General features: G+C 48.2%; 2 protein-coding genes across 2 annotated transcripts in view; one reads left to right on the top strand and one right to left on the bottom strand.

Moving 5' to 3' along the window:
- LOC119373803 (retinol dehydrogenase 12-like) overlaps positions 1–15,066 on the bottom strand; it is a 23,348-nt gene extending 8,282 nt beyond the window's left edge. The window contains exons 1-3 of the mRNA XM_037643859.2: positions 14,985–15,066; positions 1,565–1,788; positions 365–604 (exon numbers count right to left, since the gene is read on the bottom strand). Coding sequence (XP_037499787.1) covers positions 365–604; positions 1,565–1,788; positions 14,985–15,013 — 493 coding nt within the window. The 5' untranslated portion in view covers positions 15,014–15,066. The remainder of the gene's footprint in view (positions 1–364; positions 605–1,564; positions 1,789–14,984) is intronic.
- A 30,520-nt stretch (positions 15,067–45,586) lies between these two features.
- Positions 45,587–59,440, top strand: LOC119373727 (retinol dehydrogenase 11). Its single transcript, XM_037643789.2, has 7 exons — positions 45,587–45,708; positions 52,538–52,748; positions 53,599–53,835; positions 54,892–54,984; positions 56,206–56,391; positions 57,177–57,286; positions 59,199–59,440. The coding sequence occupies exons 1-7, from the start codon at positions 45,634–45,636 to the stop codon at positions 59,376–59,378; spliced, it is 1,092 nt and encodes a 363-aa protein (XP_037499717.1). The 5' UTR covers positions 45,587–45,633; the 3' UTR covers positions 59,379–59,440.
- Positions 59,441–72,089: the final 12,649 nt, after the last annotated feature.

The following is a 72,089-nucleotide window of genomic DNA, read 5'->3' as shown; positions in this document are numbered from 1 at the left end:
ACCATCCGAAACACTCGAGAAGTGGCTGACGCCACGAAAATGAGTGACGGCTATTGGGCGGAGCATTTATGCGAATTCTGTGTTGGAGGTACAACGGCGGGCGGCTGTGGGCCGAGTTGACATTTTTTCCTCGGTTGTAACCGAGTATAGTAACATTTTTTCCTAGGTTCTAACCGAGTATAGTAAAAATATTTCCTAGGTTGTAACCGAGTATAGTAACATTCTTTCCTAGGTTAGAACCGAGTATACGAGTATAGTAACATTATTTCCAAGGTTGTAACCGAGTATAGTAACATTTTTTCCTAGGTTGTAACCGAGTATAGTAACCTTTTTTCCTAGGTTGTAGCCGAGTATAGTAACGTACCTGTGATGCCGGCGTTGTTGACGAGCACGTCGAGGCGCTCTTCGGTTGCGAGCAGCTTTTTGGCGAATCGACGCACCGATGTCAATGACCCGACGTCGAGCGGCGCGAACTCGACCATGTCGTTTCCGGTAGCGTGTCGAATGGCTTCGACGGCGGCGCGGCCCTTGCTCTCGCATCGACACGCCACAATCACCCGGGCGCCGAGTCGGGACAGCTGCAGCGCCGTCTCGAAGCCGATGCCTCGGAACGCGAGAAACAGGGAAACAAACAAACAAACATAGACTCTAAATATTTTTTTTTTACTCTGAGTCCTTATTCCAGACAACCAGTTGAAAAATAGAACAGAATACGACGGCAGAAAATTGTGATATTTTGCCATATTTTTGGATACTACATGCTGTTGGCACCCTGTGGTCGCGATTTCCTGTTATAGCTCTATTGTGTCAACAGGTTTCGGTGGTGCAACAGCAAAATTTTCGCGTTTTTTTTTTTCAGGGACTTCCGTATTGTGACAATTTGATGGCTGTTGCGACAACAAATATTTCTGTGGTTTTGCAAACATTTGTTGCAGTACTGCAGCTCTCTGTGGTAATAACACACACGCGACAGAATTCACTTTTGTTGCCACGACAAAAAATGTTCGTCGCATAACAGAAAAGTTTGGCGTTGCATCATAAATCTGTACTAAGAGAGAAATCTTGTTGTAACAACAGAAATTTCTGTTTACACGGAATATGCAATGGCATGAATGTCAACAAAACTTGCAATGAGGACAACAGAAATTTCTGTTGTTCTCATTGGAAGTTCTGTTGGCATTTTTAACTAAGCGTGCATACAGAAATGCATATGGCTGAGCAGAAGAATAAAAAAGCACCTTTATGGGTGCACCTTTATTGACGCAAAAAGGGTGTTTGGTTGCCCTAGGCTAACGCCCCCACGTTTAAGGAGGCGCAGGGAAAAATTACGTGAGAACAACTACAATCATCTCGCTTGCCGACTGTTTCATTGCGAGCAAAAAAAATGACGAAAGCTGCTACAACCGACAGGCAGATAGGCTTAGACAGTCTATAGACTGTCTAAACCCATTTTTAGACAGTCTACGTACATTTTTGTAAGGGTGGGTTAATTGGAAAAACATGGGAGATCCCTTGGCCATGCAGTGGGCGTAGTCAAGCTGATTATGGTGGTATATAGACGCACCGGCATTGGCTCCAGTGACGACTACAGTCTTGCCACTCATGTCTACGTCGCTGTGCGATTGGTCCATGCACATCTTCGCCTTCCGTTTCTTTCTAGAGAGTGCCTTGAACATGGCGACGGTCGCGATGACGCAGACGATCACGACGAACAGCAGGAGTATCGTGTGCTGACACCTGGTGTCGACCAACAGCAACTCGTCTATGGCCAGAAGGGTTGGATGACCACTGCGAGGGGGCGAAGGAGAGAACACTTATTCATTATGAGGTCCTAAAGAACGATCGACAGCCTTACAGACCTATTTTGGAGCTGGAGTAAAATTTACCTCATGACTATTGCATTATGCACTGCAGCTGAAGAAGGCACGTCATAGCAAGACCGTTGGCTAATCTAGTTCGTTTTTACTTAATTACATAATTCAGCCGCGAAGTAAAAACACATACAAAGGGAGGAATACAGCACACTGCCATTCGTCCTGTCGCTGTGTTCCTCCCTTTGTGTGTGTTTTATTGCGATAGCAATTATATCAACACTCTCGACGGGTTTTTGCCGTCGCCGTCATGTTCGGTATAACGCCCAAATCGATAACATCCCTCCGCGCATCGTATGTTCTACCCACAGGTAAAAGCGCGCGAGCGGGGCCGACAAACGCGGCTGAAGCAGAGATCAAACGAAACGGCCCACCTCCGTCGCTCGGAGGGCTCATGCGATAACATCACCCCGCGTGCGAGGCCTGCCCTCGAATGCTGCTCAAGCATAGAGGAAACGCCCCGCCCGTCTTGAAGGAGCATGAAGGGACGCAGTGGGGGGGGGGGGGGGGAGGGGGGAAGGTTAAGGCATGACATAAGACATACAATAAAGGTATGACATAAGATAACTGTACCTCTGCTCATGCATGCACTGAAGAAGGTGTCTCCTTATACTGAACTTAACGTTCTGGTTTTGTGCAATATTGCGAGCTTCACTGACCAATGAGCCGAGGGTGGAAGTGGTGGCTTCAGTACATCTACGCAACGTGATCTTTCGGCAAAACTTTACAGGAAACAAGAAAAGCGTATCAACACGAACACATGTAGCTTAAATCACTCTCTCTCTCTTTCTCTACTCGCTCACTCACTCACTCACTCACTCACTCACTCACTCACTCACTCACTCACTCACTCACTCACTCACTCACTCACTACTAACTCACTCACTCGCTGGCATTCATGCACTCACTCTCTCTCTCTCTCTCTCTCCTCACTCACTCACTCACTCACTCACTCACTCACTCACTCACTCACTCACTCACTCACTCACTCACTCACTCACTCACTCACTCACTCACTCACTCACTCACTCACTCACTCACTGAAGCCAGAAATATAGGAATGTTTAAATTTTTGCCGCTCAGCAAGCGCATCAGTGAGCAAATCAACCACTTTCGTTTGGTGCAATCGTAAAGAAAAGAGCACGCTGGCGGCTAAGTGCAAATAAAGCGTCGAAATAAGGAAGTAAAGACGAGACGTGGCTGCCGTTCGAAACGATAGGAAAGAACGTGATTTAAACGTTTGCTGGGGAATATACACAGACACCAGGCAAACGAGGAAAAAAGTGCGCGAAACTATATAGTTTTTCAGAATTTCTCTCTTTTTTTGTCGATGCACAAACGAAGAGCTCGATCGAAAAGACGCATTCAACTGCGCTGAAGCCCTTTCATTTCCGCATTCATGCCGACAATAAAAGCGTTAAATAAAAACACCCCATATATAGGTTTAGCTGTATATGTATGTGGGATGTAATAACGGATGTATGGGGTGTTCTTTATACACAGTTCATACTCTGTTTTAAAAATTGCCTGCGACAAAAAACACAATTGTAATCCTTTGGCGCGGTTACTCCACGTGGCAGACAGTACTTGCACGAAAAAATTTTACTACGTATGTATTCGCCCGACTAGTCAAGTAAATTTCGTTATTAAACGCAGGGCTTCCGAAAAAAAAATATAGAGAAGGCGGCCCTAATGCGAGACTTATGGGTCTAGGAGTAGCACTCGCATTGGCTGTGTAGTTAAACTTCTGATTAAGTGTGAAGGAAAGAAGTGTTAATTTCAAGGGCTCGTTTTCTTTGTTATACACAATATTAATGGGAACTAACAGACAATAACGCCAAGGAAAGTATAGGGGATGTTTTTAGCAATAAATGTAAGGTAATTGTGAAGAAAGAAAAGTGGACGAAAAGATAGCTTGCCGCGGGCAGGGACCGAACCTGCGACCTTCGAATAACGCGTCCGATGCTCTACCTTGTCTGTTAGTTCCCATTAATATTGATTAAGTGTGAGGCATCTTCTCTTGTTTCTTCTCAATCGACGTATTGATACTTGCCCCGCACGTCCCACCGTAAACCTTCTGCACCTAATTGGTTTTGCAGTGCCTCCGGGATCGGAAGCATTGCAAGCTTTCTGCACCTCACGTTGTTTTGCACTGCCTCCGGGATCGGCGCAACTTTGGTCATCAACCATATTTAATGTATGTTCGTGCGTGCGTTCGTATGTGTACGTGTATAAAACTGTATAGATATACAAAATTGAAAATTTTCGGGGGCCCGGGGGATTCAAACTCCCCCCACCCCCCTGGCTACGCCAATGATACTCACTGCAAAGGCACAGGAAGCGAATTTGCATGTGTATTTTCAATACCGCGAATTACTATGCCTAAATGCAGGCTTTCGAAATTAAAAAAAAAAAGAAAGCAACCTACATGAGTGACAGGTCAACGCGTCCAATGAGGAGCCGACTGCAGTCTGTGCCAAAGAGTCACGCATTCCAGAACTTTGATGTCTACCGTACTGTTAGATAACTTGTCGAAACTCAGGAACCTCCACGAAAAGTCAGCTCAGTTGAGAATCAGGGCATTCTAGTAACCCATTGCAATTGCACTTTCGCGTGACATAAGCGAGTGAGGCCCTTTCGTGCCCCTTCTTCGCTTAGGGCTTTATGCCGGAAAGGAAAAATTGACGCTGCGTGCCGCTGCACCGTTGGTATTATCATAATGGCCCACCAGCCGTCAACCTGTTCGTCATCACGTGGAGGACAAATGTGTCCGTAAACTACAACAGCCGTGTAAGCAGGGCATCTGCGCGAACGAATTGTTATGCGTCGTATGGAACGCGCTCAGTGAGACAAAGCGTCCTACTATATTGTGTCATAAGAAATGTTGTCGAAAGATAGACCACGGGCTTATTCTCTTCAACGTTAAAATTGCCGTCCGGGGGACCTTATCACGTGTTAGGTTAACCAACTCGTAGTAACACACGCGATGCGGTTATGTATCCACTGTTAACGAGAAATCTTACAAAAAGAGAGTATGCTTTCGGCCTATACAGCCTAAAGCCGGATCTGAAAGAGTAGGAATGTATGTACTTTAATGTATGCATGCCACAGGGCGTGCCCAGAAATATTTCTCGGAGGAGGGGGGGGGGGGGAGGGATCCGATATCCCTTAACTTATTACGATTCTTTTTACCGCGATGCAACACGAGGACAAATACGGAAGGACACAACACGTGCGCTAACTTTCAACAACATTTTGTAGAAAGCACGCATGTTGCGTCGTCGTCGTCGTCGTCGTCGTCGTCGTCCCCCCCCCCGGTTTCTTGTTGCTGTGTCGCTTGGCGCTAAAGCAAAATCGTATTATGTCTTACCAAGAAGGCAGCATATCTACCTCCTTATGTATGTTCGCGCGTGTGTTTAAATGTGTGTCCCCCTGGCTACGCCGCTGGCTTGCTAATATCACATTACATGGTATCCTTGGCATGTTCGTACGGAAATGTTTCCTACATAAAAGGTACACTGATCCACTCATCAGGTACTGGGGTCGTCAAAAGTTCCCAGGCCGCGCTGCTATAGGATTACATGGGAAAACGGCCTGGGAACTTTTGTCCCCACCTGCACATGATTAGATTGTATATCCGTAATGTGTACATCGCTACTGTGAGTTTGCAGTGAAGAGGATACAAAGCTGGGTAAATCAGTAAATACAGTTGGTGGTTAAGAACAAAAAACGCGATAAGCTACGATCGTTGGAGACACGACAATGGATACCACAAAAACACTGTTCCATTCGATTTATACACAACGCGGGCCTTGTAGCACGCATATATGATGCGCACAACTCAACGAGCATTACGTTCTTAGGGCAAGTCCGCGTCGCAATATGAAAAAAAAAAAGCGCACTAGAAAGATCAACGATGCTTGTGTTGTCTCTATACGCCTCTTCCGTTCTTGTTCTTTTTTCTTTTTTTTTTCGTACTGCTGTTGTTATTCTCCACGAAGCGTCGTATGGGTTTCTTTAGAGGCAAGCCAGCTTTTTGCAGTAATGAACGAATTGTAATCGTTCCTGCGGCACAGAACGCAAACAACAGAACGGACGAGAAAGATGATGGCAACCAAATGGATCAATGCGAAGGCGCGCTGTTTGGAGACACAGAGAAAAAAAAAAGATGAAATAATCAAGGCAAGAAACATCATTAAGGATGGACGAGACGCGGAAGACGGCGTCCAGTCTCTCTCCCCCACCCCCCTTACTCTTTTTTTTCTCTCTCTCTCTCTGTTTCTTCCTCAATTTCAGTTCGTCCCAGAAACCAGAGCTCCTTGCATGGTACGGCGAGCAACCGCCGCTGCAACCGGTTTTTTTTCTCGTACGCATCGTAGCGTTCCAAATTTAGCGTCAAAGACTCGGAGCAGCAGCGGGGAGGTCAGCAAACAATGGGGGGAAGAAAAGAAAGAAGGCTATGAATAAAGAGCAACTATGTCTATAACCCAAACGTGATTTAAGTTAGGTTTATCCTAATTCTGTCGTACAGAATGAAGGACTGTGAGAAAACGCTGTCTTTAGAGCAGCTTGACTAGTTCACAGGCCCGTATATAAAGAATAACAATAAAAAAAGGATTAGACTGAATGAACGCAATGTTGTTGTCATAACAGTGGATAGCCTGCACATGCTGACATCAACTAACGGTTAACCAACACTGTATATCCGTCGCTTGGTAGTGTGCGGTTGAATACGGTAGCTAGCCGAGGAAAGTCCTCTCTACTCGAGCCAATAGTTGTATTTTATACGCACCAATGTACTTGCGGTTCCTTTGTTCTTGAACCAAGATATGTTTACGACAGCGACCTTGGTAAAAAACATTTTTTCTTCTGCTGTGCTTGCTACCCTAGTGCGCGTGTGTCCATCTGAATTACAATTGAATTACAATTTTTATAACAAGTGCTTTCATTTTTGTGTTACCATGTACGTACAACAGCATCCCGCCTAAATGCATATGCGTGCGTAGGGTTTTCCCTTAGGGGGAGGGTGGGGGAGTGCAAGTCTCACCGCAGCGCCCCCTGTTCTTGAAATGCAACATCAAGGGTCCTTGGTCGATCGCCATTATCGTCAAGAAACATGCATATCCATAGCCCTGGGCATTAGAAAATGACGTGAAACGTCCGCCTGAGCAGCGGTATGGGAAGGAGTTGGCGCCTCCTTTAGATCATTCCGGGGGGGGGGGGCTCCCCCCTTTTTTATTCTTACGTGATCCAATGAAGTAGACAGGCGCATCCGTTCCGGAAACTGGGCCATAGTCATCACGTTGCAATACCATGCCAATACTCACCCGTTGCAGTATAGCTTAGCGACAAAAGTGTTTCACTGCTACGTTCGAGGGCGTCAAAATGGTCAAAATCGTAGAAAACAAAAACGAAAGAAAGTCCTGCCCTTATACGAGTATATACGGTATACTTCGCGTACTAACACCGCGATTCCTGCAGTTCGTGGGATCCGTGCAATTTCGAAGCAAATGTAGTATCAGCTTTCATTTCTGCCTTTCTTCTCGGTATGTTTTCTCGGCAGGTATGTTCGGAAAGTAGGGACTCGCATCGTCTCAAACGATCATCGTTGATGCTTTTAATGGCTCGCGCTGAAATGTTGTCAAGGCCTCGATGCTCACTATTGAATGCACTGTCGTAGCCATAACGACGTAACTAACAGGGAGAGTATAATACAAAAATTTAAAGTCCCACGGTCCTTTATGCAATTGCTTAAGACTTAAGACGACTGGAAAGAGCGCAAGCCATCTTATTTTTCCTCTCCGTCGATCGTACATATATTGACCCCGCCCTAAAGCTCTCCGCACCCAACGTAGTTTTGCACTGCCTCCGAGATCGGAACGATTAGAAGCTTTCTGCACTTCACGTGGCGTTGCAGTGCCTCCGTGATCGGCTCATCTTTGACCAAGCGACGATGTCGTGTGATGACGTCGCAAATTATTGCAACCTGTGACATTGTGGTGCCGTCATCGCACAATGCAGATATTTTGCATCACTCGCGTTGACGCCGACCGTCACTTTTCGCGTTTGCTGAGGCATCTGTAGGTCTTCGCCACCCCTTGGGCTGATTGAAAAAACACATCCTGCGGAAAGCTGACACGGCTATGAACTGCTCTGCCAAATATTACAGTCGTGCGCGCCGCGTAATGGCCACAAGCGGAGCGCGAAGTTGCCGTTTCCCCAGGCACCCTCTTTTCAAACAGAGGCCGGTTCTCACTCTCGTCGGTGGGCGGGGCGTCTGTCCGCTGTACGTCGCAAGAGACATAGCATGCTTATTGGCCGATAGCCGACGTAAATCGAGAGCGGCGTTCGGATCAGATGCGCTTCTTGCCGCGGGGTGCCGCCACTTGCCGGCGCCGCACTCCTCAGTACACGGTAGCCGCACTCGCGCAAGCGAATCACAGCGGGAGAGCGATCGCGTTTCATGACGCGCGCTGGCGTAACTTCTTTCCCCCATGCCATCCCTCCCTGTCTAGCTTCCAGTGCGCTCGCCGGCACGAGAAAAGAGAGAAAGCGCTGGGAGCGTGCGCCAAACCCCCGTAACTCCGCTGATTCTTGACGGATTCGAGAAATGAACCACTTTTCCAAGTAATGATCTAATGGCCTCAGTATCGGAGTGTACTGCCTACCGAATCGATTGCCGCAAAAATTTCTCGAATCCGTCAAGAATCAGCGGAGTTACGGGGGTTTGGCGCACGCTCCCAGCGCTTTCTCTCTTTTCTCGTGCCGGCGAGCGCACTGGAAGCTAGACAGGGAGGGATGGCACGGGGGAAAGAAGTTACGCCAGCGCGCGTCATGAAACGCGATCGCTCTCCCGCTGTGATTCGCTTGCGCGAGTGCGGCTACCGTGTACTGAGGAGTGCGGCGCCGGCAAGTGGCGACACCCCGCGGCAAGAAGCGCATCTGATCCGAACGCCGCTCTCGATTTACGTCGGCTATCGGCCAATAAGCATGCTATGTCTCTTGCGACGTACAGCGGACAGACTCCCCGCCCACCGACGAGAGTGAGAACCGGCCTCTGTTTGAAAAGAGGGTGCCTGGGGAAACGGCAACTTCGCGCTCCGCTTGTGGCCATTACGCGGCGCGCACGACTGTAATATTTGGCAGAGCAGTTCATAGCCGTGTCAGCTTTCCGCAGGATGTGTTTTTCCAATCAGCCCAAGGGGTGCTTCATGACCCCTTTAAGTAAACTTTTCATTCATTATTTTTTTTAAAGAAATGTTGTTTAAGGTCTGTTCAAGTGCTGTTCACACCTGAAATCCTGTGTGCGATGAAAATGGCCGATGTGAAAGCAATGTAAGGGCAACGTGTGTCGGAGCTCTCAATTTGCTTTGATTCTTCGGTAATGGAATATGCTCAGTGATTATAAAATGAGAAACACCTGCAGCCTGTAATACTTCACTGTATATTTCACATTTCTAATATATATAGCTCGAATTTAGGCCCTTAATATTTGTTTGACCAAGTAGACGTCAGACTCTGGAGTTTCCAAGACGTGTGGCGCCACCTGTCGGAGAAGTATTGAGTAGTGCATAGACCGACTCTCTCGCACAGTTTGCTATGGGACCAGGTTTTAAAGAAATGTTGTTTAAGGTCTGTTCAATGCTGTTCACACCTGAAATCCTGTGTGCGATGCAAATGGCCGATGTGAAAGCAATGTAAGCGCAACGTGTGTCGGAGCTCTCAATTTGCTTTGATTCTTCGGTAATGGAATATGCTCAGTGATTATAAAATGAGAGACACCTGCAGCCTGTAATACTTCACTGTATATTTCACATTTCTAATATATATAGCTCGAATTTAGGCCCTTAATATTTGTTTGACCAAGTAGACGTCAGACTCTGGAGTTTCCAAGACGTGTGGCGCCACCTGTCGGAGAAGTATTGAGTAGTGCATAGACCGACTCTCTCGCACAGTTTGCTATGGGACCAGGTGCAACTAGCGAGTGCGAAACAACGATTGAGCTTAATATCGCGTGTGTTTGCGCATTTAGCACTCAGGAACGAGAGCTGTGAATTGCTCTCCGCTAGTCGGACGCGCCACCGAACCGTCGTGAAGTGCTTGCTGGATCACTCGCCTGAACGACGGCGAAAACAGCAGCAGACGATACCCCTCCGTACGCTACGAAGAAACTCCGCAAACGACGCACTGTTGCGTTGTGAATTGCCACGGACGTAAAAAACTGAATAACAACGTTCAGTTTTCCCGATTTCCATAGTTGTCGTACGAAGAAGAAAGACGAGAGCGCTGGATACGGGCCGTTGCGAGCGTGTTGGGTAAGCGAAGTACCCGCGTTCTCCACAGCCGGTGGCATGAATGTGTGGCTCTGCTGTTGTTTTGCGTAGCTCTGATGCAAAACCGTGGTAACCTTGACTATGAAGCTCAGCAGAGGCTCTGACCGCGGTGCTTGTTGTGTAACACGAAGTGAGCAGCTAGAGGCAGACTGGAGACGCGTGACGCACACCGCGACGAGTTGGTCGTCACAACACAGCATCGCGGACGTACGTTTTGAAGGCTCAGAGTTCTGGTTCTAACTAGCTAACAGCACCACGTGCGTCATACAAGTAAATCGCAGAATGTTGGTCGCGACCCCCTTCAGGTTTGTTTCGCCCGTGTCCTCCGCGGTTGCCGTAGCTATCTCGGAGGCCACGGTTTTGCCTTTGGTTGTACCCCGTGAAAGTGGACACGCACGTATCCCCATTTGCAGTACATACAAACGGAAGACGACCATGAAGAGACCATTTGAGGATGCGTAATAAAACACTCCAATTGCACAGAAAGCGAGAGATGAATAAGGGAGAATGTAACTGAAAAGGCGAAAATCGCCGGAGCCATTCGTCCCTGATGAACCGAGTTTTGTACCACTGATCGTAAGATGCATAGCTAAGTAAATTGATCGTGTATGTAGGTACTTTATCGCTGTGGCATACGTATATACCCGATTTTAACGCATTTAGGCTCTAGAGAACGCATGTCGGTGGGCTTGCCTCGAACTCGGTGTCGTGTGATGCTCGCTTGTACTTGCGAGTTGCAGCGTGCGGTAATAGCTAAAACTAATTTTGCATTGTACTCGCAGTTCGCTTTGATCAGCTTCCTTTGTTTCTGAAGCGTGGATTGGCGGAAGAAGCTTTCCAGGTCCTTGATTTTCAGGAAACCGCGCCTCGACACCAACGAAAGAGGAGGGTTATATTGCGGCCTATGCACATTCGCTTGCGGACGGCTCTCTTTGCACTACCCAGTTAGTGCCAGGGCTACGATGAGGGCGCTGGTGGCGGTGTTTTTCGCAGCGCCGCCTGGGCAGAGTCTGACGTCTATGGTGTTCTTTAACGTGCACCTTAATCTAAGTGCACTTATCATTCCACCTCCAATGAAATGCGGCCGGGATTCGATCCCGCGACCTTCGGATCAGCAGTCAAGCAGCATAACCACAAGACCACCACGGCCGGTTCTCGAGGAGCAATGGACGGCAGCCCTCGCACGCGAGGTGATGTTATCGCATGCGCCCTCCGTGCAACGGAGATGGCCGGCTCGTTTCATCTCTGCCTCAGCCGCGTTCGTCGCCAGCGCTCGCACGCTTTTACTCGCGGGTAGAACGCACGATATGCGGGGCAATGTTATCGACTTGGGCTTTATGCGGAAAATGACGGCGACGGCAAAAACCGGTCGAGAGTGCCCATATAATTGCCATTGCGATAAAAGAAAAAAGAACCAGTCCATAAGTCGTTTGAAATCCTCCTTTCCAATTGTTTCCGATGGTCTTGCTTCAGAAAAGAGAGAGAGAGGGAGGGAAAGACAAAGAGAGGAAGGGAGAAATGAAACAAAGCAGCTTGTTCCCACTGACCATGACCATTTTCGTTTCCTTCTTTCATTTGGGTTTTTTGTTTGTTTGTTTGTTTGTTTCTGTTATCGTGTACGAACCACACAGAACCGGCCAGACCGCGTAATGTCGTCAACCAGCGTAACGTACGAAAAAAAAAACAATACTTTGGATGCTTCCTGTTATTCAAGATCACGCAAGGACCTCGTTGACTCGCCTTCCTTCCAGAAACACGCGATAACTTGCGCACAACACGCTAAGCAGAAAGCCTTGGGAACTTCACGCGATTGTCCCAACGGACGAGTCAGAAAAAATTTGACGCAGCTGAAGCTGTTCACGTAACGTTGAAGGAAGGACTGAAGCTCGAAGGGACCGACAACTGGCCAGGACGTGTGATTAGATCCTGGTGGATATTAAAAGACCGTGAATTATCGTGACAGATTCAAGCATCCTTTCCGTAATATGAGTAGGATTTATACTTTCGAATCGTGTTTAAAAGAAATAAAAAAAAACAGTATGTCGCGCAGCCTAGTGGAAGAGCCTTGAAGCTGGATTATGGGGTCGTTCACATTGCTGTACATTGTCTTATGCTTTCATGCGCACATAATTAGTGCTCGAAATTAGAGTATGTATATTTTGATCCATCCCCGCTCTATTCTGTGCTGCTTACGACGTAAAATGAGTTGCACGCTGAGAAGCGGCGCTGCTTTCGCGTCAGCTAGTGGAACATGTCGAGTCGCGACGCATGCGCAGCAAACCGCCGCGCACAAACACGAACCGCTCTCGCGTTCACCTCTCACTGTTTGCAGCATGTGTTGTGTGCGCAGATCGAAAACCTTCTATTCAATAGATGTTTCGCGACATTTTCCGCGTTACCATTCCGTGATTAGACGCTGTGACCAGTTACCAGTAAGCTTTCCGTTACACTAAAGAAAACAGGTACCATAAAAATTTGTTGTCGGTCCCTTTAAGGGCGCAGCAAGGAGACAAGCACCCGAGAAAGGCGCGCAACACATGAGTGCTGACTTAATACCTCCAACTTGCCCGAGCGGCCATGCTAGCTGACGTAACCATGTTAGTTGACCACGTTAGGACAGAAAGTGGAGCTATAGTTGGTACGGATTCATGGTAAAAGAAGTTGGAGTGCAGACGCGGGCGCAAGAGAAGAGATCATAACACAAACGCCCACTAACAAAGTGCGCACTGTGGCATAAAAGGAAGTAGACACAAGAACTGATCTGCGCATGCGCGGGTATGCAGCGCTACCTGTCAATCCGGCTCACGTGGAGGTCTACGCGAGATATCACGCGGTCTACGCGGGCCAGCTTATGGTAAGTCTGATGCCTAAAGCTTAGTATTGAGCATCGACACCAGGCCCGGAGTCAGTACGCGGAGGGCTAGCCCCCCCCCCCCCCTTCCGAAATTTTGACGGGAGGTGTAATAACTACTGAAAGAATCTGTGATTTCCTCAAATAGTGAAGGCCTTCAGCAAGTGGCCCACAAACTCAACTCTACACCCATACTTCAAAAACTGAAGGGGGTGGGGGGAGGTCAGGATATCCGAGCACCCCTCTCTGGATCTGCCCACGCCTGTGACGTCACTTGTGAATAATCTAATATAGATGAACGCAAGTGTGTCTGTGAAGACCTTATGGCGCTCCAAGCGCGAGTCGTGCACGTGGGTCGATATCCTGACAGCACTATAACGGATGTCACGTGGACGTTTTGTGCCGCGCACTGAGGGAGAGTTTGAATCCGCCTTCTTGGTTTTTCTGTGCTGCCCTCTGCCGTTTTCATATAGGGTGGAGCTTCACGGGGTAATCCGGGACAACCGGGCCGGGCTTGCCAGAACAAAAAACCTCTGAGATAGAAAGGCGTGAGGAGGCCCAACCACAGCGTTTCGCGACTTTCACTCCAGGGGAAGCACGGATGCGCCGTGAGAAAGGCGGATAGGCGAGGTTGTGGCCGCCATATTTGGGTACTGGCAGGCCGCAGAGCTGCGCACGCAAGAAACACGCACAGCACTGCAGACACGTCTTCCGCAGCGAGACCTATAGGTAAAAGTGACACACAGAAACAAATCCGTCTATGGGGCAAATATGATGCAAGTTTACTTACATCACTGGAGTCGCCATGTTGGTACACTACAGCAACGCGGGCATGCTTTCTTGACGTGCACTCTATGGGTACGCAGCAATCTAAATCTTTTACCTTGACAGGCCGCTGACGTCGCCACAAGGTTGCGTCCATAATGCGGTAGTCTGTGCGTCAGCGACGCCTGAGTTGCTGCTAACCCATAAAGAATCTTGTTGCCATTTTCGAACACACACGCACACCGCTAAGCCTCCCCGTTGGCGTTCAATGTCGCCGTCGTAAAAACTTCGCGAAACGGTCGCTCAAACAACTTCCAGAAGTGTACGACTAACATCGCTTGCGTAGCAAACCTTTTGAGCAGCCAACCAATCTAAGCTCTTCATTAAGAGCTTATCGAAGGACCTGATAGTTCCTATTGTTTGGAATACAGATTAAAAAATTAAGGGGGGGGGGGCAGCTACGGCTGGTGAGCAAGGCGGCGAACAAGCCTACGGCTGCCCGGAATAAAGTGGCCGCCTGCCTCCGCTACAGTTATGTCTTTATGCTTTGGTCACCTCCGGTAACCAAGAAAAAAAAAGTCGATAACTAAAGCGGACCTCCACACTGAACAGAAGAACACGTCACGTCTGAGGCATGTTCCTCTCTCTTCTTCCATGGTGCCTGCGCTACAGATATGTATTGAAGTAAACACCGACTCGTTAAACGAAGTTTCCTTCTCCAGCAGCTACAAATTTGTCTCCAAGGTAACCAAGAACATGAAACATAACTTTCACGCTAGAAGGATCTCAAAACAGATCAGAACACGTCACGCCTGCGACATCTTCTTGTCATCGTATATGTAGTACTGCTTGCATTACCGCTATGTCATCAAGCAAAATTAACACCTACTCGCCCAACAAGATATGTCTTTCTGTGGCACCATCTCGAAACTGAAGTTTATTCACTCATTCATCTAGCGTCAGTATCTTTTACAGTACAGTCACTGAAATTTTCTCGCACCTATGTGTACACGACCACATAGAAACAAAAGTACGAACATACTTAAAGGATGGTTGGAACCTTCCGCCCCCTCTCTCTGTCTGGCTAGGCTCATGAGTAGAGTACATGAAACAGGCTGACTCCGGTAGTTATGATGAGGATGATAATGATAACTTGTGGCTTACGTTATCCACCGCTGCGGCGCCGTCGACATGGAACACGTGTGTCAGGTAATGTCTCCTTTGGACGATACACCGAATGAGCATCCGCCAATCCGACGCCGACGTACCCAGCCCTTCGAGAAAGAGCAGCCCAGCTTCCAGATTTCGACAAACGGGAACGCATCTGCCGCCGGTGGCAACAGCCACAAACCTTTTTGCACGCCTCGGCTGTATAGTGAAAGGAGGCCAGTGCCGTTCCAAGTTTGCTTGAGTACCGACGCGCGCCGAGGAGGGGAAAGATCAACGCGCCGACTCCGAGCGAGACCGGTGGGCGAGCGCGAATGACAGGTGATGGCCGAGCCTCCCCGCCACAACCACTCCAGTTGTATGTACGTTCGCGCGGCGTCGTTTTAGATGGCGCGCCAGTAATGTCATTGGCCTTGAGAGACCCCCCCAGGACGACGGTGGTGGACGCTCGCTCTTCCGGTGTAGACACATCCGCAGTGATTGCTTTACTGTGCCTTTTTTTCTTCCTTCGTAATTATAAAGGCATTGTTTGCGAGGGGCAGTCTTCCAAAGCATTTCCACTTTTCCTGCTCTTCTTGGCTTATTCTTACTTTTCCGCTTATCATCCTTTACATCCTTTACATGTGCGTTTCGCCTTCTCGTAAACATTCTCCGTTCTTTTCCCTCCGTATAAAAAAAAGGTAGTTCAGGACCTCATTAATGTGACTGCTCGTTCAGTTACACTGTCCGAACGCAGTATTTTTGTTTATCGAACATTATACGTTATTTTCGATGTTCTGTTTCTCCTAGCACGTTTCGTCGCTTGCCCCCTGTCGCCAGATTCCTTGACTGGTCATCTTATTGGGTAAACCTGCAAGGTAGATCGTCACCATAATATACGTGGTATGCGCGAGACAGGAGAAGAAGCTCGCGGTATCGCTCGCACGCAAGCACGCGTACTTTGGCAAGGGCCGATAATTGCTACGGGCTTTCACAGTCCTCGAAGACTTTCGGTGACCAGGAAGAGGTCCCTAGTATCCACTGGCTCCGCCCCGTTCTTTGAGACTCTTGTCAGGACCATGGTCAAGAAGAAGCGCAAGAGGAACTTGGCTGCTGCTCCGGAGGCGTTCGGCATCGCCTCGAGCGTCGCTGAGAACGAGAGCGCGGTCGCTGTGGGACCGACCAGCGGCGCTGAGAACGAGACCGCTGTCGCTGCCGAACCGACTAGCGGCGGCGGCAGCGGCGCCATTTTGTCGTCTTCGCACAAGAACGTCGCATCGGCATCTTGGTGCACCTCTCCGCGGTCTCCCGAGAGCCCACCGTCGACGGCGGCGGTCGACGCCTCCGTCGGCCATATGGCCACCGTGACCGGGACTAGCGCTTCGTGCGGCCCGTACGCCAACGCCGCTGTGGCTGCAGTGTCGTCGCTGGATCATGTTAGTTTGAGTTTTAAAGGGGCCCTGTAACGCTTTTTCGACATGGTCAGAAGACGCTGCCGATCGGTAATCGAGTCTCTTCAGAACATGAGCCAAACGTAATAGTGCAGCACGCGGCCTGAAATTTATAATAAATTCCCAAAGTCAGCTAGAAATCGCTCGCTCTTCTCTCGATAAGCGATGCCGTAAACCCAAGTGACCGCACCATAAACCCAAAGTCCACGGCCATTGGCTGGCTTGATCGACGTGAGCTGCATAGTTATTGTGGCCGCCGCAGGATGCCGCCACGTGCCCGCGCACGCGATCACATTGAAAGTAGGCCGCGTGTTCGAAGAAAAAAAATGAAAAGAAAGTGCTGAAGGTCATGAGGCGCGCTGACGAAGGGACGCATCTTGTTGCCCCCTTGTCATCCTCCTCCCTGCGTAGCTTTCAGCCCGCTCGCTGTACGAAAGGACAGAGAAAGCGCCTAAAGCGTGCGACAAATCCTTGTTTCGCCGCTCGCACTTAGCGGATTCTAATTTTATTTTTTTTTCGGCAGTCGATTCGTGGATGGATAAACTCTTTTAATGAAGCCATTCGATGATTTCATGGAGAAGTGTTGCAGGGCCATTTTATGTTTATTAAAGGAATCGCAAAATACAATGCATATATGAAGGTACAACACTTTCAGGAGGGGGCCCAAAGGTAAGAACTGTGGGAGGGCCTAGCTCCTATCAGGATCGGGCAAAGCAACTTTCGTATAACCACAGGAATTGATTGCTTATACTGGTTTGGATTGACTATATACATATCTGTCTATACATACCAGATCCTCATCTTCGGCCACGGCAAGTTCCAGAGGGTCTTCCTGCTCTGCACCCAGCTGGCCATGCTCTGCACCGTGGCCCACTCGGTGTCCACAGCGAGCCTCGCGCGACCCGTCGAACACTGGTGCGGTCCGCCGCCTGCGTACGCCAACCTGCCGCCTGAGATGTGGAAGGACGCGAGCATACCGCTCTAGCACGACCCCTCGACATCGCGCAGTTCATTACAAGCCCACCTTCGTGGTCGGAGGCGAGGACAACTTGTCCCACCACGACCACCGCGAGACGGGCCGTGTGACGCCGGCTGGAACTACGCTGTAAGTGGTCCCTTTGGTGCATTGGAATTGTCCAAAAGGATTGTACACAGAAGTGCACTGTTAAACGGTCCCTCAACAACCTATGAAAACATAAAAAAGAGCGCGTTATACCTTCCAAGCGTTTACCGTCTTTTCGGCACAATTCGTCCATGGCGCCAGGAGTCAGTTCACGTGACGTCACGAGGAAATAAGCTCTCGATTGGTCCCTACACAAGGGATATCGGTTGTGAATTGTCTGCCCTGCTTTTACGTGCAGTCGCACGCCCGCTCTGCCTGATGTCTCATGACTATTGTGCGCCGTCAACTGATTTCACTCGTTTTGTGCGTTTTAGACTGCGCAAGCGGATATAACAGCGCGCAGCCGAAAAGCGCGAAATCCTGGTAGGCTGGACGCTTAGTGCCGACATTGTCCACGTGTTTTATGAAGAAATAAATGGCGAGGAGGAGATAGCCCCCGTGGGCCCAAACGTCTAACCTGGTGCCGTGCCGCGTCTGTAAACCACCTTCCACGCAGGTGTCGCCAATGATCATGCTGACCATCTTGCGTCTCCAGACGATCGTGGCCTTCAGCTGCTGGTTCCTGGCCATGGGCGCCTTCTACACGCTCCGTTTCAGCATCGGGATCCGCACCGCGCATCACGCCCTCATGGCTCTGGAGCTGCCCGCTTCCCACGGGCAACGTCGTCCTTATGCGGGACAAGGGTCGCCCCCTCTCCGCCGCCATCAGCATGATCGCGCTGGGATTTCTCATGGCGGTTCTCGGCGCGATCTCGCTCCTCCTTCCCGGTGAGTGTCTTGAAGTCATGTGACTGTAAATGTGTACAAACCTGACGTTGCCCATGTCTTGGTCTAACCGTGGTCTTGGTCGATAGGAGCAGCATTGGGCTTTGTCAGTGCTTCTCGGTGCTCATGGGGGCACCGCGGCTAGTAGATTGCCATCACGTGATATACTTTATATCACGTTACGTGTGGTTAGCTTCAAAATGAAGCCGCTATATGCAGTGCCTGCAATGTCTCGTTCTCCTGTGTTGCGTGCATGTGCTGTATGCCATGGATCGGTGCCACTGGCCCTATCCACTCTCCTGGAATGACCTAAGCAGCACTCATTTTCGGCAGTCGCGTAGCAGGGGGAAGGGGGGCAATACCCCCCCCCCCCCTCCCAGAAAAAAGATTTGGCTATGCCCCTGGCTTTCGGCATCTCCAGAATGGCGCAGCGACAAACTTCGAATAAAGTGGTCTTTCGAATAAAGCGATTTCATTACAGCGCGGGGGCTCTGCTGGTTGTTTTTACCCTAGAAGGGTATGGGTTGACAGTTATGCCTACTAATTCGTTAAAACTAGTAGTCTTCTTGGCACTCACGTTCAAATACACACGTCAAACACGCAGAGAGCGTCCACGACGACCACAGCTGGCCGCGCATTCTCGAGGTCGCCGTTCAGATCGTGGCCATGTTGGCCGTCGACCTGACCGCCATCAGCCTGTGCGTCATCACCGTCGAGATGTACCCAACCTTGCTACGGGGCAGCAGCATCTCGTTCGGCTACATGTGCGGGCGCTTCGGCGCCGTCGCGGCCGCGTACGCCGGCGACGCGCCCTGAGCGTCGAGCTGGCCGTGGGCCCGCTGCTTCTGGTCGGTTGCGGCAGCCCTGGCCACGCCGCGAACACCTTTCGCGACCTCGGGGGGCGGAGGCAGCGAAGACGAAGACAAGTGGATACTGAAAACACCGCTTCTACGTAAACCCGCAGCGGTGGTCGAGTGGTTGTGGTGCTCGACTGCTGACCCGAAGGTCGCGGACTCGAATCCAGGGCGCGGCGGCCGCATTTCGATGGAGATGAAATGTCTTTTAAGAATTCGTAGTGAGCATTCACTTAGAAGACGTTCCATCACAAGGGCGTCTCATGGAGGGGATGACGAGGACATCCTTTTTTTTTCCATGAGGAGTCGCATAATTTGCGGGTCTGTACATTTACACATGCTTGTGCACCAACAGACTACCGAGCAATCGTTAAAGGAACGCTAAAGAGAAGAGATTTTTCTCGCATTAGTAAACTACTTTCGCGTTACCAGAAAACATCACGCTTACTGCGAGAAGGCGCTCGGTAAGCGAGAAAACGTGAAATTTCTGCACCGCTTCGCTGTGGCGTCATAGACTTTGACGGCGTCTACTAGGGCCTACGCAGCTTCTAATCGGTAAAAGTGAAGTACATTGTCGTCTGAGGGAGCCAGAGACTTAACAAGTTTCAGCAAATTTGTTGGGGCAATGCATGGGGCAATGCGGCCAAATACGAAAAAAAAAAAAACTCTTTCAAATCCGTGACGTCACCACCGCAGATCTCGGTGGGAAATTTAAAAGTGAAACATTTGAAATCGATATCTAGTCTATGAATAAAGCTATGGCGGTGCAGTTAACGACACTAGAGTTTACAGAGTATAATTTGTGAGTCTCAATTGATTTATTCTTTTGCTTTAGTGTGCCTTTAACACTATAGCAGCGGAAGCAATTCCCAGTGCTGTGCTGGTGCTAAGACGTCGGCGCACGATATGCAGTCACCCTTCGACCGAAAATACCGCGGCGCCAAATATAAGTTCTCGCGACTGGTCGCTATGCCACACCTCTCATGTCTCTTCACAACAATACCGATATAACCTTGAAAAGCTCGACCAAGGCCCCTTGACTTCAGCTCGGCTGCTGGCCCCTGGCCTTGCCCATCCAAAACGACGAAAAGCACTGAACTTTTTGTTCATCGAATCTATTGATCTCATCAAACTCTGATCCTTCAATCAAGAAAGTGCGCGCTATGCTCATAAGTCATTCTTTCTTTCTTTCTTTCTTTCTTTCTTTCTTTCTTTCTTTCTTTCTTTCTTTCTTTCTTTCTTTCTTTCTTTCTTTCTTTCTTTCTTTCTTTCTTTCTTTCTTTCTTTCTTTCTTTCTTTCATTCATTCATTCATTCATTCATTCATTCATTATTTCTTTCTTTCTTTCTTTCTTTCTTTCTTTCTTTCTTTCTTTCTTCTTTCTTTCTTTCTTTCTTTCTTTCTTTCTTTCTTTCTTTCTTTCTTTCTTTCTTTCTTTCTTTCTTTCTTTCTTTCTTTCTTTCTTTCTTTTATTTTACGTTAGCCGTCGAGACAGTCCATTCATTGCCTAGGGCAGCTATTACAAGACCTGCATGTAACTTCTTTTTTACATATCTTTCTGCCGACATCGTTCTAGGGCCTTTTTCTCCCCTCCTCCCCTCTCCCTGTAGAATAGCAAGTAGGAGAACATACGCTAGCTGTACTTTCTGCTTTCAATAAAGAGCTTTCTCTCTCTCTTCTAAGTGTCGGGCTATGAACACGGGCTTCTTTCCACGCTGATTTTGCCAAGCCCTTGCCTGTGGTTTCGCTAGATAGTAGACAGGGACATAACTATTGCCAAGGGGTACAAAGCAAATACGCGTTCACTGAGGCAATAACGCGGCTTCAATATACAACGCACTCGTATACTCTTCTCCGCGTTCTTGCCGGGCCCGGCACGTGTGCTACTTTAGTTGATATGCGCGTGGGCCGCTACTCGGTAAATGCTGTCGGTAACGTGCCCTCGGGCTCTTCTCACGTCGGCAATCGAAGACAGTTTTCCCCATTTATTTTTAAGGCGAAAGCCTTAGATACCTCATCAAACGCGAAATTTAACCATCGGTGTCGGCACCAACACTAGCAATGCAAAAAATCACCACGTGATGACGTCACCGTATAACGTCGTCATGACGTCACAGATCGCCAAAATTCGTCAAAAATGACGTATGATGGCGTCTTCACGTGACATCGTCGCTTGGACGAAAAGGGTCGCGGAGTCAGTGCAAAACCAAAACCAGCGAGGTTCAGAAATCTTGCAATGCCCTCGATCCTGGGTGCAGTGCGATACCACGTTAGGTGCAGAAAGCATTTGGAGGGGGGCGGCGGAGGATCAATACATCGACCGAGAAGAAAAAGAAGATGGCTTTCACCTTCGATTCATCTTACGCGAATGCATAAAGGACCCTGTGAGTTTCTCCTATGTTATATGAAGAAGTAGTAGTTCACATGAGGGCGCATACACAGGCACACAACCCGTGTGTGTGTGTGTGTGTGTGTGTGTGTGTGTGTGTGTGTGTGTGTGTGTGTGTGTGTGTGTGTGTGTGTGTGTGTGTGTGTGTGTGTGTGTGTGTGTGTGTGTGTGTGTGTGTGTGTGTGTGTGTGTGTGTGTGTGTGTGTGTGTGTGTGTGTGTGTGTGTGTGTGTGTGTGTGTGTGTGTGTGTGTGTGTGTGTGTGTGTGTGTGTGTGTGTGTGTGTGTGTGTTTGTGTGTGTGCCGTTGCGGGCTGTCAGCGTCTATTTATTATCGAGGCCATCTCAATACATGTACTATTGTCCCTGTTTGCGGACACTGGACATGCCTCACGGCATGGTCAGCCAATAAGTGCTCCTCCGTGGCACGCGGCATCTCGGCCTTTTGGCTAAGATCAAGTGTGGCCGTTCCTTGAGAATCTACAGGTACGTCTCCAAGATACTAATCTCCTTTTAATAAGGCTTCTACATGTGCGGGAACAAGATTCTGTGCTCTGCAAATACCTCCGGAACGACCTGTGGCACGCGGTAAGGAAGAACGCATCAGGAGAAAGAAATTGGCCTCTGGCGGTGCTCGATATGTTCACATGACCGGCCGAACTTATAGGTCACTAGCAGTCTACCTCGGTGGCCCAGTGATTACGGTGCTCAGCTGCTGACCTGAAAGTCGTGGGTTCGGTCCCGACCGCGGCAGTCGTATTTCGATGGAGGCGAAATGCTAGACACCTTACTCAGCTTAGTCGAAATTAAGAAGAAATGGTCATGTAGCGTGCAGGCAAGATAACCGCTGGTCATTGAGAGTAACAGACCGTGTTCCAAGAGAAAACAAGCACGCGGGGAAGGAAGATAGTTATGTGGGCAGATGAGATTAAGAAGTTTGCAGGGATAACGTGGCAGCAGCAAGCACATGAACGGGTTGGTTAGCGAAACATTGGAGAGGCCTTTGCCCTGCTGGGGGCGCAGTCAGGCAGATGATGATGAAGTAATATAGAGGAAACATTTCACATATAATGGAACCAGCCCATAAATGGACAAAAAACGCGGAAAGCGCAGCACAGTCACAGTGCAAGCTAGAAGAGCGGCATTTCTAGAGCCCGTTATAAACTCTCTTGTGGCTACTAATACAACTACACTAGCAACGTACCCAATACGCCACAAATCATAATTTTTGTGAAGTTGGGAAGCACCCACCACGACATTACTCGTCATTCTGCGGAGAAGCGAGGTACCATCTGTAAGGCATTATGTGCAGTTTCTTGATGCGACGGCTGATGACGATGAAGAATTATGACTGAGCCTTTTGTAATGGGTTGGAAGCTTTAAATGACCCACTAGTTACGTAATTCGCATTGTGTGACGCGCGGTCGTTATTTTACTCTCCCACCACGCTTTATAACATACGCTAACGTGAGAAAGAGATAGAGAGAGAAGAATTAACTTTATTGAGACGCTGAGGAAATGGATCATCGGAGCCTCATGGGCTTCCTTGGCAACCAATACAAGTGCACTTGCGAGGAACCCACTACGCTATAATCATAATTTTTGTGAAGTAGGGAAGCAGCCACTATGCAATTTTTCGTCATTCTGCGGGTATCCCACCGTTTGAAGAAGATTGCGGGTCATTATGACGTAAATGTTGCTTTTCGCGCCGGCAAGAAACTAGGAAGCGTGTGCGCGGGAGTTGAAAAAAGAGCGCAGAAGGGGCAGGCCGCTGACAGCACTGGAGGTTGCCCTATAAAGCACTCTAAAGCGTTTCACTGAATTGCGCGAGCGGAGTGGTGTACTCCATCCCTTTGCCAAGCGGTGTGGCGTACATTGGGCAGACGGGTCGTTGTCTTAACGTCCGTCTAAGGGAGCACGCAAGCTCTCTGAAAGGTACACCATCTACGCATCTTTCCCTCCATTGCCGGCAGTGCGGTTGCGCAGCCGAGCTAAACAAAACCGCCGTGATGATGAGGCACAGGGACCAGCGCACGCGTGAAATCTCTGAAGCGTTTGAAATTATAAAAGCAAGAGACAGATGCGTGAGCCAGCCTTCAATCGCTCTCACAGAAGCTGAGATTACATATTTACAGCATACGTGATTACGTGCCTGGTGGGGGATAAGGTTTTTTGTTTTTTTCTTTTTATGCTTATATATGACACGTTTCTTCCATTAAAGGGACTGTCTACCGTCCTTCGTCGCTTTTCTGTTTTGTACCGCGATAGAAAGCGTACCGTCTGAAGTGTCCAACCTTGCAGCGGTTTCTCTGGAAAGTGAGTAGAAATTTTTAAAAGAGAATTTTTCAGTCTGCGTTCGGTCTTCTTCCATTAGCGTGAAACATGCCCACAACACTGGTGCCGTGTTGCTGAGATTGAGGTAATTGGGATGCTGAAAAAGCCGGCAGATCCCACGCATTGTGGGAATCGATGTAATGCGAAGCAGCCAGCAAAGAGCTGCATACATCGTCTTGTATGTCGTTTAGCAAAATGCGTGTCATGGTTTTCATGTTAACTCCTACTATTTATGGTCGTCACACAGTAACGTCGCGCAATACCAACTTCGGGGTAGATCAAGTTAGCGAAACGGCCGCCAGCGCAGCATGAGCCTGGCACGTAAGTCATGCTGTACATGACATGTGTGTCATGACTTTCATGTTAACTCGTGCTATTTATGTTCGTCACACAGTCACGTCGCAAGATAGCAATTTCGGTGTATATCGAGCTAGCTAAACGGCCGCCAGCGCCCCATGAGCGTGGCACGTGTCATGCTGTACATGACATGCGTGTCATAATTTTCATGTTAACTCGTGTTATGTTCGTCACACAGTCACGTCGCGCAATACCGATTTCGGGGTAGATGAAGCTAGCGAAACGGCCGCCAGCGCCCCATGAGCGTGGCACGTAAGTCATGCTGTACATGACATGCGTGTCATGATTTTCGTGTTAACTCGTGTTATTTATGTTCGTCACATAGTCACGTCGCGCAATACCAATTTCGGGGTAGATCAAGCTAGCGAAACGGCCGCCGGCGCCCCATGAGCGTGGCACGTAAGTCATGCTGTACATGACATGCGTGTCATGATTTTCGTGTTAACTCGTGTTATTTATGTTCGTCACACAGTCACGTCGCGCAATACCAATTTCGGGGTAGATGAAGCTAGCGAAACGGCCGCCAGCACCCCATGAGCGTGGCACGTAAGTCATGCTGTACATCACATGCGTGTCATGATTTTCGTGTTAACTCGTGTTAGTTATGTTCGTCACACAGTCACGCCGCGCAATACCAATTTCGGGGTAGATCAAGCTAGCGAAACGGCCGCCAGCGCCCCATGAGCGTGACACGTAACTCATGCTGTACATGACATTCGTGTCATGATTTTCATGTTAACTCGTGTTTTTATGTTCGTCACACAGTCAAGACGCGTAATACCAATTTTGGTGTATATCAAGCTAGCGAAACGGCCGCCAGCGCCCCATGAGCGTGGCATATAAATCATGCTGTACATGACATGCGTGTCATGATTTTCATGTTATGACTTGTCATTTATGTTCGTCATACAGTCATGTTAAGCCATACCTACTTTGGTGTACATTCGATTAACCAAGCGACCAGGAGAGCACAAAGTCGTAGGCGGCTAGATAGATAGATAGATAGATAGATAGATAGATAGATAGATAGATAGATAGATAGATAGATAGATAGATAGATAGATAGATAGATAGATAGATAGATAGATAGATAGATAGATAGATAGATAGATAGATAGATAGATAGATAGATAGATAGATAGATAGATAGATAGATAGATAGATAGATAGATAGATAGATAGATAGATAGATAGATAGATAGATAGATAGATAGATAGATAGATAGATAGATAGATAGATAGATAGATAGATAGATAGATAGATAGATAGATAGATAGATAGATAGATAGATAGATAGATAGATAGATAGATAGATAGATAGATAGATAGATAGATAGATAGATAGATAGATAGATAGATAGATAGATAGATAGATAGATAGATAGATAGATAGATAGATAGATAGATAGATAGATAGATAGATAGATAGATAGATAGATAGATAGATAGATAGATAGATAGATAGATAGAATAGATAGATAGATAGATAGATAGATAGATAGATAGATAGATAGATAGATAGATAGATAGATAGATAGATACGCTCAAAGTCGCAGAAGTTCGCTAAGAAATGCTTCGCATTTAAAAGGGTTCGCAGAACTAAACTCCACGTTATTAGATTTCCTCGCGGCCGACGCGAAGCGCCAGATAGTTCCGTTGCTCCGGCTATACTGCTTACGACTAACGCCGTGTTTACGTTCGCCGTTCTTAACAGATGCGGTATGTGACAGCATCGGCCCTCGTCAGAGAACACCCTTTCCTGTCATGCCGGAACGAGACAGTTATCGCCGTGCGTTTGCAGGCACAGACAAACCGGCTTCGTGTACGAGCTTCAAAGCTGCATCGCGCATGCCTACGCTGCTGTTGACAACGTTACTTTGTTTATTGCATTGCGATAACATATACAACTTAGACAAATAGCACGTGCGCATCATCGATTCTCAGAGAACGGACCGACTGTGCTGGAGCGTGTTCTTTGTAGTTTGTTTTCGATTGTGGAGTTTTACAAGGTAGCGTTTGGTGGGATGCTTTGCGCGCGTATTGCTTCGCTATACGCTTATTTTTCAAGCATTTCACGCGCTGATTCACGGCCAAATTCAGATGGGTGACCCGAATTTCCTGACCGCCCTCCTCCCACCCACCGCCTCTTACATTTTTTTAAATTTATACCCAAGAAGATCACATATCAGGTTCTCCCAAAAGCTGCCCCCCTTCGGAAAAATCCTGTGTCCATTCCTGTGTGCTATGAAATATTAACAAATGCTTCGAGTGTGTGGCACTTTTCGTATGAAACTGAAAAAAATGCTGTTCCGGCAAATGTGTTACATTCGACCGTTGGTGCGCTACCATTCGTTACGCGCTGAAGTAAGGAGAGCTATAAGGTGGGCTAGTTTGTTGATTCATCTTCAAAAGTGTGCTTAGTGAACACAGACACAAACAAAAAAGCACAGGACATAGGGCAACGAGCGCAACGAGCGCAAGTTGCGCTCGTTGCCTTATGTCCTGTGCTTTTTCGTTTGTGTCTGTGTTCACTAAGCGCACTTTTGAAGACGAAGCGCTGAAGCGGTTTCGCAAGCGTTTAGTCTACGCAAAACTGCCTTGCTGCAACGGGTTGAAACTCAGGCGCCAGTACGCCCCGAAAGCGGCCGTGTGAACGCAAATATTGTCGGCGTATCGTGTTATTTGCGAGCACATGTCGGAAGGATATTCAATAATAGACCAGCTAATCAGCATCTGCTTGCAGCAACTAACACTTTTCATGTTCACTTCTCCCGTGCATGTGAAGTGGAAATTTTTTTACATTTTAATCGTGCGGTAATTTTATATACATATCATATGTCGGTGACTACTGCTGCGAAATATTTTTGCTTCAGAAATAAAAAAAAGAGCGCAACGTTTTATTTAAAATAAATGTACAACACATGCATGTGGTCGACGTAGGCTGTCCCTCATGAAATACCCTCTGAAATGGATCAAGTTCAACAGCCCTTTCTTACAGTCATCGCTGTGCCTAGCCGTGTCGCGCGCTAAAGCCTCCTCCCAATCGTCCTACACTACAAGCACGATAGTCACATAGCTAACAACGTTTTTCCGGCAAATGTGTTATGGCAAATGTGTTACACTCGACCGTGGGGGCGCTACCGTTGTTGGTTACACGTTGAGGTGGTTTCGCAAGCATTCAGTCGGCGACGCAGAACTGCCTTGCGGAAACGGGTTGAAACTGTAAGGCGCCAGTAGGTCCCAAAACCAACGATGTGATCGCGAATATTCTTAGCGTATCGTGTTATTTGCGAGAACATGTCGGAAGAATATTCTATAAAATACCAGCTAACCGCCACATACTTCTTGGAGCAACTAACATGTTTCATGTTCACTTTTCACGTGCGTGATGTGCGGAATTTTTTTTACACTTTAATCGCGCCGTAATTCTATACATAACATACGTCGGTGACTACCGCAGCGCAATAGTTTTTATGTCAAAAATAAGAGGACGACGCTTTAGTTAAAAATAGATGCACAATTCATCAGGTCGACATAGGCTGTCCGTTATGAAATACGCTTTGAAATGGGTCAACAGCACTTTCTTACCGTCATGGCTGTGCCTTGCCACGCGCTAAAGCCTACTCCCAACCATCCTACACTACACGCTTGGTATTCAGACAGCTAACAACGCTTTATTCGCTACACTGAAAACAAGCACAAAATTTATAACCTCGCGCCTTCATTCTCATCGACGACAGGCTTACATGCGACTCGGTGACAAACTTGTACCATCTTCTCGTTGTAACGCTGTTCTTTACACGCAAGAAATATCAATGTAATAAGTAGGAAATGCTGGTAACGTGTTCAGGCCCTTGTGTCCCGATTGCCTACTATCAAAGCAGATCCAAGCAAGAAGTTATAGCAGCGACAGCTATAGATTCGAACACAAGCCTCCAACATGGCGCCCGATCGGTAGCTTCATCAAACCTCCGACATATGGCAGCAATTTTTCCATAAGGTCTATACCAACCACGTGGTACAAACCGCGCTTGTTACCCGCGTACTACCAGTGCATGCTAATGTGTCGGCAAGTATTAAAGAGACCGACAACCGATTTTTCTCGACCCAGTTTTTTACGGCGCAACGGAAAGCTCCCCATCATCATCACCATCATCATCAGGTAGTACAAATGAAATTAATATATGTGCACACTCTAGAAAGTTAATTACTGTAGTTGAAATGTGAAATACACGTATGAATGCGTGTCTTTGATAACAAGTAGTATTCCTTTATGTAACGAAGGAAGCCAGCGCGACATAGATAGATAGATAGATAGATAGATAGATAGATAGATAGATAGATAGATAGATAGATAGATAGATAGATAGATAGATAGATAGATAGATAGATAGATAGATAGATAGATAGATAGATAGATAGATAGATAGATAGATAGATAGATAGATAGATAGATAGATAGATAGATAGATAGATAGATAGATAGATAGATAGATAGATAGATAGATAGATAGATAGATAGATAGATAGATAGATAGATAGATAGATAGATAGATAGATAGATAGATAGATAGATAGATAGATAGATGGATGGATGGATGGATGGATGGATGGATGGATGGATGGATGGATGGATGCGAAGGCTGGAAGGTTAAGCCAATGGCGTAGCCAGGGGGTAGCACAACGGGCCCGTGCCCCCCCCCCCCCAGCCCCCCTCGAAGTTTTTTCTCCCATGGAATGCACAACACAAATGACACTCGACCACATCTGCCTGCCCGGCCCCCAATTCAGATCAAGGAGGTGCCCCCCCCTCCACCCCCCCCCCCCCCCCCCCCAAAAAAAAAAATTCTGCCTACGGGTTAAGTGGAAAGTATAATTATCCGGTTTGCGCTACCAGAAACGGTTGATCTGTTTACAGTGGCCGCAGCTTTAGTTCACTGTGGTAAGAATCCTATAGATGTTGTCATCGCCATAGGTTAATTGGCTGGTTCATCAGTAAGCCAGAAATCGGAGGACGCTTGAGCTTCGCCTTCAAGAGTAGAACTTGATAGCGTAGTTTGGCTCCGTTCGAATCCCCTTCTCATGTGCTAGCCTGCCTTCGTTCTGCATTCCTAGAAGGCCTACTGCAAGTACAGTCGCGAAGTGCCCACTACGCCATAATTCTTCCTTCTGCGAAAGGGCGAAGTACCCACTACACGTCCGTAAGGCAACGCGCGCAATCATGCGCAGCTGCGTACTTTGTTGATGGGTAGCGAATTGGACGAGTTGGAAAATGCTCATGATGGTTAGCGCAAACGGAGCACGGACAAAAAGAGGAAAAAACGACGACACAAGCGCTATCTCGGAAAACGCGTACTCGTGAAATCGCGGAGGCATTTGAGATGATCAAAAAGAAGGACACGTGCGTGAGCTGCCCTTCTATCACTTTGATTGATGAGGAAGTGTCTTTCCTGGAAAGGGCGTAGTTTTATCAGTATACACATGTTTTTATGTGTCAATTATCTTTGGCGCACGTGCGCCAAAGACAAAGACTTTCTTAGACATATATGTGATTTTTCCAATAAACATTTAGTTGTTAGCTAGCGCTTGTGTCGTCGTTTTTTCCTCTTTTTGTCCGTGTTCCGTTTGGGCTAACCATCATGAGCACTTTGTTGATGCTGTTGCTGATAAGGATGATTAAGTATGATTGTGCGCTTTGTAATTGGTAGGCCTTTACACCAACCACGTGTTGCGCAATTCACATGTTTTGACGCCTGGTGTGACTCTACGCTTCTGCCACGCAATATAACATGCGTTAAGCGGACGCCTTCCACTACATGACATTCATATAGTTTTCTTTTTTTCTGAAGTAGCTTCAAGCACCGGCTCTTTGTAAAACATATGCCTGCCACGCAGAAGGACTGTATTCGACTCCCACTCGAACCGAAGTTCTGTTTATTTGCATCTATCGAATTTTGGCTCACGGAAAACGCTGATTTTTTCGCTCCCAACCAGCGACGCCGACACTGGAATTTCTGCGAAACGAGCTCTTCAACGCTAGCGCGTTAAAAGAAAGCGTACCAGAAAAAATTACACCATCTCCCGCTAAAGGGGACCATGAGGCGATGCGAAGCCGGAGCACTTGCACGATCGCGTTCCGTTGGCGATCGTTGGGCATGCTACCGACCTCGCGTCGTGGAACGCGAAGAGGGACGCTGCGCGCGTCGTATCTTCCATCTAGCCTGGCCGTTAATTCTCAGGGCGAGCGGGGAACGCGGTCGATAGGCGGGCGGGAGGGGGGCAGCGTAGGAGAGGAGAGAGAAGGGGAGGGGACGCGCATGCGCTCGAGCTCACCGCGGCGTTGCGCAGGAGAGAATTTCGGCATGTCTAGCCCGCGTTTCAGAGGAAGAGTGGAAAGGGGGAGGGGAGAGGGAAAGTGGAGAGGGGAGGAGGAGAGGGTGAGTGGCGAGGAGGTGTGTGGAGAGGGTATGCGCATGCGCAGTAAGGGTGGTCACGCCGCACACCACCACCACCGGATTGAGCTCCGCCTTAAGATACTTCGCATCTAATAAATTCACAAGCCCCTGTCTTACCAAGGAAATGGGAGAAAGCGCAACTTGGCGTGTGCGCGCCTGACCTACTCTTTCTTTCTTGCTATCGTATTGCGCAATGCTCCCTCCTAACTTTCTCTCCACCGTGCCTGGAATTGGACCTTCATCCACTCGCCCAGCGGCGCAACGGCGCAACACTTCAATTGCTGCAGGCGACAACGGCGGTCATGCGTTCAGCTCCAGGTAACGACGAAATGTGGCAGCGTGAAATGACCTCAATAAAAGGTCAGATTGCCGTGTCAGAGACGGCCGATCGCCGACGTGTACACGATTTAGAGAGCATCGGTTATTGGAGAACGGCGCGCACATAAACGCGCATGACCGGCGCACCTTTGAGGGCCGTAGTTCTGTATCCTCGCCGGCGCCGGTACCGCCGGTACTTCGCGACTTCGCCAGCAGGTTGATGAGTCTGTAGGCTGACCAGGAAGGAGGCTTTGTCGTGTTACAGGAAGTTGATTTCCGTGGAAAAAGCCACCAGCGAAAGAATTTTGAAGAAGTGGACTTCGATGCAAAGAAGCTAGCAGCAAAATTACTGGAAGAGTGCAATTTGATGGCGCTCAAAAATGAAGTTGCAAAGGTAGTCGAAATTTTTTTCACTGAGTAACAAAGCAGATATCCCCTTCATGCCCATTGTTTCGGAGAGGGGCTCATTGCAGCAGTGCGTGGCCAAGTACCTTCGACGGCATCTTCTGTCTCTAACCTTTGAAGACCCCTTCCTCATCCGAAGCTCAGTGGAACTTGTGAACGCATTAACTAACAGTGGAATGCAGAATGCACGGTCGGCCTTCTCAATAGACGTCACGGACATTCCCGCGACGCCGAAATCTGTGAGTTAAAAGCTTTGCTAAAAGGTCAAAGACAGCTTAGTCAAGCGAGCTGGAAGGTAATCAAGTTAGGCGCGACATGCGTCGCAAAGAGGATACAGCCGTATCGCTCTGAGCGATAATTGACTCTGACTCACCCAAATGAGAGGAACTGGTAAGTCAGCGGCAATTACGGGGACGAACTTCCGCGAGGTAGCCGTTAGAGAACTAACTCTGTCACCGATCGACAATGCAGAGCTAATTGCAAAAAAAAGAAAATAACGTGATAGTAATGAACGCAGATACAATTGAGAGTGCGCGCGCTAATGGGACCGTGTACACCTTAATGAGACCGACTTCCCTGAGACTCGTTCGGAAGTTATCTGTTTTGCACGGGACTCGCCAAACTCGACTGAGAAGAATATTACACTCGACATATCACAGTACACTCGACTGAGAAGGAAAGAAGATGGCTTTCACCTTCGAGTCGTCTTAAGCGAATGCATAAGGGAACCTGTGAGGCTTTTATTCTCTTCACAGTCGATTTGATATACGCCCATGCATGCATGTTTGGTATACGCCGGGTTTCAATTATATGAATATGTATGTTAGGCGATCGTGGCGCTCGTGCTTAGGCATAGTGTCGCGCAGATGAACGTGAAAAAGTGTGGGAGAGCGAACTCGCCACCAGCGCTATCAATCATTATTATTTATAAAAAGAACATTACGAAAGCTCAAGAATATTAACGTTATAACCTGCAAAACAACAGCAGCTGTTTCCTCAATACATGCAGCGTGACCAACAAAGCGCCAGACATTACTGGTGCTCACAGGCGTGCCAGAGTGGCGCTCACAGGTGTGTCAGTCACAGGCGTGCCACGGAGGCGCCAGTTCTGCCTCTTTACACAGCAGCTTTTCACGGCATTTTTTAATGCGCAGGGTCAGGTCGACGCGTGCTTTTTGGCGATAATGGCGACTAACAACCCCTGATGTTGCACTCAAACATCTGTTTACTTCCTAAGCACGTCATCGCTTCATCTTCTTTTTTTTGTGTGTGTGTGTGTCCATAGGCTTCCAAAGCAATGTCGAGCGGCGCCACGGCTCTTATCGCAACTGGGGGCATCCACGGCCACAAAACTGCCACCCCCGCTTCCGCGCACGCGCAGAGCTCTCGGATTGCATCTGTTGTGCGTCGCAATGTAACTATCGCTGACTAGCAGTTCTCCGGGCCGAATGAGGAGCGCATGCGCGCACGTGTCTTTGCCGCCGCCGCTGGCAAATCCGGCGACAAGCTGCGTTCGCGGGCAGCGTCTGCATAGCTCAGCCGCGCGAGCGTCGCGCCCAAACTTGAGCTTGGGTTCCCTATTGCGGAGCTCGTTTTCTCTCGGACACGACAAATAGAGGAGGGGGGGGGGTGCTGCAGTAAAGCTCCCCCCCAACCCCCATGGCGAACCCTTCGCACGCCTATGCTAGCGCTGTCATTCATGGAGGAAAGGAAAACAAAGGAGAGAGCATTACATCACGCAGCCAGTCTTGGCAAGCCGTTTTGAAACAAGCAGTGTCTGCCTAACACGTGACCTTTCGCGTCAAGATCACGCGAGAAATGAGGTTTGCCGAGATTTCGGGTATGGCGCCCGGTAGCTTTTAATCAAAGCGCGCTTGTTCGGCGCAGACCGGCCGGCTCGCAGAAGAGGTTCAAAAACAGAACACCACCGGTAATACTAAAACACTAAAGCCTACCACGTGCTCTGATGTTTTGATCACGTGTTGGGCCGACACGGTGGGAATCGCGTGACGTAATGCTCCCTCATTTCTTTTTTCTTCCTCCATGCTGTAAATAAACACGGACAATCGACGAATGAACGAAGCTTCGGTAATAAGCTTTAGAAATAGTTGCCCTATAGCGCGCGTATTGAAATGCTCGGCACGAAGCTAGTGATTGCACGAGGCAGGTTGCGTCGCGTGCGCGAAATATATATATTAGCGCGAGAGTCACACATTCTGTCTAGCTGCTGCGCCTACGTATCTCAGATGATTGCGCTGGCGGTCTCTGCAACAGCAGAGGCAAAAAAACCACAAGTCCCTAATTGCGTCGCAGAGGTACCTTTTATATAAACTGGAACTTTGTACGTAGTATATAGTGTAAAAAACGAATGCGGGCTTTTCCACTCTCCGTACATTAACGACCCGCCGGGTCCCGGAAACTTTGCTTGCTGTCGGTACAAACGAGTGCTTTTGATTTGCACGCGGGTTGTTTTCGCTGACGTTGTGCCCTGATTAATTTACTCTGACCACAGATTACAGCTTCTCCCGTAAGCGCTGGTTGCTTAAGTTTAGCGTTTGGCGCACAGATAGTAATTGCACTTGGATGTTATGATATCCGTGTTGCAGCTATAATTAGCTTTCTCAGTGCACAGCGCGCTTGCTTTTAGTAGTGTCTTACAGGCTTATACTTACATCAGCTGCGAGGCCTCTTGCGCTCAGGCAACAAAAGACAGAATGCATCGTATAGTGCAAGCCAACAAAGGGCATTTATTCGCACATTTATTGACACCTGGTTGATTTGCGGTGTCCGTCCGCGGCCGTCCACGAACAGGAAAAAAAAAAAACACGTTACCTCCGCCGAGAAAGCGACGACGTTGCGTAGTGACGTCATCGTGTGACATGACAGATCTGCACAATTTCTGATGTTCCGATGACGTCATCATGATGTCACACGATGACGTCACTACAGGACGCCACATGGTGACGTCATCAACTGACGTTGTCGATCGGTCAAAGCTGGGCCAATCCCGGAGGCAGCGCAACCAGGGAGCCGATCCCGGAGGCCGTGATGAAAAGTTGAGCGGCACGCCCTTCGTGCGTCTTCCACCGCGTCAGTCGAGTGTATAGGCGCGTCGTTGGAGCGGTCGTGCGCAGGCGAGTATGGGTTGAAAGCTCATTGTGAGAATGCGCTTATAAAGGACGCCGACGAGAGCTAAGACGGAAGTGCGTCCATCAGCGCCACCGGTCATTCACCTTCGCAGAGTGAAATGGCTCTAACCTTTGTTTAGCAAGACTTGTGAGGCCACGCGCTCCCGTGTTGCAAGTCGTATTGAGCGCGACTGTACATGCATGCATGCAGTTAAAAACAAAGACCATCGCAAGATATCGCCACCGGCGCGCTGTCGCTTCGTCCGTTCACGTCCTGTTCTGTGTATTGGTATTCCGTTATAGACGGCAATACATTTACTTACACGGCCAAGCACACACAGCACAAGCGGTTCAGCACGAAGTACGCTCCCACGAGACTCCAGCTTATATTTCAACGAGATGCAACGGGATTCAACAAAAGAAGGAGAATTCTTTCATGGAGCTCGTTTATATTTTAGACACAACCAAGTGAATCGAACAGTCAGATAGGCCAGGGAAAACATAGATGACGTTAATTCTTGTGTTTAACTGTAGCGTACTAATTGTGGCGTAAATTGAAATCAATTGAAGTCAACGATAAATAACTCGTTCCGTCGGTGGGATCGGAACCCATAACTGCCAATTCAGTTCAATTTACGCCACAATTAGTACACTACAGTTGAACAAAACAATTAGCGTCTTCTACGCTTTCCCTGGCCTAATTGTCTGTTCTATTCACTTGGCCGTGTCTAATGAGATATTCAATTAAGATACTCGGAGGTGACAGCACGTTCTCGAGTCGGTGAACGAAAGAAGCTCAAGCTTATAATCTGCCGAAGTGAAGCTTCCATACGGGCAGATTACCGAAAAAAAGAGTAAAGAAAGAAAGAAATGACGCGTCGACAACCACCACGCCCCAATCCAAGAAAGCAAAGACGTGTAACGACAAACTATGGCGAAAAAAACAAAACAAAAATGGGGGACGAAAGAAAAAAAACGAAACAAGCGTCACCGGAGCTCGTATAGTGCATTCCGTTAATTTGCGCAGAAAGTCGATCTCAACGCGGTCTGCTCAGGAAATTAAGTCTAAACTTTATTGGCACGACCCACAGAGAAGCTCGACGTATTCCGTTTCCATCCCGGCGTACGCGGCTGGGTTAGAATGCAGGTACGCTGGGGCAGTGTCGGCTGCCACGAAACCGCGACAAAAGAAGTTAAGGCGTGGCGGCTGAGAGTGTGCGCAGATGAGTCTCGGTTAACCCACGAGGCAGGAAGGGAGGAAGGAAAGAGAAGGAAAGGAGTTGGAAATAAAGGAGGGAAGGAAAGGAAATAGCTAAGGAAATGATTGAAGGGATGGAAGGAAAGAGACGCAAAGAAAGAAATGAGGGTAAGGAAAGAAGGAGAAGACAAGGAAGGAAAGGGAGGAAAAAGAAAGACAGGAAGAAAGGGAAGAAAATGACAAAGGAAAGAGAAGGTACGGAACTAAGAAGGAGGTAAGGAAGCAAAAGAAGGAAAGTGAAGCAAAGGGAAGGAAGGAAAGCGAAGGTGAGGTAGGGAGGAAAGAAAGGAATTGAGGAAGGAAAGATAGTGCAAGGACGGGAGGAAAGAGAAGGTGCGGAAGGAAGAAAGAAGACGGTAAGCAAGGAAAGAAAGAAAGAAAGAAAGAAAGAAAGAAAGAAAGAAAGAAAGAAAATGGAAGGAAGGGTAGGAAAGGGAAAGAAGGAAAGAAGGAAAAAGAAGCAAAGGAAAGAGAGGCTGTGGAAAAACTATAAATGAATAAAAAGCCTATAAAATACTTTAAATAAATAGAAATAAATATAAATAAATGCCATAAATAAAAATAATTCAGAAGAAAAATTCGGAAGCGCGCGTCCGGGGATTCGAACATGCGACCCCTCGCTCAGCAGCGCGCTGCCTTAGGCTATTACGCCATGCGTCATTTTTTTTTTAATGCGAAGCATTTCTTAGCGAACGTGTCTATCTATCTATCTATCTATCTATCTATCTATCTATCTATCTATCTATCTATCTATCTATCTATCTATCTATCTATCTATCTATCTATCTATCTATCTATCTATCTATCTATCTATCTATCTATCTATCTATCTATCTATCTATCTATCTATCTATCTATCCGCCTACGACTTTGGGCTCTCCTGGCTGTTTCGTTAATGGGATGTATGCCAAAATTGGTATGACATAACATGACTGTATGACGAACATAAATGACAGGTCACAACATGAAAATCATAACATGCATGTAATGTACGCCATGACATACATGCCCCGCTCATGGTGCGCTTGCGATCGTTTCGCTATTAGGACATGTACCATATTTGCTATTGCGTGACGTGACTGTATGAAGAACATAAATCACAGGCGGTAACATAAAAATCATGACATGCAGTGTCATGTACAGCATGATTTACATGCCACGCTCGTGGTCTGCTCGCGGCTGTTTCGCTAGCTTCACATACACCAACATTGGTATTGCGTGACGCGATCTGTGTGACGAACATAAATGACAGGTGGTAGCATGACAGTCATGACATTTATGTCATGTACAGCATGATTTACATGCCACGCTCGTGGTCTGCTCGCGGCCGTTTCGCTATCTTCACGTACACCAACATTGGTATTGCGTGACGCGACTGTGTGATGAACGTAAATGACAGGTGGTAGCATGACAGTCATGACATCTATGTCGTGTAGGGCATGATTTCCTTCTCTCTTGTTCTCGCTCATTCTATCCCTTTCTCTTTCTTTTTTTCTCTGTCTCTACTTCGCGTTTCCTCTTTCTTTCTATCACTTTCTCTCTCTTCCTTTGTTTCTGCTCTTCTCTTATTCTTTCTTTTCTCCCTGCCTGTCTATATCTTTATCTTTCTGTCTTTTTTCTCTTTCTTCCCTTTCTTTCTCTCTATTTCTCTCTTTCTCTTTCTTTCCCCTTTTCTCTCTCTCTCTTCGTGCTCGTTCTCTCGCCCGTTCATGTTATTGCATCCCACGCCGGAGGAATCGGCGCAGCGGGAGCGCGCGCGCCAGGCGCACGTGTTCGGGGAGCGAAAGCAGAAGTTGAAAAAGAGGACGAAGAGAACGCGTGCCGGTTCATGGTGATGATAGTTGTCGCGAGTGCGAATCGGAAGTTTGCCGAGCTTAAATAGCTCCGCTGTTAAAATCACATTACGGGTGGCAAAATCACTTAATTATTTCTTGGTGCGAACGACTCTACTGCAAGAAGTATTGCTACATAGCTTCCATAACGCTGCAGCTGATGCATGAAACGGAGTATATACAGCGTCAAGAGGGCGTTGTGAGACAATTCGAACACCGAAAGAGGGTGCATGATGCGTGGACACAAAAAACGCCAGGCCTGCGCTGAAACCGCAGCACAGTCACAGCGAAAGCTGGAAGAGCGGCGTTTCTAGAGCCCGTTAAGCTCTCTTGGGGCTACAATACAAGTACACTAGAAAGGTACCCACTACGCCACAAATCAAAATTTTTTGTGAAGTTGGGAAGCACCCACTAAGCCATTATTCGTCATTCTATGGAGAAAGCGAGGCACCAGCTACACGTCTGTAAGGCATTATGTGCACTTTGTTGACGTTACGACTGATGACGATGGAGAATTATGGCTCAGCCCTTTGTAATGGGTTGGAATCTTTAAACGGCCCACCAGTTATGTAATTTGCATTGGGTGACGCCCGGTCGCTATTTCCCTCTCCCGTCATGCTGTATACGTTGACGTGGAAGAGAGACGGGGGAGGGGGGGGGGGGGCGAAGAATTTTATTGAGACCCCGAGGTAATGGATCATGCGCTTATGGGCTTCCTTGGCAACCAATACAAGTGCACTTGCGAGGAACCCACTACGCTATAAATAATTGTAATTTTTTAGAAGTAGGGCAGCAGGTACTGTGCCATTTTTCGTCATTCTACAGAGAGCGTTGGTACTGCTAAACGCATGTAAGGGGATTATGCGCATTTGGTTGATTCTGCGTCCTGATGACGATGAAGAATTATGGCAGAGGCCCTTTTGTAATGGGTTGGAAGCATTCAACAACCTGCTCGTTGCGCAATTCCCGCAAATTGTTTGAACGCCTGGTACAGGAATTCGCGTTGTGCGGGACGCTTGGTGCTTATTTAATCTTCTACCACACGCTATATTGGCAATAGCTAATGTGGTCCTTCCGACATGCAGGGCCCGTATAGGACCTTTTTGCACAGGCATGTTTTCAAGCACCGGCATGGCTCAGAGGTGGAATACTGGGCTCCCTCGCAGGGGCCCAGGTTCGAACCTCGTGTTCCATCCTGGATTTTTTTTTCTATTTAGTTTTTTTTTTCTTATTTCGGAGGCGATCCTGGTTACGGGACAAAGGACGGCGGCGGCGGCGCGGCGGCGAGCGGAACAACTACGGCGCCAAAAACGGCCGGAGAAGAAATCGCATCTCAAACAGCTGTCGCTGTAAACGCACCGGTGCCTAAGCTCCCAACTTCGGCGTCACGCAGCGAGCAGCTCCGAGGATGATTTTTTTCTGGAAAATCAATGAGTCCCTGCAAAGGGTTGTAACGAACGACACAAAGCTTCAACGTCCAGTGGGTTCCCCCCGGATTCCAAATAAGGCCTAGCAAGATGGCGCGGGATTAAAAACGTGACGACTCTCGCCGGAATGAGTGCGCAGCTTAATTAACTACTGGCCTTTTGCATAATCACAGCACGATTAGCGAAACGCTTTTTTTGCGACATAATTAATAGCGCGAAAAGCCAAACGGAAGAAAGAACTATGCCATGGTTGAACGCGGTTAAACCAAGTTTGCCGAGCGACAGTTCGGAATAGCTTGCTTTGGGAAAGGATGAGACCATTAGTTTGCAGAGATTTAACTTTATCGAATGTTTTGGTTTAAGCGAGGACCACTAGAAGTCTACACGCTTCGACTACACGCCGCGATGAGGGAGCCAATCTGTTGCACTACAAGACAACACAGAGATGCTGCTGGGCGCCGTCGGCGCGCTCTCGGCATGAACACGCAGTGAACTTTGATGCAGCCACTTGAAGGTCACATTGACGCAACGAGGTGTTTTCCGGGTTGTACTTGGAGGGGTAGATCTATCGATCGAAAAAGAACAAGGCAGGACAGAGCGCTAGACAGGTTGGCACAGGACAGGATCGGTCTTCTGCGTGGGCTGAGCGGGCAGCTTGATCGGCCCGTTCATTGCCGATGATTCCGCAGTGACTGGGTGGGTAACCACTGAAAAGTGATTTGATGTCCTTTCTCAGTTAGGTGGTGGATAACCTCTGCTGTCTCTAGTACGAGCTGTTCGTGTGGCCCGCGGCGTAAGGCTGACAGTAGAGGCTGCAGGGCCGCCTTCGAGTGGCAGAAAATAGTCCACTTGTCACTTGACATTTGATTTTTCGTGCTAGTACCTATGTAACAGAAAATGCATCAGCGCCACCTATGGCCAAACTATCTTTGTTAGTAAAGCGTCTTTGCATTTGCGGTTTTCCATATCTGGCGCCGTTTCTTGCAGGTAGTCGCTTTAATGTTGCCGGAAGGCCCAAACTCTGGGAGATATACTTGATCTTTTCCGTGAAACAGGGCGACGAAAGATTATTTTTAATACACACAGCTAATCTTTAATATCTTTTTGACCACAAAGCGGAAGACTGTTTTGTTAAGGCTCAAATCCAAACAAGGAAATGTTGGTACAGCACAAGGTTGTCTGAGCTTCCAAAGAGTGATTACCGTGAAAAGAATTATGCAGATGAGTTTCCTGGCGTCAGGAGAATGGACCGAGACTTTCTGTGCGTGATTAATAGAGACGAATTGTAAGAATAGACAAAGGCTATCTAGATTAAACTCAAGTAAGACGGTCAAGTAAAGATTTGTGATGTTGGGTTTAGTGGTGCAAAAGCAGCTAAGGATATATGCTGCACCAGCCACATGGTGAAAGTAAAAAAAAAAAGGAGAAGAAAAACTGTAGTTAGCTCGGCATACATTGTCGTTCAAGTAAATAATGGAGACCATCGAGCTTTATTAAAGTGGTTTCCTATGCTTTGCCTGATTGGAACGTATCTGCGCCTAATGGGAAAGCTTTGCCTCGCACGAGCTCTCATACCAATACAGGCGAATGGCTGCAGTTATTTTGAGCCGCATCCTCTTAACCTAATGCGACGAAGTTTAAACAAAACTTGACATTCGGCGAGATGGTGCATGGCTTTTGGGAATATCAAAGAGCGAAAACACACATTCACATAGAGCAACGGACACAGGACGGGCGCTATCTTCGGCAACTTTTTGTCGATCGCGAAAAATGAGAGGCGTTCAAAACAAAATTATGCTTCCTGCTGTCGGTACAGAGTCAAGGACGTGGCTTTCCTGACTTCGAAAAACTCACGTATCCGTTCGTGTAAAGTTCATTGTTGATATTGTCTCTTGTTTATATTGAATTGAATTGATTTTTTTTTTCAAGTGTACAAACTCACACTTAGGAAAGAGAGGACAAAAGGCATTAAGCCTGACGAGGTCCTCCCACCTGTAACAACAGCAGTTTGCACACTAGCATTCGCAGAAACGAAAGTGATTGAAAACTTACACAAGGAAACATACGTAACAGTAAAAGTGCACGTAAAACATTGAATAGTTATACAAAGATAAACCAATATTTTGCAGCTGGATATAAAATTGCAAAAGTGTAATTCTTGTGACCGCAAATCAGTAAGCACAAATGAAAAGAAATATACACTGGAATTAACACAAAAAGCAAGACAACCACCGGATAATTACAACTCATTATCTAACTTGTGTTTGCTTTTTCTTTGTGCGCATAGCAGTGTTTTTTTTTTTTTACAAATTTGTGCAATCTGTTTTCTACAAATGTAATTTTAATCATGTTTGTAGTCTAAGCTTGTCTTCTGGTAGGACTGCTTGTAATAATCATTTGTATATATCTATTGAAACGAAGCTTTTATAACTCGTAAATTATGGTGGCGGCGTCGTACGTGAAGGACCCGGTGCCGGCGAACGTACAGAAGTGCGGCCCTCGAAGCTGCGCCGGTCACGAGGGTATTTGTACGCGCCGTTTTCCAATAATTGATGCTCTCTCGATCGTTGGGCCTGTCGGCGATCAGCCGTCTACGATATGGCGTACATCGAGGCCGCTTGTCGTTTCACGTTGCCCCATTTCATTGTTGCCTGGATGTGAACGCGTGACCGTCGTTGTTGCCTGTAACAACTCAAGTGTTGCGCTTCTAGGCACGTAAATGATGGTCCAATTCCCGGCATGGAGGAAGGAAACAGTTAGGAGGGAGCATTGCGCAATGCGATAGAAAGAAAGAAAGAGAGGAAACAGGGGAGGCACTATGTCAGACACGCCCCCCCCCCCCCCCCCCCCACCCAAGGCGCTGCGCCGTGCTCCCGACCGGGCTGCAGAAATTAGGCGCCTTTTCCTCTTCAAACCACTACCACCACCACACGCCCCCATTTTCTCGATGGGGCAAGAGCTCCTAAACTTTTTAAAATTTCATTCCTTATCTTGCCCCTCCTGATTGGTCTTCGTGCTGCAGTATGTACTAAATAAAATAAAAATAAAGTAAGATCTCGAAGCTACGCGTTCCTGTATTCCAGTGGCCTCAAGCTGGCGGGTAGTCGCGCAATTTAGTGGGCCGAGAGAGTGAAGAAGTTAAAAGCGGGGGGGGGGGGGGGTGAGCTAATTTGCAAGAAATGTCAGCTAAGGTTGACTTTCCCATATCTCATATATGGGCCATTTCTGAAGAGAATTTGGCCGCAGGATTCGAAAAACATCGATACCGCTCTGCAGAACGAATAAAATCTGGAGGCCGATTGTGAAATAGAGTTTTTGTTTCACGGTTATGTTTTAACACAGGGTGACCGCATGGGTTTCCTCACGAAAAAAATGCTTGAAACCAGTCACACCTGTGTAGCTCATGAACATACTTATTTAAAAAATAAAACAAGAATATGGGACGAAGGCAGTCATTTTCGAGCCGGGCCGCTGGAAAAAAATGTCCGCCGGCCGCATGCGGTCCGCGGGTAGCGTGTTTGAGACCCCTGCTGTACTCCACCCTAATGCGCTCCGCTGTTATCTAAAGAGAGGGTCGTCTCTTCGTTTCATTTGCATTTCAATGCGGAAACGCGTTGAGGGCCCCAGAGTAAAGCTTCCTCTTAACACATTTGAATATGCAAATGCGGCTAAAGTGTTTCCCAATAAACAGGGGGCCAAATTAAATTGAGGTACATGGCGAAGCCTCGTTCAGGATATGTGGCTACCACTTGTCAGCAACGCTAAACAAAGTCCGTTTGGGCTGTCTGGCTCTCTTCTTTCGTGTCCGTGTTTGCACAACTTGCCGTCTTTGACGATGAATCCCTACCAGTAAGCTCGACTTTCTGTGGTTCTGCACACGCGATAGGATTAGGTGGAGGATTGGGATGTGCGTGTACATATACACATATAAACTTAAATACCTGGGGGTGTAGAGAGAGGCGAGGGAATTCTTTGCAAACACCCCCCCCCCCCCCTCTGGCTACGTCTGTGTAAGTGTCGTCCATCCATACGAATGTGACTCGTGAAGGACCTTGCAAAGAGAGATAAAGAAAGAGATACACATCCTATAAGCACGTGACTCTTCTCTGTCTCGTAAAGAATCGTGCCACACGCACCCCTTCTAGACCGCATACCTTCGCGGAAATGGGAAAAAAAGAAACTTCCAGCCCGTTACGTCACGCCAAAATAAAGGAAGAGGTGGCTGGAGTTCTTACAAGAATTACGTCACCCCAGTGGCCATCTTTCTTTTTCGTCGCAAAGTCGATATCTGTAGGCGCATCGCCACTGCATCTCACGCCACACTTCTTCGACAAACTCTCCGATCGAGATAAAAACGTCTCTTCATTCTCGTTTTTTTTTTTTTTCGCCTGTTTACTTCCTTCAACTTACGCTACACGGCAGACGCCGTAATGACTGCTTCCACAAGTAGTGGCTGCCCAGTTTCTTGGTACTCAACGATACAGCAGTACAAACGGCGACCGCCGCTTCAAACGTAACAGCTCGGGCAACCGTTACAGATTCCATCGCCGTTGGGCATCACAAACCTACACGCACAAGCAACGCAAGAGCCGGCCAGCGTGAGAAGTCCGACGCTAGCTGCGCGCGTGTTTATTTATAAACACCGGAGGTTTCTTCCCTCGCCCGTGCAGCATAGCGGCATGATCACCCGTGGCGGCGGAGGCTCGCCACGGGACTTCGACCGAGCGAACGAAAGTGAACGGGCAAGCCACGTTATGATACGCACACAGACATACACGCACTGCAGTACGGCTGCTGCTACAGCCAGACGTACGGACGCAGAGATGTGGTGGGACAGGCAGCGGTGTGTGGTGGTGAAAGTAGGAGGGAGAGGGCATGTCGACGAGGCCTCCTTGCATCGTCCCTCCCCCCGCCCTCCTCGCTTTCCGACACGAACAGACACCCCCACCCCTCCACCTTGCCGAAAACGGATCCTTTTTCCTGCTTCCTGGCGGCGTTCCGGGTTTACATCCTGTCCTTCTCTCACGTCATCTCTTACTTCCTCCTCCTCTCGGACGGCGTCTTTTCCGATTCCACCCCCCCCCCCCCCGCCCACCACGTTAGCCTGCCTACCTACGTACCTGCTATACCGTTCATTTCTCTCGGTGCTGCGTCGGCTGACGGAGTCCGTTACTTTCTATGTTTCCTTTTTTATCTGTCACGTTCCCTTCTATTTCAGTGCTGGGGCTCGGCTCGTGGTAACCTGTCAGATTCGACGCCGCCACGCCTAGGATCCCGTAAAAGAGTTCCTCCCCTCAACCGAGCGAAGTTTTTCCTCCGGAGGGTTACTTCGTGGTTCCGGCAGTGCAGTGCGGACGTGCCGCGGATGCGGGCACGAGTCGAGTGCAGTTCGAGGTGTGTCTCGTGTATCATGAGTGCAGTTCGAAGGTGACCTATCGAACGCTAGACCGGAAGGATCGTCCTCAGACCAAATACTTTCTTGAAGGATTTCTCCGTGCGTCGGAAACGAAGTGAGTATCGAAGTCCCCATTGGAGTCTACGGCGAAGTCCATAACGAGGTCTACGTCGAAGTCGACGCAGAAGACCACACTGAAGCCCACGTCGAAGTCAACACGGGAGACGCATCCTTTCACTGGACGTCGCAACAAGTCCAAGTTGAAGCCCTTATTGAGGTCCACACCGAAGTCCACACCGAAGTCCACTTCGAAGTCAGCACCGAAGTCACACCCTTTCACCAGACGTCGCAACATACCCGGCTCAGAAGCCAGAAGTGAAAATCCTCACCAAGTTCAAGTCACCTGTCATCGAGTGCTCTATAGAGATTCCCTGGACGTAACGGCTCCTGCAGAGCGCGTGTTCATCCGAATACGTGTGGATACTAAAGGTGCCCGAAGTCTCTTCACGAGCTGACTTTAATCGAAGGCAACGTCGGCAGCTTGACCGGAAGTTACAACTCTTCAAGATCGAAATTTCCAGAAGCTGACGAAGTGAAAGTTCACTGTGGAACATTATTCGTTTCCTCTTCCTGTTCCTAGTTACCTCATTGGATGCAAGAAGCAAGCAACGGATCGCGAAGGTTTGAACTCTCGTCGCGACGTTTCTGAAGGGCTTGTGAAGTGAACTTCGCATTTTAGGAACAGGAAATTTGCTGCCAAAGACTTCCTACTCCCCTAGTCGTTGGTTTTCGTCTTAGCATCACCACCCTAATGCTTGACACTTCAGACTGTTCACTTCTGTGGACTCGCCCGGAACACTTGACAAGCTGACGCTTAGAGGCAAACATTAACGAGGATATGAGACTGTGTGGCAGAAGAGATCGTTTACTTCCTCTATATTTACCATAACTTTCGCCATTCGTTCTCGCCACTTGCGATCGCCGTTGGCTTCCGGACAGCTCTTGCAACCTGTTCGTAGGTAACTGCTGTCTTTTGCGTTCCTCTCCTGTTTGTAGAACGCCGACAACCAAGCCCCGAAGCTTCCCGAGGTCATCGAGATTATCATCTGTAGTAACAAAACATTACCACTTATCCGTTCATTCCATCTTCGTAACACGAGCACTAAAAGCTTACAGCCATGGATCTCTTTGCCCAGAGGATCAGTGATCCGTCGCAGCTGGACTACTGCCCCGTCGAAGACTTCGTTCGTGAGGTAAGGAACTTGCTTTGACCTTACAGTCCTTTGAAGGTATCATATGTTGGTCCAGAAAGAGATTGAAGGAGTTCGGATGTCCTCAAAGCTTCTTTGGTTAGAGTAGTAAGGCTAACATCATGTATTGTCCGTACTGCAGGACCTGTGCTCCTGCTGTCACAAGCAGTATCGCTAGACACATTTAGGCAAGTGGGAGTATGTAGCATTCTGCCGGCAGCTCATGATCGTTGGGGCACTTCAGACAGGCAGGGTGTCTTGGCTGCTCCTTTATCAGGGTGTAAAAGTCTGTCCCATGGCTGACTCCAACCATCAAGGGTTCTTGCGTACTCCGTCGTGAAGCACTCGCTTACTCCGTCTGCGCCCAGCCGGAGTCATTGGGGAGTGTTGCGATAACTGTCAAAAATCGAATTTACCCTGTGTGGAACGGGTGCTCCTGTGAATGGAGCTACAGCAGCACGCCCTCTGTGGTTAAGTGTAATGTCCACGATATATTCCAGGCGTATGAAGCGGAACGTAATACCAGCCCATGCTGTTACCGGTCATGTACTTGTTCACTCTTAGTAAGAAAACAAGGCATGTTGCTTTCTTGTGAACCTTTATTACGTCTTCGGCGTTATAAAAGTACATTTCGATCTTGCCTAATACAACAGCTTCAGTATGGTAGCACATCCTCCTGAGCAACAACTATAGATAGCGCTATTTCGCAACATACACCGCAGCAGTCGTCGCTTCAAGATCGGTTGCGAAAGAGTTACGCTTATCGCCACGTTGCGTGCCGCTGAATAAATGTCCGAGGACCACGTAACCATGCGTGTTCCGTTTATTTTATTTTCTTCCCGCTACACATTCGCTTCCCTAAACAAACGCGGTTACTTCATCTCGCCTGCGAAAACTTTCCCCTATAATGCCTACTGGCGCGCCTTCGAGACGCGTTCTTCGTCTAATCGGTCCAGATCTCCTCCTGGTTCGCGGACCGTTCGAAGGTTCCTATATCGCAGTTCGTTTTCTTTCCTCCTAACGTAACACCTAAGAGACGTGCTTGGCCTGTTTAGAACACAGCTTGAAGCGCGTGCGACCACCAGCAGCGCCCAGCACTCTGAGGCTCAGCACTTTGGGTGCATGCCTATAGACCCACTGTGTTTAGAGACATGCACAGAAATGTACGCACGGCCGAATGCGGAAACACGCGAGCATGTGCAAGGGTCGAAATGGAAACCACCTACTATACGCATTCCGCTTGAAGCGCTTACGCGTGTACATATATTTAGGTCACGAACCTCACTAGCCACTTTCCTTATAGCGAGCGGACGATTTCTTCCGCGCCGCTTGCTGGGTGAATCTTTCCTGAAGTTACGGTTTGTCGAGAAGCCGAAATTGCGTTCGGCGCCGCCTAGTTATGGGCATAGTGCATCTGCGTGCATTTCATTATTGTTGGGTTCATTAATTTCGTGCGAGATTAAGTGCATGGCAGGTGACACATAGTTGTAGTATTATATAGACCACAACCTGTCACTCTCGTATGGCTGTGCTTGGTTCAAGTTCACTTGAAGGGCTACTGACACCAATTTTCTAAGCTTAGTTTACTACGCCATACAAATCTCCTCTACACGGAGACGGCTCTGAGCAAGTGTGAAGTTCAGTAAATGCTGATAAGATATTTATATTAATATTAAGGTCAATTTTTCCATGGCGCACCTAGTGACATCGATAGTAGTAGGCAACACTACCGATTTGATTACTTACTTCAAGCGTCAGTATGGTTAGTCGTAGTGACGTCGGGTACTAAAAGATATAAAATGGCCGCTTCTGCGTCACCAACGCTGCCACGGAACGGAGCGGCCGGGGAAACGTCACGATATCTTGCGCGAGCATCAGACGAGAAGGTCGTGACGTCAGGGTACTGTAGGACCCGAAACTGGGTTTTAAAACATATTTAAATAATTTTTCAGGGCGCACTCACGCTTACCAGCGCATTTTCTAGGCTCCTGAGGGCTTGGCCCTTCATTTAACGGGGAAAAAATGGTAATGGGAAATTTTCGTCTCTGTACGCCTTTAATTCTAATCCACTTCAACATTTGAAGACGAGGCTGGCGTGATAACTACTGGGTTGTGACAGGTTTATATATAATGACAAAAAAGCCGTGGCGAGTTAGCACTGTATGCAAGCGCGCGTAATACCGTGAGCGTTATCGTAGACGTTTATTGCTCGATTACGCCACGGCTTACTTTAGTCACGATGATGAAATGTCAGGCTATAGAGAAAAGGGAGGGAAAAAAAAGGAAACGCATATTGTCAAAAAAAAAAAAAAATATCGGACGGCGGTATAACGGCCCCACCACCACGCGTTGAAAAATCTGAAGAAAAACAAAGCAAGATTGTCACTGTGTGGTTGATAACACCACAGCGTACAACAAACAAAAATATCGTTACCCAAACGGGAACTTTACGACTCTCTGTATTAATTGTTAAGCAGCGTAAATACAGCAACAAGAAGACGAACGAAACAATGCATAAGAGACGCGTGACAACGTGTTACATCGACAAGCTTCTGCGCATGCGCAAGCAGCTAGAGAAAGCGCTTTCCACGACAGAGACTTATGCTTTGTTGTGGCTACGCAACCGCGCGTGCTCTTCGTATATACGCCGCCATTTCCTTGCCAGATTCACGCATTTTCCTCTCTTTAGTTTCAGCTTCCCTTATTCTTGTCTTTCGTCGTAACTTCCTGCGGTTCCATCTTTCCAAGAGCGCCGTCTATATGAGCCAAGCAAACTTGTGCACGCGGAGAAGGTGACGCCATTCCGAGACGTAACAAGAGGCTTCCTCGAAGCTGCATGCGCCGTCCTTCCCGCTTTGCGGAGTGCAGTACAATTCGTCCCGCTCCGATAATCCGACGGGGTCCGCGTGACTCGTTGCGGTTGAAGTGGTTTGGCTGTGGTTGTCGTTGTTGTTGTTGTTTACCGCCTAAGTGGCTGTGTGTTGCTTGCCGATGAGTTGAGTCTATACATGGCCATACTTATGTTGTTTCCGGCTTTTGCAAACGGTGCCGATGACTGCAGGATGATTGTAAAGCGTTACCGTCGACGTTTGCACGGAGCAACGTTCACTGGCGCAACCATATGGGGAGGGGGGTTCAACCCCCCCCCCCCCCCCGCCCTTCCCTCTCCCGAAATTTCGTAATTTTGCTTGCATGTATGTACACGCGCACATACACGTACAAACATGCATAAAGTACGGACGGAGTAATAAACTTTTGCCGTCGATGTTAAAAACAGGAAACTTGATTAATTCACCGTAATTGTTTACGATAAAAATATCTGAACCGATAGTCAGCAGGCTAGTCTGATGTGCCCGCGATGGCCACACAAGTCTGGTTTCAACGTTAGTGGACACCATTATGAGCGTATCCAAAGTGTTTTCTTTCGGTATAGACACCCACGGAGGGCGTTTGAAGTGCGTAACAAGGAGTGTATTTCGAATCAAGATACTTCCATACCGGTTGTTGGCTTGAAAGATGGTCTTAACACATGGTGGCCAAGTCTGGTGAGACGGTAGCGATCAACAGCATTATGAGCACATTGGAACACTCCTCTCATATAGAGTGCACATACACATTTTGAATAAGTAGGATGCCTGGCGTTTGAGCAGCTTGTGTGCATTTAAACAAAACAAGACGTTCATTTAACACAACTGTGAGTGTTGAATGCTTACGCCATACCATAGGTCGGCAAAAATATTGGAACTCACTCAGGCTCACTCAAGAACTATAATTTGCTCTGAGAGCTCACTCGGACTCAGACTCACCAATATTTTCCTCAACAGGACTCACTCAGACACAGACTCACTAAAATTTTCCTCAACCGGACTCACTCGGACTTAAGCTCACCAACATATATTGCTCAGCCGGACTCACTGAGACTCATACTCACGACTCGATCTGAGTCTGAGTGAGTCGACTCATGAGTGAGTTTGCCGACCTATGCGCCATACCCACTGCACGGAACTTTGCGAGAAAACGGAGCAGGACTCTGTGGCGCGGCCGTCCTCAATCTGTCTCACGCTTGACGCGCTTTAAACAGGAACCGACGTAGACACTGAAGGACGACGACAGCGTGGCAGTGTCCGTGTATAGAAATAGAAATAGAAGGAGCGAAAGAGAATGAATGCAAACTCAAGTCATTCTTTCCTCCATCGTCTGTCTTCAAGCTTGTCTCGACAGCACTCGCCCTCTTGAGTGCTTTTATCTATATCTGTTTCGTGCGTAGGTCGCATGGTGCACGGTCGAAACAGTGACCCACTTTGTGTGCAGCGGCACGGAGGCCATTGTGTGCGGAGCTGTCAAGTAAGATTAAGCACCTTGGTTAAGTTCCGGCTTCCTGTTCCGCGTTCGCAGAGAACGGGAAGCTGCAATACCAGCAGCCAACCACTTAGGCGAGTTATGTATGCTGACTGCTGACGAAGACATCTAAAGGACATAATTGATTACCAAATCGGCTCTGGTGTGTTAGAAATGTGATAACCTTTAAGGCGAACCTCTCAGTGCCACGCAGCCAACGCTGTCGAATGGAATACTAATCGTTTCTTCCGACCTGCACTATCTGTTTCCGTTAGTATGTTTGTGCGATGAACGTGCTTCGAATGACGGACGGAGCATCCGTCCGGGAGTGTGCAAAAAGAAAAATCAACATACCACTCCGCTTTCCAATGCAGCAACCAGACCCTCGTGCAGCCAACGGCAGCAGGTGCTCGTAATTGCATTAACGTTCTTCTTTTTGTTGTCCTCCATATATAGTCGCCCCTACAAACCCGCACTAACGGTGAAAGCCACCGGTGTCTTCTATTGCGATATTATTTGTAGATACTTTATTAAGTATTCATTTTGTTATTAACAGCGCAGCGGTTTAAGGTCGTGGTTAATCTCTGCGGAGCGTACGCTCCGCAGTGATTTTCTGTGTCACTTACCCGCTATGAGTTGCATTATAACGCAGCTCTAGCGGGCAAGTGACACAGGAATTGGGCGAGCTCCACTACTCACCTCCGGTCCACAAAAAATGAAGGAGGTGTCTATAGTTTTTAGCGATGGCTAAGTCGTGCGCTCTCCGGAAGAAGCTGCCCGCCGGGAGCGTCAACATGAATTTGGAATTTCCCGATGGTGGCAAAACTGCTATAGAGCAAAGTCATGCAATGAAATAGCAAACTGATGCCACCGTCTCCGCTGTTTAACCAGTCTTCGCGACGTTAAGATAGTGAACCTGCTTGAAGTTTCTTCTTGCGTTCTTCCAGTATTTAGCCATTTGTTGATCTTTCCGACCGTGCACTTTATATTCGTTCGATCAAGTTGTTGTCAAAAAATAAAAACAAAAAAATCCTGTCTGCTCTTAAGAGCATGTCCTCCCTCAACCTCCTGGCGAAACCGTGTGCATATGGGAGGTGGCTCTCAGAATAAGTGCAGTGCATGGGACGATTTGTCTTTGGAGGTGAAATTAAATTACTGATCTTTCCATGTCTTACGGCATCCGCCTAATGCAGGACAATTAGGCAGGGACAGAACCGGCACGGAAAAAGAGAAAAGCTTCTAAGTGATCGCGTCACGCATCCATTAGCGACAGCCCAAAGATCGCATCGCTCTCCCAGCCTTGAGTGCGTGGTGGCGCCGACTTCCAAACGCACTCGCTGCAAACATGACTAACTTCTTTCTTTCATATCTTGGGTTTTCGTTCTTATATTACACAAAATGCGCTACGCATATACACATCTTTATATTTCACTTTCCTTCACAGGTACGAAGCGCATAAAACTGACTCGAGGAAACTGCGGGGATTAAGGTGCTGAATTACTGAACCCCTGCAGCCAGCAGTCACTCGAAAGTGACTGCTGGCTGCAGTCACTTTCGAAACGAGCAGCAGCACGAACAATAGAACTAGACAGAGACGGACGAAGTCATCCGTCTAGTCCGAACTAGACAGACATGTAAGTGCAGGGTGGACCGAACTCTATCAATAATGACTGCGAGCGCAAGGAAAATGACATAAAAAGACACTGAGGAGAAAGTAGAAGATGTAATAAACTTTACTGGGAATAGGAGACGATTCGCTTATCGTCCTGTGTGGATGGCTTCATTAGCCTTGTATGCCATTGGCCCTAGCCGCCTACCGTGCCCTGCCCACAAGGTGGCGCTAGGCCTCAGGATCCGGGCTATTCCGCTGGGCGTCCCAGTGTTCCTCGTTTAATCGTGCATTACGGATGGTACGCCGGTGCCCCGCGCATTCCCATACCACGCGATGCAGGTCGTTTCAAACTGAGTAAGGACTTACACCCCAAGACGTATAGTTGGCCGGGTACATCGTGTGCAGTAGGGTACCATGCTGAGGCAAGTTGGGCAAAAGAATAAAAGAAAGACTGAAACCGAATTAAGAAGATTTTCGTTTGTGTTTTTTTATCATTAGCCAGTCGGTTTTTCATATGATATGTGAAGCATCAGGATTGGCTGAATTTCTCCCATAAAAAAAACCGTAACTTAAATAGCTTTCGTGAATGCGGTCCGCGGTGGTAAAAAAAGATCGCTGGCTTATTTGCAAGAGCTTTGGAAATATTGCTGTGTCCCGCGCTGAGCGCAAACAATAGGCAGTAAAATCGCCAGCTGTGAAAGTTAGTGCACATATAGAAGAACATTAATGGCGATCAGGGACAGTCAGAGTTGAAGACAATGCAAGCTTGTCTGCTTCTTTCACTGTCCCTCGTCTGGAGGCAGGCCAGCGTTCTGAAATAAAATTTCTGTTCTCAATGATTACCATGAACAGTAATATACCTTTCCCTTTCGTTCACCAAAGGTTCCGGAACCGCGACTGGCGGAGGTGGTGGCTGCTCGCCTCCGTGACGTCTCCCTGTACCAGCTGCTCGGCTGGGCCACCTCGCTCGTGCTTGCGGTGCTCGCTCTGGTGTGCATGGTGTGCAAGGTGTACAGTCGTCTCACGGTGGGCAGATGCACCTCCAACAAGGACTTGACCGGCCGCACGGTGATCATCACGGGCGCCAACACTGGTACGTCTTTCACAACCCAACTGGTAATAACAGGTTAGCTGGGCTCGTATTGCAGTGCCATAGGGCAGGGGTGCTACAGGTGAGGTTACACATTAGAAACGCTTTTCCTGAACGGGTTTTCTTGTATGAAACATTTTTAGAGGCTGCATCTTAACTATTGCATCGATGCAGGCATCTCACATCAACGGCGCAGTAGGATAATGTTAATCACTCAAACAATGAATTGGAATGTTATACGAAGTAAGGCTAGCAGCAAGCTCTTTTGTATACGATCTCGTGTAACTCTACAAACGCAGGTGTGAGCCAAGACGGCCACTCCGAGGAGCGAGGCGCTTTTCGTGCTGTCTTTCGTCTCAACGCGAAGTCAGCGGTGAGAGCACAGCACTTACAAGGGTATACGAGCCGTCTACTGATGTCTGTCCAGATAGCACTAGCGACTGCACCTTTATGATCAAAGTCCGCAGCTGCTGCTCGAGAGACGCAGCTCCCCCCTCCTTCCCTCCGGCGACCCTTTATGCTCCTTCGCCCGACGAAAGACGGGCGGTGCCTTTCCTCTCTGCTTGAGGTGCCATCGATGGCAGGCCTCGCGCGCGGGGTGATGTTATCTCATGAGCCCGTCGTGCGGCAGAGATGGCGGGCTCGTTTCATCTGAGCTTCAGCCTCGTTCATCCCAAGCGCTCGCTCGCTTTTCCCCGCGCGTAGAACATACGATGCGTGGGACGATGTTGTCAATTTGGGTGTTATACAAGACATGACGGCGACGGCGACGGCAAGAACACGCCGAGAGAGTCTATGTCAATGCTATCGCAATAATAATGTACAACACTGCGTACCTCTCCTCTTGGCGCAGGCATCGGCAAGGAGACAGCCAAGGAGCTGGCACGGCGCAATGCCCGAGTCATCATGGCCTGCCGGAACCCGGAGAAGGCGGCAGCGGCTGCCAAGGAGATCCTGGACGAGACCGGCCGCCAGGTGGTTGTGCGCAAGCTGGACCTGTGCTCCTTCAAGTCGATACGCGAGTTCGCCGACGACATAAACAACAGCGAAGAACGCCTCGACGTGCTCATCAACAACGCCGGAATCGTCCGTGAGCGCGTTCATTCTCGCCTCGGGGGTTTTCTTAGCAGAGGAATTCATTTATAAGAAAATTTTCGCGATCTTCAAAACGCTTGACATGACATGACAAGAACTTTGTTGAAGTCTTGAAGAGCTCACGTCTGGGCGGGCCCGGGATGAGCCGATGACTTCACATATTATGGTACTGGCAGACCTAGACCTACCGCAATAGCATGGGCTTTCTGGACGGCCTAGAGTTGTAGATGTCCTGGACTCTTGAGGACGGATTCCCAGGAGTTCTTGGTTTAAAGGGATGAGGTCTCTATAGCTCAGCACAGTTAGAGCAAATGTTCAAAATTACAAGATTCGTGTCCGCAATTGCGGCATTCCTGTGAGTTTTCCTGATATATTAAGAGCATTAAGTGAGGAGTACGGTAAGATCTAGTTTTCTTATAAAAGTACCTTCGTTGTGAAAGTATATCAACCGCAACAACCGCCATGCAGTCGGTACATAAGAAGTCCTTAGTTATACAGGTTCCAGCTGCAAGCGAACAAAAAGAAAGACGAATATTTTTATTTTTCTGTTACTTAGTTTCAACGGTTTTTCGCATAAAATAACTATGGACAGTCCAGAGGGCCCACGATGCGGCGGTGGGGCTTGGCCAGACTGTCCCAACGTGGGAGCGGCCCGGTGCGCGACTCGGCGCGCACCCCAGGATTTTAGAATAAAGTTTTGCATCCATCCATCCAGCCATGTCCATTGCTGTCATAAAGCGAGGCTAAAGCGAATGTGCTTCGAAAAATGAGGCCGAGGTGGGTGGCGATTAATTGATCGAGTGAACGGAAGCATTAATTGAATCAGTGTGCCGCTACCGCGTATCGGCGTCATATTTTAAACATCTCCCACTCAGTGGGCACAATGCCGTGGGTGTATGGGTGAACTAGAACGATGCCCGCAGCTCTTTAACGAATGCTTTAGACTCTCTAGCGAATGGTTGTGTTCCCAGGCGAAATCGAATTTCAGATGTAGAACTATAGTATTTGAGAGATCTAATCGCGTCTTCGTTTACGCCGTTCCCCTTTTCAGCTTTTCCGGACCGAGTGGAAACGGTTGACGGATTCGAGCAAACTCTGCAGACGAACCATTTGGGACCCTTCCTACTTACGAACTTACTTCTCGGTGAGTAATGGTCGAGTTATTGATTGATCGACCGGTTAGGTACGTTTTCCCAAAAAGCTCGCATGAGCTGCCTATGAGAGACGCCTTATACAATGGCAAGCTCCCAGTTCAAGGTTGGTCTACTACGTGAAGTTCAATGTATACAGCGTATATGAATACGTATGCTTTTTTTGTGTGTGTGTGTGCACTGCTCGCTTATATCCGCGTGGCTTTGCTGCGATGCCAGAAAACAAAGATAGAGTTCGTGATCCTATGAACCCACATACATGACCTCCGAAGTCGACCGGCGCGCGCTCTATACCCGATCTCGAAAGTCATGCTTGGAAACGGCAAGACGTCTAGTTTGGCAGTTACCATGGGAGACGGCCGCCACAGTCTACACTTTCTTTTCGGCGCCGCCATAACGGCGACAAGGCTACATCCTGTAGTAAGTTGTCCTGGGCTAAACATGCAACTAATGCGTCCGAACGTGACCCTGAAATGCACCGGCATAGGTGCCACTTCTGTACGAACTTTCAACACGACGGGATAATGGTTTCTCACCAAGGCTCTTGTTCATTAGAAAAATCTTACAAGCGGAGCAGTGGTCAGATACAAGAGGCGTATGGTTCTGCAGCTTATCGAATAGAAGATGCATGGTTCACAGACAAACACAGGCGTGAAGATGAAGCCACTGTTGCTCGAATGAAACGAACACGAGGACCAAGGGACCCGTTGTGTGTACTTTGGTTCCACCACGTAAAGTGTAGGCGCCGCATCTGAAGAAGTGCGAAGCGCCTTGAGCCTCGTGGGGGTAGAGTAGCATCATCGAGAGATAATTACTTGGCAATGCAGCACTTTTTCTTCAGAGACATAGTTCGTCAGACTCACTCATGGGTTGAATCACTCAGGCTCAGACATACTCTGGCATACATGATTCAGGCTAAGTATAATTTCAATGAGCTAGAACCGACTAGGCACGACTGAGCAGAATCTCCGTGAGCTTCAGCTCACAGGAGCACTATTTTTGGTGAGCTTGAGTCCGAGTGAGCCTGGCCGAGTGGAATTCTGGTGATATCTGCAGTCCAAGTGAGTTTCGTCGAGTGCAATTGTCGTGAGCTTGAGTCCGAGTGAACTACGATGACTATGAAGTTGGTGTGTCATGGTAAGACTGAATATGTATAACTTATGAGTGAGGCTGAGTGAGTCTCGATCGTTCTGCCGACCTATGCTCACTCACAGGCAAGCTAAAGGCCAGTGCTCCTAGCCGCATCATCACGCTGTCGTCGCTCCTGCACCACTTTGGCCGCATCGACCCCGGCCGCCTGGACTACGCCGAGTACCGGGTGCCCATGCAGGTGTACAGCGACACCAAGCTGGCTAACGTGCTCTTCACCAAGGAGCTGGCCCGGAGGCTTCTCGGAACCGGTAGGAGTATGTGCGCTCCCCATTCCCCAACTAAAACGAAGAACAAAACTTTTGCCTGCTGAGCTAGCACTCCCAGGTGTCAATGGACAGGTATGCCCCAATAAGGTAGACGGGAGGACCACCGCCGCTGTATAGCTCAGATGAGCATCGGACGCGTTATTCGAAGGTTGCAGGTTCGGTCCCCACCGGCGGCAGGTTGCCTTTTCGTCCACTTTAATTTCTTCACATTGATATCATAATTACGACAAATACATTACCCTATACTTCCCTTGACTTGATTGTCGGTTAGTTATCACTAATTGTATGACGTTATGCCGCTTACAGTATTATGACGCACTTAGTGGCGACACACACTGCGCATAAAGCCGCGCAGCCTGCACCTCAATATCATTCAGCCCGGCGTGACACGGCTACCCGCTGCACTGCGTTCCGATAAGCCACAGCGCCACCGCAGCGTTACCCGAGGTATACGTCACCGGCGGCGGCTACAAAACCAAGCTGCCAAGCTTGGAAGAGTCTCGTTGCTTCGCTACTCAGACGAGCGTAGCGTCGGCATGCTCGCCCACTGCTGCTGCTAGTCGAATACACGACTGTTACGCTTTTATGTTGGGATTCGTACTTCCCTAGACGCGACATCCCGCAACTTTTTCCATCTTGTATACGCTTTATATCATGGTGGTCTACGTATTTTGACTTACACGCGTTGAGTTGTTGCTTGATACAACAGATTCGCTTACACCCCGAAGAGCTATCGGTTTACATTTCGTGGTGTGCAAATGTTCCAGGCGTGACAGCCAACGTTCTTCATCCTGGCGCGGTGCAGACGGACATCAACAGCACCTACGTCGGCCTCATGAACATCACGATGAACGCTCTGTTCTACTTCTTTGGCAAGGTGTGTTTTACTTTTCCTTGACATCTAACTCGTCTACTCGTTGACCACCTGTAGAGCCGTTTGAAACAGACATTTCTCAATCCTTCGGGTGATCAATCTCGCCATCGATTAAAGGTGCATGCACATAATTAAAGGAACGTTAAAGAGGAGCGTTGTGGAAGTTTAGAACGGTAACCGATTCTTTCAATGCTGCTCTTGCATTAATTTGACAGAAAACGGGCGAGAACACAGGAAACGCAGAGTCATCCCTTAAAATTTTTGTGTGAGAACATCACTGCCGGTGTCGTGTAACGCCATGTTTTTTAATCGTGTTATATATGTTTTTGAGCGCACTATATATAAAGAACTTCAGCTAAACCTTTAGTGAATGAGGTTCTTGCAAATATAAAAGCCAGGGGTCACACCATATGGCTTAATAACAGAGGCCTCCGTAACTTGTGAAAAACGTGAATGCAGATTCTCAACACGTGTGCGAACGTTCAAACTGTATGGGAAAGAATCATATAAAGTGTTGTGTATTAGGGGCATGCATAGACCGCAGACTGGGCCACTGTACTTGATGTTCTCAAGGACGTGAAAAGTTCTAAACACGTTTGCACCTGGGCATCACTCGTATACCCGCCATAACGCGAGTGAGGGTGCTGCTGTCACGTACGGTCCACTCTATATTCGCGAACTTTTATTGCGATAGCAATTATATAGACAGTCTCGACCGGTTTTTGCCGTCGCCGTCATGTCCTTCCGGTATGAAGTCCAAATTGATAAGATCCCCCGCGCATTGTATGTTCTACCGCGGGTAAAAGCGCGCGAGCGGGGGCGACTAACGCGGCCGAAGCAGAGATCAAACGATCCGGCCCATTTCCTTCGCTCGGAGGGTGCATGCGATAACATCACCGCGCTCGGGAGGCCTGCCGTAGAAGCAGACAGGAAACGCCCCGCCCGTCTTGAACGACCATGAAAAAAACGCGAGGTGGGGGGGGGGGGGCGGGGGGGGAGCTGTCGCGCGAGCAGCCACTTTGAACTTTGAATCTAATGGCGCGGTCGCGATTGCTGGCGCGCGCACTATCTCGAAAGCCATCACAGCGGGCGGCTCGTATACCCTTCTACGTGCTGCGCTCTCAACACGAAGGGACTATGCGCAGAACATCTCTCCAAGGAGCGGCCGTATTCTCTTACACCAGCGTTTTGTAGTTACGCGAGATCGGATACAAAACAAGTTAGCTGCCAGCCTCACTTCGTGTAACACTACAATTTGTTGCTATCGCATTCATTGCTTCGCCCTTGCGGTGGAACTGTGACTTTTTTGCTCTCTGTGAGCATTCTAACGTCTGAGTCGCTCAAAGGATATTCACAAAAGTGCCAAATACAACATGTTTTTCTCGCTTCTCGCTCAATGTGACGTTTAGACCTTGATATGCCTGTGTTCTGTGGGGTTACCTCACAACGTGCTTCATATGTACCGAAAAAGAAAGAAGAAAAATTTCGGGCAACTTCGCACTGGTGGTGCGAAGACTGAGGAAACAGTGGAGCCAGTGGCGTTCCCTTCCTCCGTTTTCTCCTTCTCACTTCTCACCCTTAGTTCCCTTTCTCACCCCTTGCTGTACTGTACTACACAAGACTATGCCATGTTTTACCCTCTTCCGTCCTCCTTTCCCTCATCCTCACATCATTCCTCTTCACCCTCACTTCCGTTTCTCACCGTCTCGCTATACTATACTATACAAATCTATGTTATGCTTCACCCTCTCCCCTCCCCCTTTTCCACCACCACTATACTATACTACACTACACTATGCATGGCTATGCTATGCTAGGAACTGCTTGGCACATACTCGCTTTCTGCTTGCCACGCGAAACGGCGGAACGAAGTGTTTAAACAGCTCCGCTGCTAAAACTTGGTTTTGTGTTGCAGACACCTCAGGAAGGTGCGCAGACTTCCATATATCTCACCGTCTCTGACGAAGTCGCCAAGGTGACCGGCCAGTACTTCATGGACTGCCGGCGAGCCCTGCCCAGCAAGAACGCCGAAGATCCGACACTCGCCAGGAGACTCTGGGAAGTCAGCGAAAAACTCACCGGCCTCAGTATATGACGACGTGGAGCGAAAAAGTGATGGCGTTGAGGTTCGAGGGTATGGTTTAGAGATTTCGCAATTTTTTTTTTCTTCTTGTGGCCGCAAAGGGCGCCCTTAATCATAGAATCATGCGTTAGCTTCACGAATGAGGAACACCGGGAAGACAGCAATGCTTTTCGAAGCATAAGAGTGCCCAAAGGGGGGGCACGAATGTACAGTACGATCCACTGTTAAATGGAGCACTAGGAAATTAACAGCTTCCATATCTCTGACCCCCTAACTGCAAGTGGACATGAAGACATAGGTTGTACACGGCACTACTCTGGGAAAAGGAGTCAGAACTGTCAACCACCAATAGTCTTACGCAAATCTAAGCCACTATGCTTTTTGCAAGAGAGCGAAATGCGAACACGCCATTCACGCAACTGTTATCTTTAACAGTGGACCAGTCCGTACATGTTCCACTGGAAATCATTATCAGCAATACCATATTACGGCAGGCACACGCAACGACAATATGGTAGGTTCCGTATTCTCACTGCTTGGCCCGTGTAACTGCAGTGCTGAGGATGACTCGCTACCAAGTTGGCCCAACTTGTCATTCCGCGCAAACATAGCTTTGCACAAGAGGCTGTTCCAACGTATCGCCATTGTCTTAGATTAACAGCGGGCAAGAAGTCTAGTCTTTCAGAGAACTGTTATGAATGTGACAAGCTAAGGATGCTGTGAACACCTTTCGTTCAATATTGCCCTTTCAAGTCAAACACACAAAGTTTTGGCTCAAAAATAGGATATATATCAGAACAAGCAACTCGTCCAAACCTGTACATTCCATTTAGACAATGCTATAGGCGCAACGTATTAGAGCAAACGAGGAAATATTTATGGAACTAGTCGCAGCAGCCATATGCACAGATAGTTTAACACTGATACACTTTTTAGTGATACTAACCATAAGTGTGATGGTAAAGCTTGGTGTAAGCAGCTTTAGGAAGAAGTGACCGTATGTAAGTACTCTCCTGGTGTATGCCTTGGCACCGTCTCAATGTCCGATAGTGCTTGCCTCTTATTCTCATGCACACATGCATTCGTCACTCAAACATGCATTCATGACTCGTGATTCATTAGGCAAAAGAGAAAGAAAATGGTCTCGACGAGATACTGATCCACAGTTTCACAGAATGCAAGAAACAGCTGCCGAGTCTCATATGTCCCGAGGCAGCACTTACTGCGTCTAGCAGTTTCGCAACCCCTCTTCACTCGAGGGGGAAAATCATGAGTGCTTGTCGGTGGACTCGCTTTGACGACGATATTGAGTGAAGAAGCACCGCACCCAATTCCAAAATAACGTTTCAGCAAGTAACTGCTGAACTTTAACAAGCGCAATGATTTCTTGAGCTCTACCAGTGTCCTTGTTCTGCTCACTGACACCAATTTTCGAAGGCGAGTTTACTACGCCTTACAGATCTCCTGTGTAAGGAGACGGCTCTGAGCAAGCGTGAAGCTGAGCATATGCTGATGAGGTACGTTGACGTTAATGTAAATTTTCGCATGGCGCACCTACTGACATCGACACTAGCGTAACGCCAGGCTACAGTACCAATTATGTTGACTTCACACACCAGTATGGCAAGTTGTGATGACGACAGGTGCGGAAACACACAAAGTGGCCTCTTGCGCGTTACCAACGATGCCACGGAGCGCAGCGGTGGTGAAAACGTCGCGATATCTTGCGCGAGCTCGTGACGAGAAACTCGAGCGTACCGTGTTCGTGACGTCAGGGTGCATTAGGAACCGAAACTAACTTTTAAATAGACCTTGTAATTAACTTTTCAGGGCTCATTCACACTTACCAGTGCATTTTCTAGGCGGCTTCGGCCTTTCATTTGACGAAAAAGCGACAACTGAAAATGTTCGTGTCGGTGCCCCTTTTATGCTCATCAAATGACATTGTCATGCCTCCGCTCCCACTTACTGAGGGCGACATTGATCATCGGAATCTTAGGCGAAATGACATCCACGTTTCGAGTGGAAGGGGCAGGAGGAACGAAGCATTCAGGAAGGTAATACTTCAGGCTCCTGACTCAGCACTGACGAGGTGTCCTTTACCTGAAGTCGGAGGGAACGTCGCAGTCGTGTTCAGTGCGGTGTCTGTCCTTGTGGTGTCTGTCCTCGAGCAGTTTTGAGCAAGTCGTTTTTTTTAAAACGCTGCGTCGACTACGCGCCCGATTCCAGGTACGGGACACGTCGGCCAGGACCATACATTGGAATTTGCTTCCGAGGAGCGTCGATGACTCGGTAATTTATAAATTCACTGCGTGTTCGTACGATGGTGCCAAACATGTATACAGGCGATTTTACTTCCTCGACATGGGCGCCGCCATCTTGGGCTGTTAAACGAACGTTTTCTTATTTTTGTACGTTGCGAAGTCAAATTAACAAGGTCATAAAACGTCGGATGCCCCCAACCGTTTTTATGCGTATGTGTCGACCTTGGCGCTGTTCGTTTCGTTACGAAAAATTCAAAACGGCGAAATTAACAGCCCAATATGGCGGCACCGAAACCTATCCGTAAGACAGTCTATAGTCGCACTGGATTTTCTTTTTTTTTTCGTGGATATAACGTGGTATTCCTGTTCGGTTGAACTCATAGGCATGCGCAGGGAGGGGGGGCAACGCATAAGGGAGTAGCGAAGTCGGCCTAGTTTGACCGCAGCGCCCCCCCCCCCTCTTCCCTACCCCCTCCCACTGAGGCCCTTACGATGAGAACGCAGTGCTAAGAGAAGGTATTAGGGGGTGGGGGGGCGGCCGCCCCCCTGCCCCCATTTGCACGCCTATGGTTGAACTATTGTTGAACTATGGTTGCACTAGATAGGTTGAACTATTTCGAGCGCTTTCCCCAAACACCTTGCTCTTCGTGCTCTGTTAGCCCTTATATTGAAATCTAAGTCACAGTTTTTCATGTTTTTTTTTACGTTCCAGCCTCACGCTTTTGTAGGCGTGTCTTGTTGGGCGCGCAATTTTTTCAGTGGCGTTAACGTTCGGACGCCTTGTGCCGACCACACGTGAGCTCACGTTCTACGAATGTGCACCAGCGCCACAGAATACGCAACTCTTGACTCCCTGTACGGATCGAGTGTGACGTCGACAGTTGTGCGTCTGACGTCACGTATAGGTGTGGACCCTCTGCGGACGCTGTACGAGCGCCATTCCGAGATTGACTCGCCATCATTAAATAAAGAAGTGATGTTCATTATGTGAGCGTGCACTGTCAGTTTGCTTGTATACAGTCGCGCTCAATGTGACTTGCAACACGGGAACGCATGGCCTGACGAGTTCAAGGATTCCGTATGGCATCAACTTGCCCTCTTTCAGTAACTAAATAAAATTTTCTTGTTTGGGATCATCTCCAAATGATCGAAAAGCGTTTAGTTGTTGGAATAATGGCTATCGGAAGCCGTGCGCGAACTTTGAGCCCGTGAGGCCACGCGTTCCCATGTTGCAAGTCATATTGAGCGCGACTGTACGTCTCATTTTAGATGCTGCGGTGTGTAGCAGCTACTCGCAGTTGAACTCTAAGAAAACGATTACCTTTTACTCTGTATGGCGAGTCCCGACTTCCTACATATGTAACTCTCTTTAAAGATACACCTTAACTCTTTTGGAGACTCACGCCTCCCACAGCTCTCTGAAGAGGTTATAATAATCTTCAAAGGAGAGTTGAGGTGTGGCGTTGAAGAGAGTTATAAACGTGGCAAGTCGGAACTCACCAAGCAAGAGTAACATGAAATGTTTTTTTTGTTTCTTTTTTGGTTGTTTTAGTGTGAAGGTGCCAACCTCTTTAGCCTGTCGTCCCGATTTCACGGCATTCGGATGATCGTAAGCTCTTAATTCAAGACAGGCAGAGAAACCGTTATTCATCGTTTGTATAGGATAAACGCAAACTGAAAACTATGACTTAAGGAATACCATAAGGAGACAGAAGGGCGACCAGACATGAAAGGGATGTATAGCTCATATTCTCGTTGATATAACGCGAAAGAAATCAAGATGGTCTGATTGTCTAACATGTCAACCAGATTAAGCTGTGATACATTAGAGTAGTATAACATGTTTCATTAAGGAGATCAAAGGCACTTAGTATTTCTAAGTAACTTCTAACGCTACTTCTAAAACTCCCTATTAGGGGGTATGGTTGATCAAAAGGGCCACTAAAGCGCTTCTGACATAAATAAGCAGAGGCTTATTTATGTAAAGCATACCTCGTAACGCATACCTCGTAATGTAATAAGTAACGCGTACCTCGAATAACAAGGACGCACAGAAATGTACAGCGCACTGTCTGAAGCTGCGTTGCGGCTGCATCCTCTGGATCGATATTTCGTCCCGTGGTAAACGAACCAGATTTCTCCACAGCTGGTTTTCTGTCTCCTTTTGTGGCACACCGTCTGGGAAAATGTTTAGTGCCATGTCTGCTTAAAAAAAGTATCCGGCAATATTGTTAAACTATCTTCCTTACAGCGTCGCGTGCATCTGACATCATATCGATCCGCTTGCTTACACAGACGAGCCAGTGGGCGCCTACGCACTCATGCGCCGGCAGAGTTCTGTGCGCTTCCTCTGACTCTCTCGAAGGTGAACACAAGCATGATACATGACTGTTATCGAGTGAGCTTTTTCAAAGACTGGAGTCAATGCGGAATTGATCGTAAAGAGGTTCCAGGAAGATATATACATTAGTTGAAACACGATACGACAAGGAAAAAAGGAATTAGGAAGATCGCGCTATACAGTGATCCGGAAAGAGAGAGGAGAGAGAAAGCTGCTCTTTATCGAAGAACGGAAAATTCTGCTGGCGTGTACGCCTACATCTTACTCTGTATAGCGGATGGGGATTGAGGACAGAAAGGCCGTAGGAACAGGAGGGCATGAAAAGAAAATGAAAAAAAAAAAAGAAACTCGGCAGATCCCACGCCTTATGGGAACCGGTTTCATGCTTTCAGCGAGTGGTTATCTATGCTGCATTTTTTTGTCTTTGAGCCAAGCGTTACGAGGTGGATCGACGTGTTTTTGTAAGCGTAGCATTTGTGTGCACATCGTGGCCTTACCAGGCACGTCGGCAACACTGGCGCTTAAAGGGTAACTTATTGTCTGACGTAACGTCAGCACTCACTTTAGAGCACAGACGTGAGTATCATCGAAACGAAGTGCCCTTTACGGTGCGATTATGTGAATATCATACGTAACGTTTGCTTGCGTATTCCCCCGGGGTCGAGCAACGCTTGAAACAGCTTGCTGAATTATAGGAACACAATTGTAATGTTTATTAGACTTCTATGAAAGCGGCGCCAGCAGTGGAACCGCAATTGACGTTAACTAGCTGGTATGACGCCTGTATCATAGGTGTACATATATAATGTTTATTGGTTTGTTATAAAATTAGATAGCCATCACTGCAACTACAATTGACTTTGCACCGACATTACACCTGCATAGGGTCTTTTTCCAAAGCAGTTTTAAGACGTGCCGGGCTCTGTGGTAGAATACCTGATTCCTGTTGGGATCCTGATTTTTATTCTTTGCATTCGTCCGGTCAACGCTGCCGATGTCGGTATTTCTTTACGCTCTTGCATTTAAATTACCAATTTTCGTTACGCCGTTCCTGGGAAGATATAAACTGTCAATCCCCTGTGGCGCACAACCGCTTAACGTGGCCCGTGGTATACGGGTATGTGCCACACCTGTCTGGAGAATAGGGTTTGACAGCGTACGCGACACGATTTTCACGTTATTATTGCGATAGCAAATATATGGACACTCTCGGCTGATTTTTGCCGCCGCCGTCACCGTCATGTAAAATCGGGCACGAGGTTTCTCCAACGGGCAACGATAGTCCCCCCCTGCCAAATATCGGAAAAAAATTCCTCATAAAACCGCTGCCAAAGAACATGCTGGCCAACCACCACGACGGCAGAAGGAAAGCGAGGGCCAAATCCTTGCACAAAAAGTACGCGTCCAACCCTGACGTGGCGTACGTTGACGCCGCCCAATACCGATACTTGACCAATGCATACGCAATAAGTGTAATCAATCTTCCCGGCGTCAATGCAGATTCACCCCGAGTAAAAACTGCTGGTTCCGTCCGCGCGCTTAACACGACAGAAGCCGAGGAAGCGGCCATATAGCCCTAGCGGCAGCAGCTGGATTCACCATTATACTAAACGACTCAAAGGCCGCTATTTCCAACTTTGCACGTGGCATTGTGGCCCCCACAACACTGCGTTTACTCCTCCCCACTCTCCTTACTGATGTTGAGGAAGAAACACTATGCTCCATTGAGCTGATATGGGTCCTGGCTCACGCGGGGAACCCGGGAAACGAGGCGGCCCACCAATATGCTCGAGAATTCGCCAGCCGAGCGGTGGGACCCGCCTCTGATCCGGGGGACCCTGGTGAAGCCTTGACATCATATCATGACATTACACAATATTACCGCCTATTGAGGCAGTTAAAACCACCCCCGCACCACAAGTCAACAAAGCGTCAGGAGGTTGTCTGGCGCCGACTGCAAACGCATTCATACCCGTGCCCATATATTTATGCACGTATATACCCCGACACGATTGACCCGTATTGCTCGCATTGTGAGTCAATAGCCACACTTCATCATATTCTCTGGGGCTGCAGGGAATGCCTCACGTCTCCCGATCTCCTGGACACTCCCTCGCCCGAAGGGTGGGAGAAGCTTTTGACCTCCACCAGCCTGGGAGTTCAGCTACAGGCCATACAGAGAGCAGAGGAGGTGGCCACCAGGCTCAGCCTGGCGGATAACCTACCTCCATAACGTCTGTCGACAATAAAGTTGTGTTATCTCTCTCACCGTCATGCCTCTGATATGCGTATGTATGTATGTGTGTATGTATGTATATATATTGTTACGTTTGGCCTAAAAATTCATCGAGGCCGACGCTATTGAGCGTACAGCTGTCTACCGGAATGCTGTCTTCTCCCCCCGTATCGGCGCTTAGACGGAGGCAGGAATGCCGATTCTTCCTGTAGGAGCTTTTGCCGGGCGGGCGGACATGTCGCTGTGGACGGATTTCCCAGAAAAAGGACGTCGGAATTCGGAGACCCCTTTTTGGCTTGTTGTTCTCTGCGTGAGATAGCACCGCGGGAGAGTTTCTCACCCAGCCACATCTGCCTTCTACCCTACCGCAGCAGGGAAAATTAACCTGCGCCGGAGGGAGCGGTCTGCGTGTTTTCCGGAATTCGACACACCCGCTTTGTCGTGCGTTTTGGTCAGCGTGGGACTGCGCCGTTGAAGACGCTCCCATCAACCCAGGTGGGGCCTTCACCCGAGGCAGCCATCATTCAACACTTCTTCCAAGTATTACTGGCAGTGGAAACGGAGGTCATCGGCCCTTTCCCCTTTGGACTGAAACTCCTCGCCGACCTTCTCACCTACGAGTCTTCGGGGCGTGGCGAGTGTATTGTGTGACTCTTTGCCTCCTTTCGGGAGGCCGGACGCCAGGACGACAGGTCACCGGATTGGCGGGAGACGTTGACACCGGTTTGCCAGTGCTTATGCAGTGACAGTCTCGGGGCTATAAAGCCGAAGACTTTTGATGTTATTTCTCTTCTTTTCACCTCCTGACTTCATCATGTAAATAAACACGTTCCTTCTTGTAAGAACGCGTCTCTTCCCTGGGAGCCAGCTACCGTAACGAGACCCGCCGAACCCCACTCCTTACAACTGGTTGGCAGCGGTGAGATGGACCTTGCGACATGGTGCTGCGTTGTGGTGAGTGCTTGGTCTTTGCTATGACTTTCCAGGCTTCATTTTGTGTGTACACTTAAGTAGTGTAGAAGCTAGATTGTTTTTTGTGTGGGTTAGGTAGATCACCTCTTTATGAGTATTGAGTGAGTTATAGGGATCACCTAACTATTAGCGAGCAGGACCAAAGCAAAACAGCAGTCATGGAGTTAAAGACAATGCTAAAAGACGAACTTTTGTTTGTATGTGAGGATCTAAGCATTGAGGTTGAGGAAGGAATGGGCAGGTCTCAAATTGTGAAGCTGATCATGGAAAGTGCCAGTAAGGAGGAGATTGAAACCGCGTTAAACGCTTTCAAAGGTTTGAGGAGCAAGAAAGAAAAAGAGAGGAAAGAGAAAGAGAGAAACGGGAGAAGGAAAGAGAGGAACGGAGAAGGAAAGAGAGGAACGGGAGAAGGAAAGAGAGTTGCGGAGAATCGAACTTGAGAATGAAAGCAGACGTTTGGCTCAAACGAGTGGAGGGGCTCCTGAGAGAGTGAGCGAGATAGATTCATACCGCATGGACAAATATCTAAACCCTTTTCAAGTCGGAAAGATATAGGAATATTCCTCGGGAGTTTTGAACGGACTTGCGAGAGGATGAACTTTGCTCCAAGTACATGGTCGCAGCGGTTGCTTTCGCTGTTACCGTATGAAGCGGCTGAAGAGCGCGCAAGAGGCAGATGATTACGCGAAGGTTAAGGCTGCCTTATTAAAGAAGTACCGCCTTTCAGCCGAGGCATTTCGTCAAAGGTTTCGAAACACAGAAAAGAAGGATAGTGAGGGATATCCGGACTTTGCCTACGGCATGCAGAGAAACCTAATAGAGTGGTTGAAAAGTGCGGAATCCTACGAGAGTAGAGACAGGGTCATCGAGACCATCTGTCTAGAGCAATTTTACAGGAGCATTCCACAGAACGTGAGGCTATGGGTGCAAGACAGAGATAACGTAAACACTGTGGAAAGGGCGGCCGAGTTAGCCGAAGATTACGCAATGCGTAGAAAACTGAGCATCGAGGGTGGAGGACCGGACGGGCGAAAGGGATCGCGGAAAGAGTTTTCGTTCAGAAAGGGCTCACAGGCGAAAAAGCTAGACAATCCGAGGGGAGAAACAAGTACGCCAGAGAACAAGGGTGAAAGCGCGAGTGGTGGACATTCCCAAAGAAAAGAGTTCGAGGCTTTCAGACCCATTCGCTGTTATAACTGTCAGAAGACCGGACATATCGCGGCAAACTGCAGAAGTCCTAAGGTGGTTTTTTCCTACGCGGACGAAAGTGACGAGAACATAGAGCTGTTACGCCCGTATCTCCATGACCTGGAGGTTAACGGCAAACCTTGCAAAGTGCTCAGGGACAGCGGCGCCACCATGGACATTGTCCACCCATCGTACATTACTGTAGATGACTTTACGGGAGAAGTGGCGTGGATCAAACAGGTTGTAGAGGAAAACAGCGTCTGCCTACCTATGGCTAAAGTAACGATCACTGGGCCGTTTGGAGAAATTGTGACTGAGGCAGCGGTCTCGACATCTCTGTCGTTGCAGTACCCGTATATATTTTCAAATCGGTCAGACAGGATACTGCGCGAGCGGGGTCAGAAACTTGGAGAAGGAACTGTTCAAGCGCTGACTCGGTCCAAGGCGCGAGAGCTCGCCTCTGTGGCACCAGAAGAACCAATCGCAGCGTCAACAGAGACGGAGTTAGGTAACCCTACAGGCGCGCAGATAGAGCCAGCTGATAAGCAAAATGAGGCTTTATTGACGGAGTTAGATCATGACCTAGAGGGAGAGTCAACTGATCAGCAAAATGAGACTTTATCAACGGAACTAGATCAGGGAGAACTAGCTGACACTCGCACAAGCAAAATGGGGTCAGTACTGTCGCCGGCCTCGAAAAACTTTGATCGGCTTGTACGAGTAAACAGAGAGTCGCTGGCAGCCCAGCAAGAGAACGATCCTAGCTTAACTAGATTACAGTTTAACGCTAAAGAAGGGATCGCTAGGGGCAACGTGACGTTGCATAAGAAATGAGGTTTGTTGTATCGGCACTACAGGGATAAAAGAGGCCGGATTCTAGATCAATTGGTCGTTCCTAGAGAATACCGGGAGGATCTTTTGAACCTCTGCCATGGAAACGGGTGGTCCGGCCACCTAGGAATAAAGAAATCCAAAGAGAGATTGCTAATGGAATACTATTGGCCTGGGTGCTTCAAAGATGTGGAGGAATTTGTAAGATCCTGTGACACGTGCCAACGCACGGGTAAGCCTGGGGAAAAGTGGAAAGCTCCGCTAAAATTGGTACCTATAATATCAGAACCATTTCGACGTCTGGTGATAGACATAGTGGGTCCCCTACCAGCAACTAAGTCGGGTTATAGGTATTTGTTCACCATGCTGTGCCCAGCCACGAAGTTTCCAGAGGCAATCCCTCTGAAGGAGCCCACTTCGACAGAAATAGTAGACGCGCTTCTGTCAGTTTTCACACGCGTCGGCTTTCCGGCAGAAATACAGGCTGATCAAGCGTCGGTTTTCACGAGCTCGTTAACTACAACTTTTTTACAGAAGTTTGGGATAAGGTTGATACACAGTTCTGTCTACCATCCTCAATCAAACAGCGTCGAGAGATGGCATTCAGTCTTGAAGCGAGTGTTGCGCGCTCTTTGTTATGAGCATAAGGAAGACTGGGAAAGCTGTCTTCCAGCTACTTTGTTCGCTTTGCGTACGGTCCCACATGAGGCCACGGGGTTCTCACCGGCAGAGTTAGTGTATGGCAGAACGCTGCGTTCCCCACTTAGAATGTTGAGAGAAATGTGGGAAGAAAGAGGGGATAGTCAAACAGTGGTAGAATACGTGCTAAATCTGCTAGAACGACTAAGTACGACACAAGGGCTTGTCGAAAAGAACATGGACAAGGCTCAAAGGAATGCCAAGCTTTATTACGACAGGAATGCCAGACTTCGAACATTTAGCATTGGGGATCAAGTAATGATTCTCAGACCATCGCGAAAGAACAAACTAGAAGTACATTGGGACGGGCCAGTCGAAGTGTTGCATAGGCTTTCTGACACTAACTACGCGTTGAAAGTGCCAGGTCGAAGGAAGGAAGTTAGAATCTACCACTGTAACCTGATGAAGCCTTACGTAGAGCGACATGGGGTTGTGAATCTCACCCTAAAGGAGCCCGAAGAAATTCAATCCGAGTTCGACGGATTCACCAAAACTTCCGACTCAGAAATTAGCCTTGAAGAGGTTGTAGCTTTCTCGGTAGGCGCGGAAGCGCTTAAGCCTGAACAGGTACAGGAACTAAAGGAGCTACTGAGGCAGTATCTCGATAGGTTCAGTCATCGGCCGGGTAGAACCGAACTGATAACCCACGAAATAGAACTCACATCAGCCGAACCGGTAAGGTCCAAACCTTACCGCGTGTCCCCACGACAGAAGGAGATTATGGAGGCCGAGATACGGCGCATGCTGGAGCTGGGGGTGATCGAGCCTGCTGAGAGTGACTACACGTCACCACTAATACTTGTGGAGGCCCCAAACAAGGACCCTCGTCCATGTGTAGACTACAGGAGGTTGAATGCCATCACTAGGGATCAGTTGTACCCGATCCCAAATATTGAGGAGCGAATCGAAAGGGTCAGCGCTGCTAAATACATTTCAAAGCTAGATCTCGTGAGAGGATACTGGCAGGTTCCTCTTTCAGAAAGTGCCAGCCGCTATGCCGCATTCATTTCACCTGTAGGCACTTTTAGACCTTTGGTTCTAAGCTTCGGGCTAAAGAATGCGCCTTTCAGTTTCTCCAAGTTGATGGACATCGTACTGAAAGACCTACAGGAGTTCGCACTCCCGTACCTTGACGATGTCGCGATATTTTCAGACAGCTGGGAAGATCACCTAAAGCATCTGAGGGAAGTATTTTCGAGGTTGAGAGGGGCGGGTTTGACAATGAAAGCGGAAAAATGTAGTTTTGGCTGCTCTCAAGTGACCTACCTAGGCCATGTTGTTGGGCAGGGAACGAGACAGCCGGCCGAACTGAAAACAGCTGCGATTGCCGGTTTTTCACAGCCACGCACAAAGACCGACATTCGGTCATTCTTGGGACTTGTCGGCTACTACCAGCGTTACATTCCCAATTTTTCGCAACTGGCAAGTCCGCTTACAGACGCACTGAGAAAAGGGGAGCCCACTAACTTGCATTGGGATGGGGGTAAAGAAGCCGCCTTTCAGGGTTTAAAAGCATTGTTAGTTTCACGACCTGTGCTACGCGCACCGGACTATAATAAAGAGTTTATAGTTCAATGCGACGCAAGCGACAGAGGCATGGGCGTTGTGCTTACCCAAGTTGGTGATGATCATGAGGAACATCCCATTCTCTATGCCAGCCGCAAACTAACGTTCCGGGAGGAAGCCTATAGTGCTTCCGAAAAGGAATGTGCCTGTTTGGTTTGGGCAGCCCAGAAGTTGTCATGTTATTTGTACGGAGCGAGGTTCATCTTTGAGACAGATCACTGTCCTCTGACATGGCTCAATCAAATGTCACACAAAAATGGTCGCTTACTCCGATGGAGCCTCACCCTCCAGCAGTACAACTTCGAGGTTCGTTATAAAAAGGGAAATTGCACGGCAATGCGGATGGTCTGAGCAGACTAATCTGAAAAGTGTTGTTGATGAATCAAGGGCCACATTATATTGTATCTTTTGTTGTTATCTTATGTGACCAAAACTGTTCTTTCTTTTTTTTTATTTCTCTTTGGCATGCCTTCTTCCATGAATGCTGTAGCTTTGGCGGCACGAAATTCCGTCAATATTTTAGAGTAGCGGGTTTTTCATTTATTTATGTCTTGAGAAGCCTGGAGAGTTTTTAGCGAGTCCAAGGCGCTTGATCACGGCATGGCATTGTGTTGTATGGTTCACTT

This window comes from Rhipicephalus sanguineus, chromosome 11 (assembly GCF_013339695.2).
Source record: "Rhipicephalus sanguineus isolate Rsan-2018 chromosome 11, BIME_Rsan_1.4, whole genome shotgun sequence".
Taxonomy (NCBI): domain Eukaryota; kingdom Metazoa; phylum Arthropoda; class Arachnida; order Ixodida; family Ixodidae; genus Rhipicephalus; species Rhipicephalus sanguineus.
Note: the sequence above shows the minus strand (reverse complement) of the source record. Positions and strands in the feature narration are given on the sequence as shown.

Excerpts from the sequence above, each read along its gene's own strand:
- LOC119373727 (XM_037643789.2), top strand. The coding sequence starts at position 45,634 with ATGGATCTCTTTGCCCAGAGGATCAGTGATCCGTCGCAGCTGGACTAC. Across the intron at positions 54,985-56,205 it reads ACTTACGAACTTACTTCTCG|GCAAGCTAAAGGCCAGTGCT; the intron begins GTGAGTAATGGT and ends GCTCACTCACAG. Across the intron at positions 56,392-57,176 it reads CCGGAGGCTTCTCGGAACCG|GCGTGACAGCCAACGTTCTT; the intron begins GTAGGAGTATGT and ends CAAATGTTCCAG.